A 63,546-nucleotide genomic window follows, 5' to 3' on the forward strand; every position below is an offset into this window, starting at 1 on the left:
TCAACACTGCAGAGCTGGGCTGGCTGGGCAGGAAGTCTGGCCCCCTGTAACCGTATCCCCAGGAAGGAGGAAGCCAGGAAGGCGCTTTCAGCAGTCGTATTCATCAAGGCCAACTGCGCTAACCCCCAGGCAGCACCAGGGGCTCCTCAGGGCCCGGACCCACCTTCAGCCGCCTGGGGAGGAGACAGTGGGAGGGCAGGAGGGAGGGAGGGCAGGAGAGAGAGTGGGCCCTGGATTCTCTTCCAGACAATAAATGCTTCCAGGTTCCCAGGGAGCATTCCGTGGGTCACAGCTGCATCTGATCTCAATTACCCCCGGTGTTGGGTTCCCAGGGCCGGGCGGGCAGGGGTGGAGGGAAGGCCGCGTCTCCATAATCAGAATCTCCTGGCCTAGTGATGAAGACACCCCAGGACAGGTCCCCAAAATGTCAGGACCCAGGAGGGGGCTCTCCCCAGGAGGAGAGGTCTGGCCGTGGGTGGAGGGCCTCTGCTTCATAGCCATTTGGCTGTGTGACCTGGACGAATCGCCTAACCTCTCTGGGCCCCTGTGGAAATGGTGAACATTCCACCCTCTCCTTCCCAAGAGGGCCAGAGCACAACCCAGGCCCGGAGGGCTGTGGGCTGGGCTGGGGTGGGCCGAATGGGGTGGGGATGCTAATCCCTTACTTTTTCCTGACTTGATTAGATCCTAACCCTTTGGCAAATACATCCCCACCCAAGATTAATGTGCCAGACTTGTAGAGATGAACATCTCCCAAAACAAACCAGGAGCAAGCCCCCACCTCTTCCCCAGCCTGCTCAGACAAGACACTGCACCCGCTGGGGCTGGGCTGACCCCTGCCCACCTCAGAGGTCAGGCCCAGATGAGCAGCCAGTGCAGCGCCGGCTGCCCGCAGGATTCGCGCCCATCTGACCACAGCCCACAGCCCCGAGGCGGCCCTGGGTTCGCAAACCCTCCCGCCCGCTCGTGATTGATGACCTTGGGCAAGTCTTTCCCCCGCCAGGGCTCCGTGCATCCCTCACGGCGCCTGCAGAGAGAGGTGCACCCCAAAAGTATGGGCGGCGGGGTATGGCACAAGGGTGTCGCTCCAGCGGCTGCGGCACCGGTTCAGTTTCTTCTGGGACAAGCAAATGGCGCGAGGAGGCGCGAGGAGGCGCGAGGGGCGCGCGAGGCCGGGCCTCCAGGGCCTTTGTTTAGCGTGACTCGCGCGGTCGGGGCGGGCGCAGGCTCGGGGAGCAGCGAGCCGGGATTCGAACCCGGGCCTCTGCGCGAGGGCGGGGCGCGTGCCGCCTTCCCCGGCCGCGGGCCCCGAGCGGATGCCGGGGGTCAGCGGAGCGCGGGGCCGCTCGGCGGGCGCTGCCTTCGCCTTTTATGTCCGTGCGGGGCCGGGAACTCCCTGCCCGGGCCGCGGCCCGCGAACAATGAGGCTCTTCCTGCCGCCCGGCCGGGCCGCGGCCCCGCGCGGCTCCTGCTCCCCGCCCTGCGGCCGCCGGGAAGTGGGCCGGGCCCGGCCGGCCGCTCGGGACACGGGGTCGCGGCCCGGGGGCGGCGGGGCGGGGCGGGGGGGGGGGGGCGGCTGCGCGCGTCCAGCCACAGAGCACCGCGCGGGGGAACCGGGGCGAGGGGGGGCGGGAGGGGTAAGGGCCCCCCCCCCGCACCTACCCCCCCCCCCCCCCCGCACGCGCCCGCGGGGGCTCACCTTGCGGCCGAGCCTCTTCCGCGGGCCAAGCCCGGTGCTGGGGACCAGGAATTCGGGGACAAACCACCCTTGGACCTCCTGAGGCGTCTCTTCTAGGGAGGGAGACTACGGTGAACTGGGTAAATACCCGAATTCTGGTGGTGGTGGTGTTTTTAAGGATTTATTTGTGCATACAAGAGCCGGGGTACAGGCCAGAGATACTGAGGGTGAGAGAATCCACCAGAGACAGAGGGGGAGCAGAACAGGCAGATTTTATTGAAATACACTGCTGAGGGGAGCAGCGGGCGAGACAGGAGAGGTCTGCTGTGCCATGTGGGTAGCTCCTTGGCTAGGGCTCGAACTCGTGCTGCAGTGGCTGGGGATTGCCTCACAGTGCGGTGCTCAACCTCTTGTGCCACCAGGGAGGCCCAATTCCAGTGTTTTTACAAGTGATTACGTTTGGGGGAGAAAATAAAGAAGGGACTGAAATGGAAAATGGGGTCGGTTTTCAGTGGGGCCCTTATGGCTTCAACACAGGAGAGAAACAAACGCAGGCATTACAGATACATACATCTCAAAAGGGTCTGCAAAATAACCCCCCCACACACAAGTGTGCACGTACACAAGCGCACTGTTGACATCGTGTGCCTATCTGGGCACCCATGCATGAGCACGCGCACACGCGGCGAACTGCGTGTGCATCTGTATCTGTGTGTGTCATGTATGTGTCTGCACACGCCTGGTGCTGCGGACTTTTGAGCACGCCGTTCCTCAGCCATCATCACTCGAGGGATGTTTTTCTTCCACTCACAGTACAGCCCTACCACACCCCCAGGCCTGATGCTTCTCATTTCAAAAGCCACTTGTCAATACAGCACGTCCTAAAACGTGGTGTTCCTTATGTAAAATATGTCACATCTGCACCAACCCAAGTGCCTGCACTAAGCCTTGAGTAAATGTGTCGCTGTGCACACCCACAAACACCCCTAGACATCTCCCGCTCACAGGCGCCCTGCATGTGCAGATCCCACACGGGTCCTCCCATGCACAGGGGTCAGTGTGAACAGGGTAGTGACATGTACAGAGAATGCCGCGCCGGCTGGTGCTTCCTGGGATGTCCCGTTCAGTCCTCAGGACGATCCCCAGTAGTAGGCACCTCCCACGCAGTCTGGAGGCTAGAAGCTCGCACTGCGGTCAGGTGGCCTGGGATTGTACTATCTGGGAGCTGAATTGCCCCATCTGTAAAAGGGGGGTGGACAGTGACACTTGTGGTGTAGTTTTGTCAGGAAGATAATGATGCACGAGCAGCATATGGGGCAGAACCAGGCACATAGCAAGTGCTCAATAAATACTGGGTCTGATTGTTGTCATTATCCAATTTATGGAAAAGAGAGTGAGGCTGGGACTCAAACGACTTGCTCGAGGTCGCACAACCTGGAAGTAGAGGAGGTAGGCCCCAGCCCAGGTCGCTGTGACCACACAGTTGAGCCCTTGAGCATCCAACTCTCAGGCCCCTGTGACACATGGGGACAAGTCTCACACACACACACACACACACACACGCACCAGGCAGCTTCTATGCAGACTCTGCTCCCACCCTTAATACAGCACCACATGACTCCCACACACCTGCAACAGGGACCCCAATTCACTCAACATCTCTCTACGTAGCCAGATGCCCTAGAGGTACAGCAGCTGGCCAGGGGGACTTGACCCCTGCTGCCATGGCCCTTGCACACCGGCACCCACAATGAACACACAGCACATACAACCTGTGCACACGTTTCCTGTACCTGCTGCCACATGTGTGACCCACCCCAGGCCTCACAGCTGGGGCCGCTGCACATTATCCATGCAGACACGACCTGGATTACACAGCCAAGGTATGCAGACCAAGTGTAACACACATACCTCCTGTGCGCACATCACTCCTTGTGGCCAGTGCACACGCCAGGGCACAAGCATCAGCCTGTGTCCACGTGTTGCACACACTCAGCACCTATCCCTTGGGTGTGCATCGCAGCAGCCTGGGAGGCCAGGTCAGCCCCTCTCGGTGGGTCGGGCGGGATGGAGGTCAGAGACATGGGGCCGGGACCTCCATCGCAGGGAAGGGAAGGTGGCCCCTGGCTTCACGGCTGGCGGCCAGGAAATTATAGTCGACACCAAACCAAAGCGGCCCCTTCTCGGGCCAGGTAATCAGGCCTCTCCCGGATTCGGCCTGACAGCTTAAATGTTCTAATTCCGCTGCCAGGGGCCCAGCTCCCCGACTCCGGCCGAGGCCCAGGCCTCAGCCCGCTGTAGTAATTGGACCCACGTTTTCATTACCCTGAGATTAGACAGGTCCCCTCTGGCCAGGGGACGCCCGCAGCTGCACGGGAATCATCCCCCGCACGAACGCATTTACCTGATTATGGAGTTTATTTTATAGCAATTGCTCCAGAGTGCTGGAGGCTCCCTTCACCCCACCCCCTGCTCCCCAGGCCCCAGAGGCCTCTACCAACCCGACAAGAGGTTTCTGCCTAATGTATTAAAGCCACCTCCCCCAAGCCCTGCTATCCTGGAGGCCCCGCTGGCCTCCTGCATGAGTGGACTGGGTCTCTGTTTTTAAAAAACATTTAAGGAATTTGGAGAGAGAGGGAGGGAAGAGCCCTTCAAGAGTCTTCTCCGGGGGTATATATGGACGAGGGGTCTTCTTTCCAGAGCTGTGAGTTCATTTATTCATTCAACGAACATGCATTCAGTCCCTGAGCTAACATCATGGGGGATGAAGACATGTATCCATTCAAGGTGACTCTGCTGGAGAAGCGTAATGGGAGTGTGGCCTCTGCTTTCCCAGCGCTCAGATCTCTCAGAGGAGCCTGGCTAGGTTCCCAGCACATGACTGATCTTAGGTGAAGGCTGTGAGGCCTGGGGGGTGACTAAGAAAGGGGGCTGAGGAAAGGGGACATTTCAGGCAGAATGTACAGCCAGTGCAGCACCCTGGTGGCAGGTGTGTGTGGGGGGGTGGGAACTAGTGTGTCTGACAAAATAATGAAGCTGAAGCTCAGGGTATGAGAGGCAGGGGTGAGACCCGAGGCTGGAGTCAGTTGCTCAAACTGATCTATAGGGGGGTTGAGGGGTACCTTCGTTTCACTACCTGGTATTCATCTGTTTTGTTAGAAAAAATCTAAAAGAGTTTGATGATAAGAAATAGCCCGACACCCACTGGGTGGGGGGCCGGGGTGTGGGATGTGTTCTATATTGGACTTTAGCATGAGGAAAGTCCCGAAACCAACTGGCTTCACAGGTTTTAAATAAGGGGTTCTGGGCTTATAGTCACATCCTTATTTTACAGATGGGGACCCTATGCCAGAGACCTGGGTAAAGGAACTTGCTCAAGATCAAATAGCAAGAGAGAGCGAGGCAGCCTGGCTATAGTCTGACTACTGCATAAGCAGAAAGGGCCTCTTCTTTTGGCTTTTAATACTCTGAAATGGGGGTCTGGGCTGCCCCAAGGGCCAGGGGTCCTGGGGAAGGGAGAGGGAACAGACATGACTCAGCACTTGCTCTGCACTGTCCTCCCACCCCCCACCGGCACATGATGACCTTCTGCTGCACCCAGGCTGAGTAAGGACCGGAAGGGGGTTAGCTTTGCCTCTGCAGCACCTAGCAGAGCTAGGAATGGGGCTCAGGTCCAGAATCTCAGGGAGCCTGGCCTCCAGCACTGGCAAGCAGTAAGAGGTGAGTCAGGTGAGGGAATGGACCCCAGTCCAAAGTAGATTTAGGTCAAGACCCCAGCCCCTGGCTGTACGCAGCAGTCACAGTCAGCATCTCTGCCTCCAGGAAGCCTTCCCTGATTCACACCATCCAAGCTGTGATCATGTGGGTGCTCCTATCCACTCACATGTTCTCTTCGCTCTTTGTTCTCTTTCACTAACCAAAAATGTTTTGAAACCATTTTGTTCACATGGCTTCACCTGCCCAGAAATGGAGGGTAAGCGGAGTCTCTCTTTGGAAGGGACTAGAGAATCCACTTTGGATCCCGAGTAGAGCAGGGTTCAAATCCTGCCTGGGACATTTCCTTGCTGTGTGACCCAAGAAGAGCGCTTTACTTCTCTAGGTAGCAATTTCTTCGTCTGTGAAGTGAGAATTGCAGTGGCACCTGCCTCCAGGTGCTGGGAAGATTAAGTCAGAGAATATTTGTAAACTGCCTGTGGTCTGGCTGCTGCTGCAACTACTCAGCGGCCCGATGCCTCCCTGGCACTCAGCACGTTCCTTACACTCTGACTGTGCCTTTCGCTGATGGAAGGGATGCTGGATTTAAAAAATGTTTAAATAAATAAAATAACACCGAGCCTGACCCTCAAGACAGTCAGGCCCATCTAGCCTCATCCCCTGAGACTTCCCTTTGGGGTTCTGGACTCTGCATTTGTACTGAGTACTCAGGCCCCCTGTTCCCTCCCCTCAAGATTTCTGACCTCTATACCTTTGCTTTTGGGGTTCCTGACACCCCTTCTCCATGCCCCTTTATTTTTTGTGCACATTCTGCTACCCTGCCATTATTTACTACTTGCTCACTCCCCCATTCATTCACAACAAACGCTTTTGAACAGCCATTGTGTGCTCAGCTCTCCTGGACGCCGTCCTGTACATTCTCTCACTCAACCCTGCTGCCAGCCCTGCCAGGCGGGGAGTGTTGACTGCATTTTACAGAGGAGGAAGCTGGGCCCAGAGCGGTTCCATTGCCTGCCTGAGATGACCCAGCAAGCAAGTGCCCCGGATGGGACTGGGCACGGACTCCTCCCTGCCCCCCCCCCCCCCCCGTGTGCTGAGACAAGAGTGGGAAGCCAGAAGACAGCAGCCCTTTGTTCCTGGTGAGTGAGGGTGAGGACCGAGAGGGGTGTAAGGTGGGCAAAGACCAGATTTCCACTGGTGGGGGGCGGATTTCCATTCTGCGGGGAGCCCCTGGGGGACGCCTCCATGGGCGCAGCGGGAAGACAGGGGCCGCCTAAGATGACGGCGGTGCTTGAAGGGTCTGTGGGGGCCCTCCTCACCCCTGCTCACCCCACCACCCTGCCCCCTCTTCCAGCTGGTGAGAAAGGGCCTGCTGCCCTGGACTGGGAAAGAAAATGGCCGGCTCGTGGCCGGCCACTGCAGGAAGCTCCTAGGGTTCAGAAGCCAACCCCCAGCCACCCCTCCTCCAGGGCCACAGCTCCAAGGGGGATAGTCCCCAGTCCAGACAGAGGCCAGTGCTGCAGCATAGGCAGCGGAGAGTCGAGGCCCATGGGTGGCCTGGTGAAGGGACCCCCCAGTCACGTGGGGGGCCAGGGAGCTAGGCAGAGAGGCGAGCATGTGACCGAGACACAGAGACGGGCTCAGGGAGGCTGGGGGAGAGGAGTGCTCGCGGGGTGCAGACAGAACGGGGAGCCTGGGGCGGCTGAGACGCAGCAGAAGGCAGTCGTCCAGGAAGTGGGGGGCCGGACACTGAGCAGGGACCCTGGTGACCGTGCAGGAGAGGATGACAAGGAGTCATGTCCTCAGACTGTGGCTGCCCATGCCACATGGGGGGGGGGCTCTGACTCCATGCCAACCTCCCCCTCAGGACCTCGAGGGCCCCCAGGAACATGGGCGCCAGACCAGCACCCCCAGCTTCAGCTCAGATCCCTGGGTCTCCACAACCCCCACGAGGAAGCCAAGGGCAGTGACAGGAGAAGCCTGAGTCAGGGCTGTGGCTGCAGGGATGTGTCATTCCCGCCCACACAGGGGGCTGCGGTTCCTCGGGGTCCATGGCACTGTCGCTGGGGTCACATCCCTACAGCCCCCGGCTGCTGGTATATCCGTATCTCTCTCTGGGTCCCTGACCCCACACTCTGTGGGGAGGGGTGTTCATAAAGCTCAGCCCCCCTGCTGAGGGGCACAGTGTGAGTCGGGTCCCCTGGTCACACAGCTTGCTTCGTACACCACCCCCACCACCACCCCACCCCCCACACCCCCGCAGGCACCCAGGCTGGAGCCGTGAGCAGAACAGCCACCAGGAGACCCGGGAAGACGATCCAGGTGGGAAGCTGGAGGTTGTTACTTCTGGGGGAGACAGGAAGCATCTTGTCAGCAGGGGCCGAATGGGCCCTAAGAGGCGGGCTGCAGGGAGGGAGCTCCTCATTCCCAGGGGAGAACAAGCAGCAGCTGCTTGCCACGGGGAGATGGGTGGGAAGCCTTCAGTCCCCAGACGGCTGGGCCTTCTGAGAGCCAGCTCCCTCCCGAATAGCTGCCCCGCCACCCGCCACCCGGGGCGGCCTGAAGAAAGAAGCAATGCCAGGCCAGCTGCCCCCGGCTTTCGGAGCTGGCCTCTACTTCTCCTTATTGTCCTCACCACCAGATTCCAAGACACCCCTCCACACCCCACGAAATAACGCCGATGGCGATGGAAATCACAGTAGCTTTCACGGGGTCGGCGCTAGCCTGCAGCAGAATGCACCAGGAGGGCCCTGCGAGTTGCTAAAATATTGCAATGAGGCCACACTGGGTGGTGAAAAGCGGGGCCCAGCAGGCCCGAGCGCAGCGAGGCCTCCCCTGCCAGGGCTTCCCAGTCCCCAGAGGACGAGCATCCCCGGGCGCATGTGTGGGGGGAGGCAGCGCTCAGCCCGCCCGCAGGCCCATCACCCCACGCCGGGGGTGCCCTCGGCCCAGGGGGCGGCCCCGCGCGGCGCCCCCTCCCCCGGCGCCTCTCCCGGAGCCCGAGCAATCAAGGCCCGCTCCCCCCCGGGCGGCGCGAGCGCCGCCTCCTCCAGGCCCGCGCGGCGGCTGCAAACCCGGCTCATTTGCATGTGGATCGCGCCTGCCACCATGGGTGCTGGGGTCAATTGAAACTCAAGAAAAGAGAAGAAATTTATGCAAAACTGTTGATTGCATTTGTATGTAATGAAATCATCCAATATTCATCTGACTATAGAATCTAATCTGAGAAGAGAACTGAAGGACATGAGTGTCACTGCAAAACCGTAATGAGCCACTGTAGTGATTAAAAAAGCTCTTGAGCCTTCTGAAAATCCAGGCAGAAATAGCGTCTAATCAACTCTGAATATAGGAGGCGAGATTGGGCTGGCGCGTTGCGCACGGCCCGCCGCGGCGCTGGGGGTGCGCGGTAAACCCTGGCGGCCGCGGTCTGTGGGTGCCAATCGCCCGGCCACAATCAGCCCGGTCCTCCTCGTGCACAAAGCAATCGCCGCCTCTCGCCGCGCAGAGCGAGCCCAATCACAGCGGTGGTGAAGAGCAGCTTTGGGCCTTCGACCGCCTCAAAAGCCCAGCCAAAGGTTTTTGTGTGTGTGTGTCCCTGGGGGTGGAGGGGCAGGCAGGGCCCCGGAGACCTGGGTCTGTCCTACCTGGGCACACCTGGGGCCCAGGCAGCCCCAGGAGGGAGGGAGAAGGTCTGTGTCTCTCTTGGCTCATCACTGAAATGTCACCTCCTCCATGAGGCGTCCCCTGATCACCCCCTCTAAATCGGCACCCCCAACCCCCCCACACACACACACACACTCACTCCTCTGTTTTCCTTCACAGCACTTAGCTGTGCCTGGCCCTGTGTTATCTCTTGACCCGTGAAACGCCTGCCTCTTCCAAGCGGATCGCGAGCTCCACGAAGGCAGGTGGTTTTGAAGAATCAGGTCTGATGTTTAGTAGATGCTCAATAAATAGCGGTTGAATAAATGCCTCCATTTCAATAAGCAGACAAATAAATTGATTCCATCCCTCAGCACAGTCCTTGGTGAGAGCAGCGAGCGAGCCTGGCACCCTCCAGCACCGAGCTGCGGGGGTGAAGGGGAGTCCTCGCGCGGCTCAGTCTGGTGGGGCAGACGCTGGAGGCCTTGCAGCTAATCAAACGGGACCATGCAGTGCGGGGCAGTCTGGTGCTGTGGAGGGTAGGATCCAGTGTGGGGTGGGGGTCAGGGAAGGTAGCCCAGAAACAGTAAGATTGGGTGGAAATCTAAAGAACAAGGCGGTAAGGGAGGGGGTCCGGTGAGCCCCAGGCAGGAGGAAGAGCACGTGCAAAGCCCCTGCAGGGACAGGCCCCCGTGGGAAGCAGAAGTCCCAGCCAGGACACGGCAGAGGCGGCAGGCGAGGGCTTGGAAAGACAGTCCAGGTCAAACCTCGCAGTGAAGACCTCGAGGTGAGAATTTGGGGTGATCGGGGGTCTCAGAAGGGAGTGTCATGATGTACATTTCGAAGGGATTCCCACGTGGAGACAGGTCCGAGGGGCCAGCTGTGGACACTGGTGAGGAGACTATTCCACCAGCCGGGCCAAGGGGCTTTTGAAGAGGGCCGTGTCCTGGCGAAGGTTGTTTTGCGACGATTCATTTGACAGCAAGCAAGGCAGGGAGAGCAGGTGTGTCGCCAAAATCAGCCCTCCCTCCCTCCAGCCAGCCGCCTGCCAATCCACCCACCCACCCATCCATCCACCCACTCACCCACCCATCCACCTATCTGCCCCTCCCCCACCCCTCCCCCCCTCCCTCCCTCCAGACTCCCGCCTGCTCTGCGGTCAGTGCCCAAGTTACCTGTTATTAAAATGGACTCTAAATTCGGAATCAAGCACAAAAAAATTGGAGTCAATAGGTTCTGCGAATGCACAGGCTGCCATCCCGGCCTGGGCCTGCCTTCGAGAGGCCTTTGGTCATTTACCTTCTCTAACCCTAAGCTCCTCATCATGACAAAGAGGGAGCCAGACAGGAATATCTCTGCGCCCCTCGCTACCCCCAAGTCCTGCGGTTTTCTGTTCCATCAGCGGAGGGTGTAACACTGCCAAGCCCCGTGGGTTAAGAATGCCCCCCGTGAAGTCTGCCCTGTAGGCGGAAGCCCCCCTGGCAGCCCTGAGGCCTGATGCCGACAGGAAATAGGTCCCAGCTCTGCCACCCGCTTGCTGTGTTGTCGATGGATGAGCTTCCTCTGTGCCTGGGTGTCCCCTTCAGGCCGTCCTGTGGCCTGGAACAAGTCACTTGCCCCGAGTCCTCATCTGTAACTCGGGGGTGACGAATCTTAAACCAGAAGGCTGTGGGGGGATTGGACTAGACGCGTAGCTTGGGGCAGAACCCGGAGTAAATGCTCAGAATATGCGGCTGTGGTTATGGCAGTCGGGCGCTGCCAGCTGCTGTGCCCAACCTCGGTCCCGCATCCCACGGCTACACAGGCGCCACTGTACCTGCAACTGGGGCTCGCTGGGACAGGTGGGATCCAGGCGTCCTTTTATTGGGTAGATTTGGGTGGCAGGAGCTAAACACCCCTCTGCTCCCTCGGAGGGGTGGGCGCACCCCCTGGAGCTCTAGCTTGAGACTGTTCTGATGTTGCCGCCAGCAACTAGCTAACTAGCAAGAGGGCGGTGTCCTGACCACAGCAAACAGGACCTCCTCCTTCCTCCATGAACTTTTTTGAAACTAGCAGCTCCAACCTTACCCTAGGTCCCTATTCTAGAAGCTGTGCTTTGAATTTCAGCCCGGCCCCACCCTACAGCCCCCAAGATACTGTGTATTGGACCTGAGGTGTGGCCAGAGCTTCCATGGTTTGCCTCCTACAGAGTGGGATGGAAAGTCTCTGACACTCTGGGCACCCCCTCTGTGCTGCCCTGTGCTGGAAGTCCCTGTGAGGGGTGGGCTCTGTCCCCTGGGAAGACAGTCCATGAATTTCACCAAGGGAAATACAAGGGGACAAGGGCTCTGAATCCCAGAGTTGGGTAGCAGGGAAGAGGGAAACCACATGATTGGTAGGTGGGTTCCTGGAAGGCTTCCTGTAGGAGGTGGTGTTTGAGCTGTGTCTGAAGGACAGCTAGGATTTTGCTCTGGTAAAACAATTTAAAGCACAGAAGAAAATGAAAACATGGTAACAACCACTCCTATATTCAGAACCAAAACTAACGCTTTATCAAGTTTCTACCTGTGTCTATATACGAGATGCCTTCAGGGCACCCTTTAAGCCTCCCTCTATCCAGCAATATCATCATTCATTTGGTTAAGTATCCCCTCATTAAAAAAAAAAAAAAATCTCCTTTCCAAAAAATAATAATTTTGTAATGCAAAATAGGCTCAGGAATATTTTTTTTTTAAGAATTGCTGTACTTGTATCATTCTTATTTATTATAAGTGGCCTCATACTGTACATGTGTGACCCATTCGCTTTTTCTACCACACATTCTATTTCGGGGGTCCTATTGTTGAAAGATGCCTCTCCACTATTGCATCATGTGGGTGCACCCCCTTTATTTACCCCGGAAAGGGTAGGGCTTCCATGGATGGAGATAATCAGGGAGGACATTCCAGGTAGAGGGTGAGGCAGCGTCAGAGGCTGGGCTAGGAAGGCCGGGATGCAGCTGGAGGCTGGCAAGGGTCCAGGGTGTGGGGCTCCGAGGGCAGGTGGAGGGGCGGTGGGGTGGGCCCCGCCTCAGGCAGGAATCTGCAGTAAGCCTGCTGGACATCTGGGATGGGGGACAGGCCCGCCCTTAGAGCCACCACACACCCTCCACGATAATTCCACTTAGCTGCTCTCCAAGTCCTCCCCGGGGAGGCCTCTGTTACTCTTTCCATTAATTGTCTCATTAATGACCCACTGGAGTCAAGTACCCATTGTTCTCCGGGCCTGGGGCAGCCTCCCTGGCTTCTCCCCCGGGGATTTTTAAACGTCTTTCCTTCCCCTGCTTTCCTTTGGCAGGCGGCCTTATCTGGTCCCTGCAGCCCCACCGGCTGCGGCTGCCCCTTCCTCCACCCACACCCTGCGTGCCCCAGCCCCAGCCACCAGGCCCGGCTTGCCCTCGCGCGTCTCTGAGCCTCACGCAGAAGACTTCCTCTCGGTCTCCCCCTCTCTCTGCCCGAGTGTCTGTTCACCGTCTCCCTGACACCATCTGTCCGTCTCTGTGGCCGTCTGTCCGCTCGGCGACCCAGGCGCGCGAGCACGCGTGTGCGTGGCCGTCTTTGTCTGAGTCTGCCTCCCTCCCCGCTCCGGGCCTGTGTGCGTCTGTCTCTCCCTCTCTGCTTGTCTCTGTCTCCCTCTCTCTGACTCACCTCTCCCTACCTGTCCCTCCGCCTCCGTGGGTCCCTGAACCCTCCTGATTGACTATTGTCCTGTTTCCAACCCCTGCCTGCCCGCGCCGCTGGCTCAGCCACTGGGGCCCTGACACCCACGCGGGTCAAACTGCTTCTCCCTGGTTACGGCTCCGGCGCCCCTGGGAGGGCGGCCTGGGGCATCAGAGCTGGAAGTGGGCGTGCAGCCCCCGCAGCCCAGGCTGGCGGACTCAGGAATTTGTAAAGTTGAAAAAATGGAGAGGCCGACAGAAGGTGACCAACTTTTCGTTTTTCTTAAGGAGGATTCTTTCTTGCAGAGTCACCAACTTCTCATAGGCTCCTAACTGGAAGAACACTTGAATGCCAGAAACAAGGGTAGAAAGAGCAAGATCTAATCCAGAATATGGACTAGTTCCTCAAGTTAAAGAAATTTAACTTTATGAAAACACTGGTTACACGGCCTTTTTCACACCTGTTTTGCCCCAGGTGGGAGGGGGTGCTGCAGGGGCCAGCACTGGCTCTCTGGCCCCATTTGGAAACCACTGATCTTGCTCAAACCCCTCTGGACCCAGGACACACAGTGACCTTCACTGAGAGGAGGCAAAACGGGCCCCACAGGTTCTCTGGCCACCTCTGCACCTCCCCAGCCCCTTCCCAGCCCCTCTGGTCAATTAATTAAAATGACTTACTGGGGTGGCCTTGCTGGGGGTCAGACACTGTACCCCAAATCTTCCTCTGGTTTTATGTGTCTGTGAACAAGTAATTTCACCTCTGCACGTAAGTTTCCTCATTTGTAAAATAAGCAAAATGAGAATTTGCTTCTAGAGTTGCCTGGTGCAGAGCAAGACCCTGGACTGTTATTCTTCACAGGAGAGTGGTGTTGGCTGAGGCTGAAGCGTGGAGGGGTAGAAGGCCTGTGCGTCTGCCCCCACACCCTGCCAGTAGTGAGCCTGGCATCAGGGCCAGCCTGTGCAAGAGCTGCTGAGCTGGAGGACTCTCCAGGTTAGACCCCAGCGAGGCCGCTTTGGCACTGAGGGTCCAGGGGGGACATGGGAGTGGGGAGGAGCCCTCTTCTCTGCCTTTGCAGGGACCCACCTGGCATCTCAGACATCCCAGGCCCAGGGGCCAGCACTCTTGGCACTGGCACTGACACGCTAGGTAGGAGCAAAGGCGAGGCTCCCTCAGGTGGCCTTCAGGGTGCAGATGCCAGTGAGGAGGAGCCTGGGTGAGGAAGGGAGCACAGTGGATGCAACAATTGTGGACCCCACGTGAGGCAGCTTTTAGGTGCCCAGAAACTCTTGAGGTCGACTGAGCACCTGAGGTTGGAGGTCTGAGCGAGCAGGTGAGAGTAATTAGAGGAACTTTGGGTTATTGATGTAAATTGACTTCATTTGTATTCAAGGCCTGCCAGGCCTGTTACCATTGGACAAACATTTCCGTAACACCTGCTCTGCGCCAAGCACCGTGCTCGCGAGAGGAAGCAGGTGAAAGCAGCAGGGAACTTTCTTTCCATGGACTGACACAGGCTCACCTAGGGCTATGTAGGCTAAGTGAAATGGTCAGGCCTTTGCGCCACTGGCCTCTGTGGCTATCACCTGCGGCCTTGAATGCAGGAGGCGCTTGGGCGCGTGGGGCGGGGCACACATGCTCAATGGTGGACGCCAGGAGTGCGGTGTGGGCACGTGTAAGTGTGCACACCTGAGCCTGGAGTCTGAGGCTGTAAGGGCCCGGTCACGTAGGGATGGCTGTGGCGGAGAATGGCTGTGAGGGAAAGAGCCCAGGAGAGAAGACCAGAGAGAGCCCAAAGAGAAAAGCATAGAGATTCACCGGGGCTGGGAGGCCTGCAGGCTCCCAGCCCCAGGCCCTGCCCTCCCAGCGCCTGGCTGCCGCACTGCAGCCTGGCGGTGCTCTGCCTCTGGGGAGCCGCCCTAGGTGAGGCCAGCCTGGAACATCAGTCACATCTGACGCCTGGTGAGTATGTGAAGGGTGTCCAGAGGGGGAAGTGGGGGGCTCTTTGAAGGTAGAACTGCTGGGACTGGGTGACCTATTGGGGGAGCGAGGGGCTGGCAGGGAGGGAGACAGGTGGCTCTGCCTGGCCTGACCTGGCAGCTGGGTAGGTGATGATGTCATTTCTGGAGAGGAGAGGCAAGGGAGCCTTATTCCAGGCAGGGAGGGTGCAGGGTAAATGAATTAATTAGGCTGTTTACGCCACTAGCTTCTGTGGCTATCACCTGCAGCCTTGATGGTGTTAATGCAGGAGGCACTTGGGAGTGTGGGCGCAGGGCACGCGTGCCTGACTGTGGACCCCTGAGTGAGGGCGTGCATGCATGTGTAAGTGTGCACACGTAAGCCTGGAGGCCAGGGCTATAAGGGCGGTGTCACTCAGAGACGGGCTGCGGCTATGGGAGGACGAACAGTGTGACGAACAGTGTGACTACAGAGGTGGGGCCGCGCGAGAACACCAGCAAGATTGGGGAGAAAGTGGGCTGAGATGCGCTGGGGGCTGGGACGCTCATTGGCCCACTGGCCCCCAGCGCCCCCTGCCTGGTCTGTGCTGCCTCCTTGCATGCCAGCCTCCTTGCCTGGTGTGCCTGGTTCCTGAGAGCACATGGTTCCTGGGTAGGTGATGATGTCATTTCTGGAGAGGAGAGGCAAGGGAGGCTTGAAAAGTCCACTAAGGGCTCCAGAACCCTCCTTTGGATCTCTGCCTGAACTGATCGAGAACCTGCCCTGTGTGTGCTTGCAAACAGAGGGCCTGAGGGGCAACTGAGGCACAGCCCACTAGAGATACTCAACAGGCACAGGCCGGTCTAGAGATCCGGAGAAACGAAAGGCCAAAGAAATGAATGCATTTGTGCAAGGAAGGCCGCAGGACCAAGAAGGCTACATACATTTTGCCCATTGGGTGGGGCAGGGACTTAGGGGGCACATATTAGGAAAAGAAAACAGCCTTAAAAAATGGAACAAGGCAGCACAAATTTCAGGAAAAAAACAAGTAATTCCATTCAGCTTAAGTGCGGGTTGCATGAGGGCAGTTCCAAGACTGATGGCACCCAAAGAGCAGAGTTCCCGAGCCAGGGAGCAGAGTCTGGCCCAGGCGGGGGGCAGCGGGGTCCCACCAGGGCTTCTGAGCGCTGGTAACGTGAAGGCCACACTCTGACGCCCAGCGGTGCAGGCTGCATTGAAACATCAGAAGAAAGGGACCCAGACAGGGACCATCGCTAACTTGTTCATTCAACAGTGAACTTCTCTGCAGGGCAAACTTCCTCTAGCTAATCTCCAGCCTCTCATGAGCCGAGGATTTAGACACCGGAACGCTTTGTGTTAATAATGCAGAAAAAGTAAGCAGGTTCTACTGAGGGTAGCTACACGAAGCGAGACAAGCCAGCACAGACAGACACTGAAGCCACTTACGGCAGGTGGTCAAATTCATAGAGAAAGTAGCATGGTAGGTGTTGGGGCTGGAGGAAAGGCAGCTGTTTAGTAAGCATGTGGGGAGCGTTCTGGAGAGTCCTGGAGAGTCCTTGCACGGCAAAGAGAAAGTACTTAACGCTGGCACGACTGCACTGTATGCTTAAAATTGGTTACAATGATAAACTTTGTTATGGACTTTACCACAATGAAAAAAATTTTTTTTAGAGATTTTATTTTTGCATAGAAGAGCTGGGGTGTAGGCCAGAGGTGCGGGGAGCGGGGTGAGAGACAGAATGGGGAGCCAGAGAAAGAATGGGTGGCCAGAGAGAATGGGGAGCAAAGTAAGCAGATTTTACAGAAATACACTGCTGAGGGGAGCAGTGGGCAAGACAGGAGAGGTCTACTGCGCCATGTGGGTAGCTCCCTGGCCGGGGATCGAACTCAGGCTGCAGAGGTGATAGCGCTGAGACTTAACCCCTAGGCCACCAGGGAGGCCCTGAAAAAAAATTTTAAGGAGGTTTCAGAATGGTTCTTAGGACAAAACCCAGCTCTAAAGAGGAAACATCTACAACAGTAACTCAAAAGGCTAATAATAAAAGAACAGGAAAGAGATAGCAAACACATGCAAACACCAGGGCTCTGATGCTGATATGTGACAGGAGAGAATTCAGACTCCACACAGCGCAGGAGAAGAAGATATGAGTCAATAGATGACACAACAGTGTTTTCATAAAGCAGAAATTACAGGAAATGCAAGAAGACATAGAAATGATAATAACAGGGCCTCCCTGGGGGTGCAAGGAGTTAAGACACAACCTATGAAGCTGTCTGCAGCCACTGCAGCACAAGTTCTATCCCCAGCCAGAAAGCTACCCCCATGGCGCAGCAGACCTCTCTTGACTCGCCCGGGGCTCCCCCCAGCAGTGTATTTCTGTCAATCTGCCTGTTCTGCTCTGTTCTGTCTCTGGTAGATCCTCTCACCCCCCACACCTCTGGCCTGTACCCCAGCGCTTGTATGCATAAATAAATCTTTAAAAAAAAAAAGAAATGGGCCTCCCCAGTGGCGCAGCGGTTGAGCGCTGGGTTGTGAAGCTGCCTGCAGCCTCTGCAGCGCCAGTTCGATCCCCAGCTGCCAGGCGAGGGTCCCACATGGCGCGCAGACCTCTCCTGCCGCCCGCTGCTCCCCTCAGCAGTGTACTTTGGTCCTTCTGCCTGCTCTGCTCCCCGCTCTGGCGAATTCTCTCACCCTCCCGCGCTTCTAACTGTACCCAGTGCTTGTATAAATAAATAAATCTTTAAAAAATCTTTAAAAAAAAAAAAAAGAAATGCTTATAACAGGAGGCGGAAACATACCACTTTCTGGTCAAGACTCATCAAAGGGTCAAAAGAGTAAGAGCACAGGAAACCTACACACAGACTACATTTTCTAGGTACATGTCGAAATGGGCACCCCAAAAGAAAGCATCCCTTTAGACATGCATTGTGAAACTGATACATGTAGTTTAAGTGATGGTCAGGCTTTTACGTCGCTGGCCTCTGTGGCCATCACCTGCAGCCTTGAATGCGGGAGGTGCTTGGGAGTGTGGGCTTGGGGCACACATGCCTGATTGTGGACACCTGGAGTGTGGTGTGGGCACGCCTAAGTGTGCACACCCGAGCCTGGAGGCTAAGGCTGTAAGGGCAGCGTTACTCAGATGGCTATAGTGGAGAACAGCTATGAGAGGACGCCAGAGAAAGCCCAAAGAGTAAAGATTCGTGGGAGGCTGGGAGGCCTGCCAGCCTCCCGGCCCCCCAGCCTGCCTGCCTTGCCAGCCTGTGGGCTTGCCCCACAACGATTGGTGTAGAAAGATCAGTAAAGCCTGAAAAAGCCACTGAGGGCTCCAGGACTCTCCTTTATCCACTTGGCCAAATAGAGAACCTGCCCTGTGCACGCTGGCACAACAGAGGGCAAAAGAAACAGCAAAGCTTCGCCCAGTGGGTTTATGGGAAAAAGGATGTATCTACAGAAACACTGAATATGAAAATGCACCAAGCTGAGAAACAGAAGTGACTATTGCCACTCACTGCCGGGTGGCCTTTCTGCCTCTCCCTGGTCCTCTGACACTTTCTAGAGTCAGCCCGACAGGTGAGGCATGAACATGTCGTCTTTACTGTCTCCATAGCGTAGCATCTGCCAGCGTTCACCACGAGCCAGCTACATGCAGTTCTGTATTAGAAGCGCCTTGTCAAACGTACGGTGAAAGGAAGCTTTCTGCTTCTCTTATCACCTTCAGGGCCCCAAACATTGCCAAGTGCATTTTAAGTAAGTGATCCGTGAAGACTTACAAACCGTAGGATGCTGAGACCAATTTCACGAAACTCTGCTCTGATACTTATTAGCCGTGTGACCTTGGGCAAGTTAAATGACCTTCCTGAACCTCAATTTTCTCAAGCATAAACACAGATAATAGTAACACCAACACTAATGAGGACTGTTCAGAAGTTTAAATGCAAACACATACGAAGTGTTCAGTGATAGTCCTCCACAGTAGGCAATCAATAAATGTTAGTATGAGGTTGAGGAATAGAGGAACTTATCAAACAGATAAATATAAAATAGGGGTTTCTTTTGTTCTCAAAAAAAATCTTTAAATAGAAACATGTGCTAATGCACTCGTAATCATTTTTTAAATACCACAGGGGTAATAGTGACATAAGTTATGGTGCAACGTATTGTGGAATACTGTGCTGCCATGAAAAAGGACATGTATCAATACATGGACACACAGAAAAATGGCCATGTTGGGGAGAAATGGGAAGGCTCTAGAATATGGACAGAAAAGTTCCGCTCTCCACTTAAAAAATAATTACATATGTAGAAAGGTTTGGGAAAATATGTATCTACTTGTTATAGGAGAGTAAGGTTGGGAACTTGTGAGAAGTTTCTCTTTTTACATCCCAGTTTCTTTTATAGTTTCCAATACACACACACACGCATCCACACGAGAATAAACAGCAGAAAGGAAAAAGTCATGTAATTCTCTTTAGCCTGGATTTTTTACAGGACTTCGAAAGCAGCTAAACTGAAGGGGGGGACCATTCTCCTGGCAAGCATGAGGATTTCCATGCCCAGTTTTTCTTTTTGCAAGAGAGAGGCTGAGGGGGGCAGATGGATTGCTCCAGTGTTACTCATTACTCAGCACATCCCCACAGGTAGTCTCTCTCTCGTCCCTGCCACCACTGAAGCCCTGACAGAGGAACAGAGAAACTCTTTGCTAGATGTCGGCTGAAATAGAGCAATCAGCTGAAAGCCATTTGCTGAGTTGTCTGACCGCCCTGGGCTCGAGGTTTTCCTTTATTCATTTATCATGATATACGGCTTTGGCCAACACACACACAGGAGAGAAATTGTTGACATGTGGGACCCAAGTACAGAAAATCTTTCATTTTCCCCCCGTCTGTTCACCAAATAAGTTTTTGTTTATTTAAAGACTACAGAGGATTTGGCTGTTAAGAACCAAATGCCTTTGGAGTGGAGTTACAACATAATTTATCATTTCCTCTGTTTATTAAAAAATCCTGCATCTTTGAGAAGCACATTTGCAGTGAGTGGGGGATTTCGGCCACTCACGAAAGACTTGCAAAGCCCTCGCCATGTGGCTTACCCCCTGAGAAGGCTCTTGATTGCTATTTCTATCCCTGATCTCCCCCAGCTGACTTCCGATGGTGTGATGGCTACTCGGCGCTGGCAAATCGGGTCGGAGCGAGGACAGGTAAGTGGGCAGATTGCGTTGGCTTCTTTCATCTTTGAACGAGTTCTGCCCATGAATCCCACGCTGTTACGCAGTGTGCTCGGGCCGTACAAGCAGGGCAGGAGTGCGCCCACCGTTACCTCTAGGAGGGACAGAGTCAGGCAGCAGAGACCAGTGGGAGGCGGCTCTGAAGGCACACACTAGGATCCAGGGGCCCGGCTGAGAGGCAGACACACAGCAGAACTGGAATGAACTAGTTTTTCCCCGAGACATGGAAACTTGGTCCAGGGTGCCAGGCACTCCTCAAGACAGGGCTCCCTCTGACCCATTTTGTGCCCCTAGGGCATAGCCCAGTGGCTGACATAAAGTTGGTGCTAAGAGTTTACAAAAGCAGGGGTCGTGAGGGGTGGAGACACGCTGCGGGGCAGACCTCCATCTGAACCCCCGTCCGCGGCGCGAGCTGTGGGTTCCTCTCTGCGCAACCTGCGCTCTGGAGGATGAGGCTGAAATTGGACGATGAAAGCCTCTTATCACTTACTAGCTTTGTTACTTTGGGCAAGTATCCTAATACTGGCAAGTCTCAGTTTTCCTATTTACAAAATGGAAATAATACAAGTTCACTGTGAAGGTTAAAAATACCTCCCAGAGCAGTGTCTAGCTCACGATGGCTACAGAATGAACGAACGAACGAATGAATGAACCACTAGAAGAAAACATTATTGGGGGAAAAACACTTAATTCTGTACCCACAGAGGAGCTACAACAAACCACAAGCCTGTGGCAGCCCTGGAGGGAGGGTATTGCATGACCAAGCGAACGCTGAGGACAAAGACCAGGGTGGAAAATGACAGGATGAAGTGTCAGGATTGGGGAGAAAGGAAAAGAAGCCAGCGCTGTTGAGGAGCTACTACGTGCGACTCATCAACAGCCTCTGAGTGCCTACCATGTCCCAGGCATGATGCCAAGTTCCGAGGAACTGAAGATGTACACACTGGTTATCAAAAGAACAATTAAGGTTCCGATAAGAACAGCAGACAGTGCTATGAGAGGCGATAGCAGGGGCGGGAGGTTGGGAGGAAAAGGAAGACTTCCTGGAGGAAGTACGATAGGAGCTGAGCCGCGAAGGATGAACTGGCCGGGAGGGGAGCGGAAGGGTGGTCCAGGCAGAGAAGGAGCGAGTGTGAAGATGACTCAGGGGCACAGGACTGAATGTGCGACACACGGACAGATCTGGAGAACAGGGATTCAGACGGACTCTGCTCTCCTTGGTGGTTATGCGTCCCACTTTATTCAGAGCTGTATTCGGTGTAACGGGCCTCCAGCAAAGGTCTGCAGTCACAGGTGAAGGTCCCAGCAGATTTCAGGTTGGGGACAGGGCCCAACCCATCATTTGAAAAGGAGATTCCTGAAACAAGGAGCAGGCAGTGCAAAGCTTGTCCAGGGTCCTAGTCACTGGGCAACGTCACAGTTGAGGTAAACGCCCCAAGTAAAGGCCCCTGGAGCCTCCCTCTGAGAGGGACCCGTGCCAGAGGCCCAACGCAGGGGAACAGGAGGGGCAGGAGGAAGCGATGAGCAGGTCTGGGTGTCCCGCCAGAAGGCGGGGGCCTCACAGGGTGGACCACTGAACTGTGACAGTCTTCCACACGCACGGGGGCGAGAGGTGACCATCTGCCACCCGAGGGCTCTGCGAGAAGCCAGGCTCTGGGGTTCAGGGGCCCTGGTGGACTTTCACCCAAGGAGCTCTTTGGTCTTCACGGCCAAATGCCGATCCAGCTCTGCAACCGTGTCATCGGCCATTTGGCTGATCTGCAGAAACACAGAATGGGAGAGTCTGGTCACCGAGGCTGGAAACAGGCAGGGGACAAATAATCCAGAACTATGCAAAGATCACCTGAGAGACAATAATGGTGACAGAAGCTCATAATAATTGAGTCCCAGCCAGGCACTATACCAGGAACTTTCTACAAATACTCTTACTGATTCCTAACAACAACCCATGAGTGAGATGTTACCGTAATTCTCATTTCACAAAAGAGAAACTGAGGCTGTTAGACCACTTGTTCAGGATAGAGTTAGAGAGCAGCCATGATGAAATTTAATCCCAGGCGGTCTGATTCCACAGCCCAAAATTCTGAACTATTATTATAGAACACAGAGACACCAGCCTATCTGTCCCTTAGTGGATGTAGAATTTCCTACACCTCAGGAATCTCTGCTATATAAAGCCCTCCTACTAGCTGAGAAGAAGAAAATTAAGATGTCAATAATTAGGTAGGGAAAAAAATGTGTCTAGAAAAAAAGATGAAGTATATCTGGTTAACAAACACAGAAAATTCAACAGACACTGAAGAAATGCAAATTAAAACAAGATATAATTCAGCTATCACAGTTAACAAAAATTTGATGTTGTGGTTTTTAATTACAATATTCACTGCCAGAAAGCGCTGGTGAAGTGGATAAGCTTACATCACCCGTACGAGCCAAACAGGCAAAAGTTCCTACCGTTTTTCAAGCCCCAACACCCTCAACTGGGAAATTCTCACCACACAAATCTGAAAAGATTTTCTTAAGTTTTATATGCAAAGATAGTTACCTAAGCTTTATCTTTAATAATGAAAAATCAGAAAACTCTATAAAGTGACAGAATGGAAAAACAGCCGAATACATAAAAACAGTTAAGACTATTGCTTACAGAGAGGGTATAAATATGGATAGAATTTTGGATAACATTCCAGTTTATATTTCTGAAATATTGAATGTCTGAATGTTTTATAACAAGCATGGGATGTTTCTGTAATCAGAAACAAATAAACGTTTCAAGATATTATTTATAATATCAGGGGAACATGGTCACATACCCCTCAATGAAAGAAAAAGCAGGATACAAAACTGTGTACACACAGTAGAAATGATTTCAAATGTTTTAAAAATACGCATATTTTTAAAGCTGGGAGGATACATGTCAAAATATTAATAGTGATTATCTCTCAGTGACGGGAAGATAGGTGATGTATTATTCATGCTGGTCTCTGTTACAGCCAGCCTAAGACCTAGCACATAGCAAGTGCTCAGGAAATATTTACTAAATGAATAAATATTAAAGTTTCCTGTGCGCTTCTCTATTTCCCAAGTTTTCAGTAATAAGTAGGTTCTCCCTCTAAGAATAAAAAAACAAAACAATACAATTTAGTCAGGGTCGCCGCCTCCCTCCATGTCCAGAGGGGCCTGAGGCAGGAAGCCGGGGCAGGAAGCCTTGAGGGGTGGTGTGGTGCCCAGGATCTGGGTGTTCAGCACCGCAGCTGTGTGACACCCTATTTACAGACCGAAGGCCTTGGCCAGGAGCTGAGAGCCGCATGAACCAGAAGGGGCAGAACCTCAGAAGGATTTAGAGACAGCAGGTTCTCACCATGGCAACAGCTGCACATTTTTCAGCAGGGAAAGCAGAGCTCAGGCTGCCAGCACATGGGAGGGCCCTCCTCACTCGCCACCCCAGCCCCTCAGCGGCTTCCTCTGCCCCCATCCACACAGTTGCTTGTATGAGGTGTGGTGGGGTGCCCAGCAGCACCCCAGCACCTGCAGGCTGGCAGCTCCGGAGAGCCAGGAAGGAGATGGCCAGCTTTCCCTGGGGAAAAGGGGACAGCAACAGGGACTGGGGTGGGGGTGGGGGAAGGGTACCTAGGGTAACATCACTGTACATGGGTTCTGGTTAAGTGGGATGTCTCAATGGGGTGACAGTGGACAAGCCATTTCCCTGCTGTGGGTCTGAGTTTCCTCATCTATCAAATGGGGACGCCCGTGCCTTCCTGAGACAGTGCCTGTCAGGGTTAAACAAAATCATGAATATGCAGGTCGTTTTAAACTGGTTATTTGCTATGCAAATAATACTGCTTGTGTTACTCTGATTTTTTACTATCACTTCCTGACTTCTTTTCAATTAATCAATTAATGAAAATATTTACAAACCTGCTCCCATAGTACCGGCACCAAGTGCCCTTGGGACAGTATGCCTGCAAGTGCATCTCTTCCATCATCATCATCAGACTTCTTAAAACGATGATGATTAACAACAGCAAGATGCCCATACAGCTCCCACGTACTGAGTATTTATCACATGCCAGACACGGGGCTAAAAACTTCACCCACTTTTTCACATTATCCTCAGAACATCCGAAATACCATCATTATTTCCCTTTAACATAAGAGGGATGCTAATTATTCACCTGACAGTTGCTTAGCAGTTCATGCTATGCACAAGTGTTCTGTCCTCTCTTACTTGGTTCAAATCCAGCAACCTCACCTAACCCCTGCAAGGCACGCAGAACAGGTATTTTCCACATTTCACAGAGTAAAAGAGTTAAACCACGTGAACTAACCCGCCCAAGACCACAGGAGAAGTCAGTGAGTGACGGAGCCAAGCACTCGCTCACCCTGACTGCGGGCGTGGGGCTGCCACTGCATCCGGGGCCCACAGCACCTGGCCTCGTCCTTCCTCCTTCAGATAAGGTTTAAGGTCAACCCCAGCTCCACCTTCTGAGTCACAAGGTTGGGATATGGAGGTGGATGGACAAGAAGAACAGACAGTTCTGAGTTTCTGCAACCACGCCAGCCCCACACGAGTCTGCTGCGGCATGTGGTCCTCTTACCCAGCCCGCAAGGCAGGCATTGCTGCTCCCACTGCAGAGTTGAGGAACAGAGGCTCAGAAAGGTCGAGGCCATTTGCTGACCTGAACTGCCAAGAAGTGAAAATGTTAGGACTTGATCCCAGGTCCTTCTGACTCCTACGCAAGAGCCTTTTCCTTTACAATAAATATAAAACCATAAAGATGAAGACATCATGGTGGTAATCACTGTCATTGTCATCACCTTCGATCCCACATGTTCAGGAAAATGAAAGGCAGAGACAGAGCAAGGGGATGGCAGGAAGCTAGAATACATCTGGGCAGGCTTGGGTAGCGCACTGTCCTTCCGGAGGCCTGGCTCGCAACACCCACAAACCACAGGGTGCTGCTCCCAACTGCTGCCTCACGCATCCCACCTACAGGCCTGCCCGCCCGCCTGCTGGGAGTCTGCCCTCCTTCAGCCCATCTCGCGCCGGCTTCGCTGCAGAGCAGTCTGTTTCTCAGAAAAGGCAGCAGTGAAAGGATCTTGGCGGGATTTACTGGCGGTTTCTGCCAAGGGCTTTAATGTTCAGCAGGCCCATTTATAGCAAACAAAAGCGAAGGTGAAACAGCAGGCCGGCAGATGTCAGAGTCCTGGGTGGGAAGACCCGGGTCCTTTAGCAGATTCAGGCTGGCCAAGGGGCTGAGAAGTTGGAGGGAGGGCGGGCTGGGGTCTGATGCGATTGCAGAGCGACACCTACAACAACGGACTCGTTCATGCCTACACACCAAAGATGACACTTTTTTATGATGCAGTTTTTAAAAATATGACCTTCAAAGAATTTTGGAAAAAAAAAATTTCACAAAGAATGAAGTTAAAATTGTTCATAATCCCATTACCTGGATGACCACCATTCACATTTGACGTGGATAAGCTGCCCATCTTTTTATATACATCAAATGTTTCATTATAAAAATGAAATCATATAATACTGTTGTGTAATCTACGTGTCTTTAAAAATATTTACCAAGTCTATAAAATATTTTTGTAACTCTTTAATGATTCAAATGAATGGACATTAAACAACTTAATTTCCACTGTCCAAAATTTACTCAGTTTCCAATTCTCTACTATTTATATAAAGCACTTCTAAAGGTAAGATTCCTGACAATTTATTTTGGACAAATTCCTAAGTTGCTGAGTCAGAAATGGATGTATATACTATCATCTTATCCTCTAGGAAGGTTATGTGGAATTATATGATTATATAATCAACTTCTGTGGAATGTGAAAGTAAAAGCAATACTTCTGAGATAAGCAACATTTTAAGTTCATAGTAAAAATTCTAGTTTCAAATGACAGGAATTAGAAAAGGCAAAATAAAAATAAACAAAACCATATTCTAAAAACTCTGTGAAAGGTTTGGGCAGCGCAAATCAAGAACCTTGAAAATACATATCCCTTTGTGCCCTAATTCCAACAGTCGGGACTGTATCCTAGAAAAATTATCTCAACAAAGATTCGTGTACAAAAGTATTCACTAGAAGCATCTTTACAATAAGAAAAAGGTTCAAACAGTGTCCAGCAACAGGGCTTATGAAAGTGAATTATAGCAAAACCACAAGGGTTATTTTGCAAGCATCAGAAATGATAGTGTACAAAGATTTTTTAAGTCATAAAAAAAATATTAATGGCTTGATGCTGAATAGAAAATTAAAAGCTGGATACAACCTTGTGTGCATACTACAAGCACCCAATCACAGTAAAAATGATATCGTTTTAAAAGGGATAGGGGAAGAGGACAAATATTACAAGATGTTAAAAGCACCTGTTTCTGCAATGTGGGCTTATAGGATAAATTTTCCCCCATTTTTTAAAAAAGTCTTTTGACCTTTCCACACTCCTCAAAATTTTATACAAAGTGCATACATTGCTTTCATAACCAAGAACAAAACCAACAAGTACATCTTATAAAACTGAGAAAACAACATTACCTGCCTTGTTTATTTAAAAAACAAAACCAGGGAGCATGTTGACAGGGGGAAGAAACAAAAACAAAAACCACACAATACAATGTATACCTGGAACTCCAGAACTGTGCCTTCTGTCAGTAAAAAGAACAGAATGAAGTGTGCATGAGACTGTTCCCGGAATATTTTCTTGCTCAAACTTTCAACCACATGACAGTAAATAATGTTAACAACAGTAGTAAGAACTAGTATTTAAATGACAATATGTCAAATAATAAAGATCACTGAGCGCACTGGGTGCACTGTTAAAATACATACGGTGTGATCTATTTTCTCCTATTACCTATGTGCTTCCAGAGATAACTTGAAGTTCTGCACTAAAATGTTAATAATGGTCATCCCTGGGCAATGAGATTTCAATTACTTTCTCAATTGTTAAAAAATTTACACTAAACATGATTAGTTCAGTATCAGGAAAAAAAACTGCTTTCATTTTGAAATAGAATAATAATCAATAGTAATAAGCACTGAAGAAAAAACAACCTAATGTGAAGAGAAAGATGAAAGGTCAGGCGCTAACGAGTGTGGCTTCCAGCAAGGTCTCTGTCAGGACTTCATTAAGAGCCCTGGTTAACTGGTCGTTCTTCCTCTCTGACTCCTGAGGTGAAGGCCCAGACTTGCTGAATGAGGTGTGCCTGGCAGGCCCGGGGTCCGAGGTTTACCCCCAGGAAGAACAAAACGGCCAAGTGTGGAGTGCAGATGGAGCCCCTGGAGATGGACAAGGATCTGGGCCTGCTGGGCCCAGGGCCCCAACTCTCGAGAGGCCTGATCAGAGTTCAGAAGAGGTCTCCAAAACTATTTTAGCAGGCGCGTGAAAGAGCAGCACAAAGATGACAGGAAGGGAGTTGAGAGCCCAAGAGTCGGCTGCCTGAATGGTGCTGCTAGCAAGGCAGGAATGACAAACCCATTTTTACAGAACAAACAAGCTGCGAGGAGTCTGCTGCCTCTCTCAGGTCACAGGGCCACTGGAACATGCTTCTTCAGGACCACTGGAGAATTTTTTAAAAATACATATTGCTAGGCACACCCGCTAAACTAGAGAATGCAGAGCAGGACCCAGCAATCCATCTAAAAAGTCCATCTTCCACGGGCGACTGTGGGGCAGTAAACAATACCTGGATTTTTTAAAGTGCCGCAAGTGACTGACGCAAGTGGTAGACTATTGTCCAACAGATACCAGCTCCCTTCTCAAGCCTCCTGTCCCAGTGATGGCAGGCATGGTCCACGCCTGCGATTTGCTCACCCCCAGTGCAAGCCATGGTGTGACCTCGAGGAGCGATGTTCCTCTACCTCACCACACCCTGCTCCTCCTCCCTCCCCACTGCTTTCCCTCTAGGAGCTCCTTTTAGACTCACTCACAGGCCACTTCTCAGCTCACTAAGGACATGAGGCCTCACTTCACAGCACCAGACAGCCAAGCACATCCAGGGAGACTGAAAGTTGGCTGCACTTGGATCCCATTTCTGTGATTTACCAATGAGTGACTCTGGGCGAGTTATTCAGCCGCATTGAGCCTCAGTTACCTCACTGCCAACCTCACAGCATGGTAGTGATGAGGGTAAAGGAAGTGACGTCAAGTGTTCAGTGCAGGGGCTGGCACACAGTATAGGGTCAAGAGAATCCCCTTTCTGTATCCTGGCACAGAACCAGACCCAGAACAAGGCTCAGTCAATGCCGATGACGTCGATGAAAGAAGCCGGGGGGGGGGGGGGGGGTTTTCTACTTTTCCTCCCTTTAGACGGGAACAGGGATTCTGTGGGTCAGATATACAAGCACCGAGTCTGCTGGCGGCAGTACCTGTTTCTCTATGAGCCTAATGGTGTCCTCCGAGACCTTGTCCTTGGATTTCTTCAACTTATTCATCGCATTGGTACGAACCTTCCGTAAAGACTCCTTGGCCTTGTTGGTGTTCTGTTTGGCCAGTTTCACCAGCATTTCCCTGTGTTCTCTGGTTACTCTGACAAAAAGACAAAAGAACATTCAACAAAATTATCCTCCAGAATCACTGCCAGATGAACTGAACATCACGCCGTCCACTAGCTCAGCTGTGCATAGCCTCACTCTCAGGCGGAGGATGACCTGCACGTTCCTCACACACACCTACGGGGGTGCTCGGGGCCAGCAAGTTCCTAGTGATTCAGCTGAGGAGTCACTAAGAATGTCATTTAAAAGCATAAGCCTGGAGCCCAAGCAGGCGGCCTCACATCCTGCCCATTCGCTTACTAGAGGCCTAAGTAACTTCCTCTTCAGAGCTCCCGTCTGGATAGTGGGGATTGTCAGTACCTGTCCTAAAGGGGTGGCGGGGAGACTGTAGGAGGTGACCCTGGCAGGTTTTAAATGCTCAATAAGAGGAAGCGATTCTTAGCTATCCCTGCACCCTCTTCTCTCCCACCAAAGAAAAAAGCATTGCAAATGACAATGATGCCATGGAAATAGCATCACCTTTAAATCACTCAAGACAAAAAAGTAGCAACCTTCAGAATCTCATGACTATACAGCAAATTGTGAGTGTCTTCAAACAGGAGCAAGACAAAACACGAGCCCCACTGTCAGATGTGAGAAGCGCTGCGCCAGGTAGCTTCCAGAAAGAACCCCTGAGTGTCTGGCGTGTTGTAAGTGCTTAATAAATGCCAGTTCCAGTCATTCCTCACACCCTCATCATAACAACAATGGCCACACTAAGGCCTACGACACACCACAGGGTCAGGCACTCCGTGAACTGACCCCCATTACATTATCCCTAGTTCCTATTCAATCATCACAACCACCCAGCAAAGTAACCTGGCGTGTTTGTCCTGCCTTTCTTTGTCACGTACACACAGAGTGCCCACTACTTGCCGAGGCCAGTGCTGGGTGCTGAGGGTACAATAGTGAACGTGATGGAGTTTTGTTCTGCTCTCAGGGCGCGAGGGAGAGAGTAGAGCCGTTTACAGTGGAGCATGAGAACTGCTGTGGGAAGTGTGGAAAGTACAGGCACAAAAGTGGCTCTGCTGACTTAATAACAACTGTCTGAGTCTAGAGAGGGGGCCGTAAGGAAACTCCTAGAGAGATCAAATCTAAATGTGGCACGATTCGGTCTGCTCATTCGTATCCTAGTTCCCGTTCCTTCCAGGAGGAATGTGCTTCCTATCCCCTCTCAAGTTCAGTGTCACTGTCTAACTTGCTTTTGCAGTTAAATGTGAGCAGAAATGATGGATGCCACTGCAGCACAGGAGCTGGAGAGCAGCGTGTGCTCTACCATGGCCCATTTCCAGTTCAGGGTGAGACGGTGCTTCTACCAGCATGGGTCCCAGAGAGACTGTGATGAACAGTCTCCATAGTCTCCATCACGCAGCATGGGCAAGAAATAAACTTCTGCTGACTGAAGCCATGGAGTATTGGGGTTGCTTGTTACTACAGCATAGCCCATCTGATCCTAACACACCACCCAGGATCTGAAGAATGGGCTGCCGGCACTGGTGTGGCCAGGAGACATGTCCAAGAGGAAGAAAGACCATACTCAAAGGCTAAAAGCTACAAAGACACCAGGCTTCCTCTGAGGAACTGACAGGAATATGCATAACAAAGAAGGGTGTAAGCAGAAAACTGACTGGAAAGTCTGATCAGCCAGGGTCTTCGAAGATCATGAACTCATGATGAAGAAAATGAGGGCCAAAGAAGTTTGCTTTGTATCTTACACAAAATCCAACTCAAGCTGGCCTGTCTCAAAGCCAGTGGTCCTGTTTGACAAGATCCCTCTGTCCCTAGGATCCTGAAATGGACATCACCAGAGTATGGTGCCGGTTCCTTGCTTAATAGGGACAACTCCAAGTTCTGGGTATAGATTTCCTGCAAGACAGTGACAGGCAGGATAAGATAAAGTTTAAAAGAATTCTGAGGAAAGGATATAAGCTCGGAAGACAAAATGTTTGGCGTGGCTGTAGATACATAAATCCTGCTGGATTCAGCTATTTGAAAACATTCTCAAAAGTGGTCCTGACCCCGACGGCAAGCCCCTCTCTGCCGGGTGGGTCCCTCACCTACACGACCTCACTGTGTCTGACAGCTCTTCAAACTAGTTCCTGATTGTCCAGTTTCCAAGGAAGAAACTGGGGTGCACAGACACACAGGAACCTGCCCCAGGCTTGAATGACAGAACTGGAATTCAAGTCCAGATCTTTCTAGTCTGTATTCCTTCCACGACTCCACGCTGCCTCCCCCCGTAATCTGTCTCAGATAAACCCTGCTGCTGCCCTTCCCTCTGCTTCCAGGCAGGAAGCTTTTCAAAGTCAGTAATCTGAATCTGGGGACTGACAAGGACAAAACCACCATGTCAGGAGTTTAGGGATTTGAATCAGATCTTGTTACTTTTATGGTTTTTAATTCATTGAGCAAAAATCATGCTGACATGTTTAGGTCTCTTTTGTGTTCTGCCAAAGCATATGTCAGTATAAGGAAGGAACAGGAAAATTAAAACTTGATCCACTGATTCAAAAAACTTAATCCTGCTGAAATACTAGGAGGGGCAGAAAACAAATGAATCTAAGTCTGTAAGAAACCTCTTGAACGTCTCTACCAAGAAGTGCTTCAACCTTAAACTTCATATATCACTTGAAATAGGTATCCTACTGTTTTGACCACCTCGAATAAAATAAACTTCATGCTGCTGCCTTTTCACTAGATTTTGTATTTATATTTTACGTGGAGGGGGGAAAACATACATTTTCAAAAATGTAAATTGGGGCTCAAAAAAATCTTAAGAGTCGGACTATATAAAGAAAGCAAATATAATATATGCAGTTTGGCCTTAATAAAGTGTATTTATTAATGTAAATGCGACAGCACAGTACCATCCACACCAGTTTCCGTGCATAATAGTGCACCAATGATTAATGCTGACAAAAATATTGCAGGTCCAGGATGCAGACACAGAGGAAAGGACATGGAGAGGCGAGTGCAGTGAGGAGGGGAGGAAGGGATGGGGAGGGACGCTGGGCACAGGGAAGGCTGAGAGGAAGAAAGGATGTGGGTGCTGGCTCGGTGTTGGCTCAGGTGCCGAGCTAAAAGGTGTCTAAAATATACAAGGTCAGAAGCAGTTAGGGCGACAGAAAGGCCCTGGTCCCATTCTGGTATCTAGCACCGACTACGCATGGGCAAGGAACGTGACCTCTCTGAGCCTCAGTTTCCTCCTCTCTAAAATGTGGATAACAGAAACACCTTGCAGGGGGATCGGGAGGAGCAGACACAACACGTATAAAGTGCAATAAAGAAGCAGCATCTAGTAGCCTTGAATAAATGATAGCATTTATGAATGTTTTAATCAAACACACTTAATTACTTCCTCATGAAACAACGAGGGCACATCTGTTTTAGAAAAGAAACATACTATATTATGGAAATATTTTAATTCCTTTCCAAACCAGTGATTAATACATCTGATCATCTCCATCTCGCTCTTCATGGGGTTCTGTGGGCACAGGCTAGTTTGAATTCTGGAGCTCTGGACTTGGAGGTGGTGGGCACTGCACCCCTGTGCTCCGTGCTCCTTCGTTCATCAAGCACTGGCTGAGGTTCCTGGGTTCCCAGGCCCTGGGTCAGGCTGAGGTACTCAGAGAAGAGCAGGGTCTGACCCAGCTACCCAGAGGCTCAGTCCAGTGATGCAGACAAACCTGTGACATTGCTTAGGAGGAGCACACGGCTGCAGGGATGGAGGGGTCGACCTTCAGAAAGCACAGCTCATTCTGCTTTAAGATTGAGAAAACGCTGGAGGCGCTAGTAATGCGTCAGCTGCAGAGAAAGGGCATTTCAGGCAGAGCATGGTGGGAGATAGAATGGTAGGAGGGCAAGAGGCTGAAAAGGGTACGTCGGGGTCAAACTTGTTCTGCAGAGTTTCCAGATTCTTCTTTAGCCACAAACTACAGCTTCAAAGAAAACCAAGGCAGAGGCCCATTTATGAAACAGATAAAAAGAACTCTCCAGTTAATGAAGGAAGGGCACCAGGGGAAGAGGTGGTGCTCTGCCCCAGCCCTTCGAAGCTTAGCTGTAGTCTGACTCCCACTTGTGGACCTGCCACTTACTTGCTGAGTGACTTTAAGCACAAGGCCAAAGTCTGCCAGGAACCTCTAGGCAGGCAGACAGGGGCTCAGGTCCAACCCTGTAGCAGCTTCTTGGCTGGGTGATGAAGACAGCCAGCTTCCCCACTAGGGGCAGACAGCCCCCCAGCAGAGGCAGGGGGCTTGGCTGAGCTGGGAGGATCATGCTTTGTACAAGCTCCACCAGGGAGGTCTTCCAGCAACTTTCTGGATGGGAGCCTTCCTGCAAAATTCCTTGACCATTTTCCCACGAATGAGAAGAGGGACAGTCCCGAGGGCAACTCAGCTGAGAATCCACTGTCTGAAGCAACCCTTCTACTGTTTCCCTGAGAACGGAACACACGTTCAGGACTCTTTACCCGGTGAGCACCAGAGGCGCCTCTGCTCGCTCCAGCAATGACAGTGAAAGCCAATTACAACAGACACTCGACGTCAGTGGGCTCTGTGGTGCCTGAGAGGGGCCTTGAAAGGTAGCGAGGACATGCTTTTTGAAAGCCAGGAAGACATAAGTGGAAGTCAGCTCTGTCACTTCAGACTGTGGGCAAACTCGGTTTCCTCATGTATGAAATGGGGATGAACATGACCGTGAAGGCGGCGGCAAGGATCAAGTGAAGGGATGGTGACAGGGCTGGGCACGCGGCCTGTGCGTCTGCGCCGCAGGAGCTCAGGGCAGGGTGGCTGTTCTTACTACAGAATCACCAGGACTTGGGGCATAAGGGGCATGAATGGTGAGAGCGGAAAATGTTTAAGAAGGATTTAGCCCATGGAGCTTGGGTTATTGAGTGGCTGGTGGGCACAGAGCGGAGAAATGGGCACAGGGATGGGGGCAGGGCAGCCCCGCCCCTGCAGTCGTGGGGAGCAAGCTGAGGGAGAAGGAAGCGGCCCTTCCAGGGCAGCCCATCAAAACACATCTCTGACAGCTCCACTCAGAAAAATCTCACCACTTTCTCACCGGGCTCAGGGAACCCTCTCCCCTAGCACCCCTCACCCAATAGAATCATCGACCTGCCATCTACAGGCATACATCCGCCTCCTAGTCTGCTGGGGTCAAAGGGGTGCCCAAAGCCTTGGGGCCACTGGGCCCAAAGGAAAGTCTTTATTTGTGTGGCCCAGCCAGCCTTCCTCTGCTTTTAGGTACGCTCCCAGCCCCTCCCTCCTCCATGCAGGCACCAGCAAGTCCTATATATACTAAGGTCTCATAAAGACATCAGGTGCCCCTTTAGTCCAAAGCGAAGCATGCACACACTCTGGGAAGACTTCTACACCAATTGTGGCTTCATTCTCTCTGGGGGCACAAGAGGCCAACACAGCCCAGCTTAACAGAAGAAAGGAGGCTGAGGTCAGGGGTCACAGCCCTGAGTGACCTTGATTAAGTCAACTGTCTTCTCCCCTGTCACCCCGGAGGGATGGAAATCCAAGTCTGGAGATACGTGGCAATAACTCCTGGTGGAAGAATACAGGTTCAGTGTCAAGGCAGACTTGCTTTCAGCCCTAGTTCTGCTATTCACAAGCTGAGAAACCAGACAATTAACTTTCTTCCCTGAATCACAAAGAAGTGAAGTGTTTGAACCAGTCTCTGATGCCAGACTGCTGGGGCTGAAGGCCTAGAGCCATCATTTGTTAGCTGTATGGCCCCGGGGCCCCGGGTAAATAATTGTACTTCTTTGCCTCAGTTTTCCCAACTGCCAATGGTTGTCAGGACTGTTGTGAGGATAAAATGAGCTAATCAGTGTGCTCAGGCTAAATGAACACAGTCTGTTGTTACTGCCTCAATTGTCAAATGCAGGGGTAATAAAAAGGCTAACTTTCCTCCACAGTTAGGACTCGAGACAAATGAGAGATGATGAGTCAAGAGCTACTATTTTAAAAGTTGTCAATAATAACAGTAATAAAAGTAATAGTGATGTTTCTTACAGAGAGAGAGCACAGCATAGTAGCACCAGCCCGGACTCTGATTAAGACTGCTTGTTCCTCCACTGACTGAGCTTCTGACAGGGGTGCAAAGAACCCCACTTCGCTGTGACTCAGCGTTTGTCTGTTAAAGAGGGTCATAAATATATTACTAAGTATACAGACAGTGTCTGGAACAGCAGGGGGCACACAGTGGCGCTCACAACCACTTCTTCCCTGAACACTGACTGCATTACTGTACCTGCCCCATGCCGGGGTGTTCTAAGGGCGAGGGACACAGGTTGAGCAAAACTAATAGCTCTTCCCCAGTTCACATTCCAGAGAAGAAGAGGGTAAACAAAACAGACAGACATATTCACACACACACAATGACACAGTGCTGTGAGGAAAATATAGCAAGATAGGAGATAAGGGGAGACCTTATTATTGTCATGTGGGGGCCCCCTTCTATTTGCCTTCACATCTGACCCCAATATCACTGCTCCTCTTCCACAATAACAACCTGATGACCACTATTTGCACAGTTCTTCAGAGGCCAGACTCCACGTGCTAGCTGAGGGGCCCCTCACGGCACTATGACATCGGTGGTCTCATTACCTGGATTTTAGAGATTAGAAAAAGGAAGCTCAGAAAAGTCAAGGAACTGCCCCTGGCCATGCAAACCAGTTCTTGGTGGACCTGCGATTTGAGCCCAGTGCAGCCTGACTCTCGGATTGCAGACGCCCCTTTCTTGGTGCTGGATAAATCTAAGCACGTCTTCTTACTGGGAGGAGTGATAAGAACAGCTATTTAAGCAACTCACACTAAGGCTTTCTTAGGTATATAGGGTCAGCTTACCAATCCAAGTGCAGGAGGTACGTGGAGAAAGGGGAGGCAGCAGGTTGCAATGGAATAATGACCTGAACTCCAGCAGCCAGCAGCTAGGTGGGCTAGAAAAGGGGCAGGGAAGGAAGCAGCTTTTACACGTGTGTTGGAGGAACTTTCTCCTCAGCTCAAGTTCTACTCTCAGTTCCTATTGTGTTTCCATCTAGAATATCTGTGCTGGGAAGGAGCCCCCCCCCCATTCCACAATGGCTTCTAAAAAGCCAGTGGGAAGCAAAGCTAAATAGGAGAGGCAGGCATCCTGGGCTGCAGGAAGCGTGCCCAGGCTTGGAAGGCAGAGAAAAACCCTGCCCTGGGGCTCAGCAGAGGGAATGGCCCTGGGGACCTGGCGAGCAGGCAGGGGATGAAAGGCTGGAGAAGCAGCTGCTTTTGCTCAAATGTACTTTGTGGCTGCCCGCGCCCAACTCAGGTCGTTAGGTACTTTTTCTTTCTTTTTTTTTTCCCCTTTTCCCTTTCAAGATCGCTTAAGATTTATATGCACGTGGGTTGTGTGAGAAAAGGGTATTAACAATATTTCCTGGCATGTACACATTATACACACTACCTCTGGTGCAAGATTCACAAGGCGACGCAGCAGCTAGACAAGGAAATCAGAGCTGGATGGAGGCTGTCCCAGGCTAGAAGCCCAGAGAGCAGCATAATGATGTGGCAAGAACATAAACTTCGGAAGCAGACAGATTGGGTCTGAATAATGACTCTTCTGTTTATTAATCTGTGACTTTGAGCAAATTACTTAAATTTTCTGATCCCCAGTTTCCTCATCTATACAATGCCCCTCACAAGGGGTATTTTGTGGCAGTCACAAAAATAATGATCTCACCATGAAAAGATGTTTGTTAAGCAAAAAACCAAAGGTGTAGTACTGCAGCTATTTAACCCCATTTCTAGAAAGTAAACATGTACACAAAGTTTTGGATATGCAACACTTTTAAAACCAGGAAGGATATATACTATATTTATCAACAATTACTGCTGGGAAGAAAAACTGAGGAACAGTAAAATAACTTTTAATTTTTCTGTAAAATGTAAATATTTGCTAAAATGTGGTATTTTTACAATTTAAGGAGAGATGAAAACCATATATCTGCTAAAAGTTTAGTATTCAAAATATATAAAGAACTCCTATAACTCAACAACAAAAGAACAAACAACCCAATAAAAAAATGGGCAAAGGACTTGAAGATTTTCCTAAAGATGTATAATAGCCAATAAGCACATGAAAAGATGCTCATCATCATTTGTTAATAGGGAAATGAAAATAAAAACTATAAAAGGATACCACTTCATACCCACTAGGATAATAATACTAATAACAATAACAGCTAGTATAACAAGTGTTGGCATATACGGAGAAATTAAAACCCTTATATATATGACTAGTGGGAATGTAAAATGTGTAATTCCTGTGGAAAAGTTTGGCAGATCCTCAAAAAGTTAAACAGAATCTTAACCAAAGCAATATATAGATTCAATGTAATCCCCATCAAAGTTTCAATGGCATTCTTCAAATTTATAGAGCAAACATTACTGAAATCCACATGGAACCACAAAAGACCCCAAATACCCAAAGCAATCCTGACCAAAAAAAGAGGAGAATGGCACTCTCACACTCTTAGGCTTCAAACTATACTACAAAGCCATAATAATCAAGACAGTATGATACTAGAACAAAAACAGGCTCAGAGACCAAAAGAATTGAGAGCCCAGAAGTAAACCCACTTTTATACGCATAATTTATCTACAACAAATGAGCCAAGAATATACAATGGAGAAAGGAAAGTCTCTTCCACAAATGGTATTGAGAAAACTGGACAGCCACACGCAGAAGAAAGAAACTAGACTACTATCTCACACCATATTCAAAATGGATAAAAGACTTGGATGTAAGACCTGAACCATAAACCACATAGAAGAAAACAGGCAAAACACTCCACAACATAGGCTTCAGAGATGCCTTTATGAATTAATCTCTAAAAGCAAGGAAAACAGGGCCTCCCTGGTGGCGCAGTGGTTGAGCTCTGGGTTGCGAAGCTGCCCGCAGCTTCGCAACCCAGGTTCGATCCCCGGCTGCTCCCCGGCCACATGGCGCGCAGACCTCTCCTGCCGCCCGCTGCTCCCCTCAGCAGTGTCCTTCTGCCTGTTCTGCTCCCTGCTCTGGCTCTGGTGAATTCTCTCACCCTCCTGCACTTCTGACTGTACCCAGTGCTTATATAAATAAATAAATACATCTTTTAAAAAAATAAAATAAAAGCAAGGAAAACAAAAGATAACAAACAATTGGGGCTACATCAAACTAAACGACTTCTGCACAGTGAACGATACTATCACTGAAACAAAAGACACTCTACTGAATGGGAGAAAATATTTGCACACCACACATCCACCAAGGGGCTGATATACAAGATGTGCAAGGAATTCATACAATTTAACTGTAAGAAAACAAATGAGAGGACTGAAAACACATAATTCAAATACATGTGCAATAATATTCACAGCAGCATTGCTCACAAGAGCCAAACATCGAAACAACCCACGTGTTCACCTTATGAATGGATACATAAAATTCTATATTATGGCATATTATTTGGTGATAAAGAATGAAATATTGGTGTGTGCTATACACGTGGATGAACCCTGAAAACAATATGCAAGGTGAAAAAAGCCAGTCACAAAACCACATATTGTGAGATTTCATTTATATGAAATGTTCAGAATAGAGAAACCTATAGATACAGAAAATACATTAGTAGTTCCCTAGAACAGTTGAGGACCAGAGTAAAGTGGGGTGGCTGCTAGTGGGTACAGGATTTCTTTTGGATGTCAAAAAAATATTAAGATTGTCAGTGGTATAGCTACACAGTTCTCATTCTTTTCTGCCCTGTCAGACTCAATAACTTCGCAATTTCTACTAATGTCCCATTTTACAGATGAGGAAACTGAGACTTGGGGAGTTGAAATAATTAGCTTTAGGTTGTGTAACTTTTTATTGGCTTTGGTTTTTAGTGCTTCTGACTAACCTTGGTTCTTCCAGCTCTCAATTCTGGCTCTCCCTGGCTCCACAGTAGCTATCTTCCCCAGCCTGGGGGCCGTGCTACCTCACCTCACCCTTATATGAGGTGTTCTTGCCCTGGAGAAACCTGGTTTGCCTCCATGACAAACTGGACATGACCATATGACAGGAGAAAGCACTTAAGAAAGAGAATCCAGGCGAAGAGAACTATAACTAAGGCCTTTTTATTATTATCTGGTAAAACTCCCAGGTGTAATTTTAAGTAAAATTCTCCCCCATGAGGCTCCTCTGCACCAAGCAGGGGGCTAGGAGCCTTGTTTAGGCAGAAGGTCTGTCCCCCACCCCTTAACGACCAGAGAGAAAGGAGGAGCTGACTAGATCGGTGCTTCTCCAGCTATCACGAGGCCTTGGGAGCAACCCACTTGGGAGTTCCATGGGTTGGTGTCGAGAACAGCCAAGGTCCCTGGCCTTTCCAGAAACACAAAGCAAATCTCACACCACAGGCAGGATGAGGCTTCCGATTTTCTTATTTGGGATATACCTCCCCAGAGGTCTTGTTCACCATAATTCATATTCAAAGAACAAACCAAGTGCTCATTAACAATCAAACTACAGTGTTCCTGAGCAACTTAAATTCCAAGATAATTACAACATAATGATTCGACTCCTCCCATCCCTAAAAATGGAGAACAGGTAGAAAAAAAAATGAACAAGGGTTTGAGGGACAGGGTTAGTGTGAAAAAGAGGGAAAGAAAGAGTAAGGACTAAAAGGAAATAAAATATCATTGGTTTCCACCAAAATAATCAGAAAAAGAATGTTTCCAAGAAGCCACTAACCAGGAGAATTAGACAGGAACAAATAATGTCAGATAAAGGAATTAAAATGTATGAAGAACTTATGCTAGGCCAGGTCTCACAACAGGAATATCACATGTTCTATCCCATTACTCCTCAAAACCAGAGAAATGATTCCTGTTTCACAGAACAGGAGCCTGGAGCTTCAGAAACTTAAGCAAGTGGCCCAAGGTCACTTAAGCAATGGGCATACTGTGGGCCGCATATCCCATAATGGCCACTGAGGGCACAGGGGACTCCTGGATGGTGGGCGGTCATCATTCCCAGTAGACGCAGAAGTCCTGAGAAGGGTCTACGAGACTGGATGGTTCACTTTATGAGTCAACTTGACCAGCTCACTGGGTGGCCAGATATTTGGTCAAACGTTACACTGGATGCTGCTGTGAGGGGATTTGGGTTAAGTTTCATGTTTACTTCAGTAGACTGAATAAAGCAGGTTGCTCTCCAGATGTGAGAGGGCTTGTTCAGTCAGCCTTCGGCAAGGCCAAGGCCAACGCTTGCTCTCCTGAGTAAGAGGGACTCTTGCCTGACAGCCGTCTTCAAACTGAGACACTGGTTTTTCCCGCCTTTGTTTCAAACTGCAACACAGGCTCTCTCTGGGCCTGGAGCTCCTGGCCTTCAAGCAGGAACCACACCATTTGCTCTGTCCAGTTTGCCAACTGCAGATCTGGGAACTTGACAGAAGGGACACAGGGGATAGAGTTTTGGGGGTGCTTGAATCGTTCTATATCTTGGTTGAGGTAGTAGTTAGGGAAACACATACATTTGTCAAAACTCATCATGTACACTTGAAATGGGTTAATTTTTTGTATGTAAGTTACACCTCCATAAAATTGATTAGAAAACAGCAAACATCTGATATTCTACAGCACCTCTCACACCACAAAGTGGCACAAAATTCACTAGCAATTAGGCTTTTGTTCTATACGGATTGGTGTATAATTAAATTTTAAAATGCCAACTGCTATCCCTTATTACAAAAACATATACAAAAAAGAACTCTCAGAAGTTCATAGATAATAGGTTTTGAAGTCAAAAAGAATAACGGAATGCATTAAATAATGTAGCATGGGAGAATATAGTTTGCACTCCGTAAGCAGTCACTTGCTGAATATATTATTGCAAAGCAGCGAGTCAGGAGAATCGTTCAAATATCAATGGGCTTTCCTAAGAGAATGATTTCAAGTGTGGGTGTGTTGTAGACGGTTGTCTGAGGCTGCAATGGAAGTCTCTCGGAAGCTCAGCAAGAGGCAGCGTGTGGATGCGAACAAGCACTCAAGACAATCCAGCAGCAAGGCCCCACATTCCAGGCACTTCTTTCCCAACGGCCATCCCCGCTCTCCTGCTCCCAGCAGAAAAACGGAAAGCAAGGCCTTAGAAGAGCATTATAACACTGTTAGAATAAGAAAAAAATATAAAACACCAAGGTATTTAACAATTGGGAGTCAGTTAATGTTATGAGAAAATGCAAACATGTATCCTGTAAGGAGGATGAGGAAGAATTCTCATCGGAGGGAGCAATGACACACTGCTAAGCCTTTTTAAAAAGTGGAGAATGGTATGTATAATCCCCTACCATTATAAGAAAAATGGAGCAGAGACAGGCATGCATTTGATTTTGCACAGAAAAAATTAGAAAATCAAGGTGCTAAAAGTGTTTCCCTATGGAGAAGAGGATGGAGGCATTTTAATTTTGCATTTAATTCTACTTAAAATAAAACTAATGCAGACATTGATGAAAAATAATGAAAGGGGAGGATAATCAAGGAAGGATGCCACCTCGGTGGGGGAGACAGTCAATCATACGTACTCTCGTTTCTTTGATAATTCCTTACAGGTTTATTTAAAGGCAGACATGAACTCAGTGCTCTCAAACCAAAGCAGCTTCATTCTATTTTGGGTGGTTTTCTCCTTGATATTGGACAAAACAATGAGGATGGGTGTGTTTGTTTGTGGCATAACTAATGAGAATAGAGCAGAGGCAGAAATTTGGCTGGATCAAAATGAACTCCTGCTCACAACTTTTCTGGGCCCTTGATTAAGTGGAAGACTGATATTCTAGAGAGATCTGCTCTCAGGAGACAGGAACAGGGGAAAGGCAGCAATAAAGTCCCCAGTTTCAACTCTGCTTCTGCCCATTACTCACGCTAGGGCACTGGGCACAAACTTCCGGGAGCTTCAGGCCTCTCCTCAGTCAAATGGGCCTAAGGATCGTCTCGGGACCTCATAGCAATGTGATGAGATTCAGAGAGAAACCATAAAGTACCTTTAAGCACTACAACTGAAGTGTAATGGTAAAACAAACAAGCAAAAAAACTACCTAAAATTTGATTACATAAACGAGAAAGAGAAATAGAAGGAACGATTCCAGTGAATACTGATTAGCAGGAATATTCACAGAATCACCCAGTTGACTGGCTTCTCTAAACTGGTCAGAGAAGAAAACGAAAGGCATAAACGGAGTCGGTGGGGACGGATCTCACCCAGAGTCTCTCAAGGTCGAAGGTACTTTACTGAGAAGCAGAGAAAAACCTGCGCACAGCCACACAGAGCTGATGCCTCGCACACTGCGAGGAGCACTCGGTGGCAAGGACTGCTTGGACTCTAAGCTTGATCGGTTACTGATTTAGGGTTTATCTTCTCACCACCTCCTGAAAGGATCAGAGGCAGGTTATAGTTCAGAGCACATACTAGGTAGATTGCATTTAAGCAAGAATAGAAGAAACGGAGGCGTATGATGAGGGTAAGGGACTAGCTGAGCTCTGCGGTGAGTGAAGACGGGACTTAGCTCTGTGCTAAGGAGCAAACCCGCAGATATTATTAGGCAGAGGGAGAATCACATTCAGGAAAGACAAATTTTCCTAGAACTAAACTTGCAATTTTATGATCAGGAATGGACCCTTTGGGTTCTCGACTCCTGCCAAATTCATAACATAAGCTTTGGTGTTTATTTTCTTCCTCACAGCTTTGCCAAGGAACAGCTGTACGACCTAGAGCCAAAGCCGCACCTTTCTGAATTTCAGTTTCCTTATCTTAGAAGGGGATGATGCCTTTACCTTTACCTAAACGTGAACAGGAATGAAAGGAACAGCAACAGTTGCTAACGTTTACTGGGGGCTTGCGAAACATCAAACACAAGTATGTTATTTCACTGAATATACACAACCTGACAGCTATTTAAGGCAAGACTGTAAAGTTGGTTCAGGTGAACTCTCTGAGAGTCAGAGCAGTGGACACAGTGGCCACTGTCACACAGCTAAAAAGCAGGTGAGGGCCTCCCTTGGTGGCGCAGCGGTTGAGCACTGGGCTGCGAGGCTGCCCGCAACCTCTACAGCGCCGATTTGTTCCCCGGCCACCGGTGAGGGTCCCACAAAAAAATAAATAAATAAAAAGCAGGTGAGCCAGAACTCAATTTTTTCCTTCTGTGATACTAAGGCGTGAGTTCGACCATTACACTTTCCCTGTATATATTGAGCACTTAACAGTTCCTGGCACATAGTAGGTACTCAACCTATCAGTTCCCTTCCTCACTCCCTCCTTTTCTCCTAAAGTAAAATGACTTCTATATAGGAAATTTGAGATGTCCTGAAATAATATTAGGATCTTATATTTATATAACTTCACTCTTGTATAGAAACCATACTACTTAATCTATTTTCTCTACTAATCCCGCAAATCTCTATCGCTATTTATCATTTCATTTATTTTACAAGAACTAGAAGGCAGCAAGTTGCTAGGGTGAAGTGCCCAGAGTCCCAGGGAAGTCATTGCCAAAACCAGATAAAAACCTTGGTCCTTTTTACATCTATATCAACTTTTATCCTCTCAAATGACACTGCCTCCATAATAAAGAACAGGTCATTTTTTATCTGGAGAACTACCAAACACATAATTCAGCGAGGGGCCTCATGACCTTACCACCTTGTCAAAGGGAAGAAAGTACATAAAAAATGAGGTTTGCAGGAGCAGAAGGTTTTGGTCTGTCAACTTTCTCTTGAATTACGCCCATTAACTGACATAAAATAATATAAAATATAATGTAAAAAGATCCCCAAGTCTGTGGAAATTCAAGTTAAACTCACTGATCCTCCAGATTCATGTGCAACACAGCAGGGGTGGCCACTGACTCCAGTGGGCTGCAGGGGTACACGTTATGGCAACTATTGGTTTGTTGGAGAAGTCGTGATGTATTTTTGCATAGAAAATATAGAAAAAATATGTCATGACTTTTTCCAACAGCCCAAAAGATCTTTGAAAGAAAAAGATAACAAACAATCGGGTCACTCTAAGAAGAATCCAAGTCAATGACGAGCATTTAGCTGCAAAAATTCTCAGCCTTGCAGGAGTCTGGAGCTCAAGCAAGGACTGGCAGGCCACTGAAAACGACCCCTTCAATGGCGTATGAGGACAGTGGGCCTCAGAGGCCTGGGTAGCTTTTCAAGATCTCAGACAGACAGGAGAGTAAGAATTAAACAATAAAAATGCTGAGTACTAACCGTTTCACTGGCAAATCCTGCTTCTACTGTCCATGAGTATGTTTAGCATTTTCGAGAAATAACCCCTTTATAAAGATAAAAATAACCCTTTTATCTTTAAAAAAGTATTGAAGAAAAAGCCTGTACGCAGGAAACAGAAAAATTCAGCATTCAAATCCTGACTGCCACTTACTGGCCATGTGATGATGGGCAAGTCCCCTAATTTCTCTGGATTTAAAAGTTGTCGTCCGTGGACAAGGGAGATACGGGTAACATAAGCCAGGGGCCTGGAACACAGCCAGTGAGCTCCAACAAGACCAACATGAAGTTTGTGCATCCTGCCACAGGACACACTTGCAGAACGTGTGTTGAGTGAATCAATGACCTAAGAGTCAAGCAGGCCCCGGACTTGCATAGGTTCTATCTGGTTCTTCAATACTAGGTTGTATTACTACCAATCCACAGGACTCCAAAGCAGTGTTACTTGTGACTTACAGAGTACACAATGGAATAAAACAGCGATTATCTGTCATCAGGCAGGAAAAAAGTTTGGGGGGCAGGGGAGTTCCTGGACTCTCAGAGTTGGTATTGATTCTTGTTGGTAACAGGGGTGACTAAATGAGGCTTTGGAATTAATTCAAGCTGGATGGGGGGCCTCCCTGGTGGCGCAAGGGGTTAAGATGCAACCTATGAAGCTATCTGCAACTACTGCAGCACAAGTTCCATCCCCGGCAGGCCAGGGAGCAACCCACATGGTGCAGCAGCCCTCTCTTGACTAGCCTGCTGCTCCCCTCAGGAGTGTACTTCAGCCAATCCACCCATTCTGTTCCCCACTCGGTCTCTGGTGAATCCTCTCACCCCCCACACCTCTCGCCTGTACCCCAGTTCTTGTATGCATAAATAAATCTTTAAAAAAAAAAACTGGATTGAGGTACCAATTTGAGCATAAACCAGGGAACCTCAGAGATTACCTCTCTGAGCCTAAATTTCCACACCTAAAAAAACTCCATTTCAGACAATTGAGGTGATCTACGTACAGGCATACAGGATGACAGACAGCACAAAAAGACTCAACTAGTGTGACTGCCTTTCCCTTCTAGTTCCGTGGAAGCTTCATTCATTTCATCTGGGTCTCTGCTCAAATGTCACTTGCTTCCTGAACCTCCCTATGTAGAAAGAGCCGCCAACTCTCTCCAGTCCCTTAGCCTGGTTATTTTTCTTCACAGTCTTTACCGACATTTAACATTACAGTATATATTTGTTTTCCTGCTTACTATGACTACCAACAATAAGGTAAGCCCTGGGAGGAGGGTTTCGTTGTTGTTTGTTTTGTTTACAACTAGGAAAGTGCATGGCATGTAGTCAGCTTAACAAATATTAGGCAAGTGGATGAATTAATTCAACATTTATTTGGAATTTGTTACATACGAAACGCTATGTAGGAATAAGGAATAAAAGATAATTAAGAAATGAAATTACTGAAGGAGAAATTAATTCTGCCTGCCATGGAAGTGGATAAGATTTACCTGGACTTACTTGGTCTAAGGCAGTTGCCTCCCCAATATTCTCCTTGTACCTACTCTGTTCCTCTACATTCTATTTGTTAATCAGCAGCCACAGAGACCCCTGAAAAGTCAGGTAACTCCCCTGCTTAAATCCCTCCAATGATTCCCCATTACATTTAGAAAGAAGCCCAGACTCCTCAGCTCGCAGTGCGTGAGGCCTCGCTCTCCACCCTCCAACCACTTGTCCAGCCCCTCCCCTCCCACTCTGTCCCCTCCCTGAGTTTCAGATGTGCTGCCAAATTCTCTTTCTCAACATGCCCAGATCTTGCCATTTCTTTCCTTTTTTTAATTTAAAAATGAATGCACATGTTTATTCATTTAAAACTCCATGTTCTATATATTTATATAATTAACAAATTCTGTTCTTATGCCTAAAATTTTTCAAGAAGGAAGGACTAATGTAAAAATATCTCTCCAAGGAACACAGGTTACAGATTAACTAAATCTCTGACTCGGGACCTCTGTACTTGCTGTTCACCGTGCTTGGAAAGCTCTTGCCCTAACCCGACTCTGCCGTGGCATTCGGCTCTCAGCCAAAATGTTACCTCCCAAGAGAATCCTCCCAGGCTAAAGTTGTCTCTACCACCATTACCCTCATCAAGTCACTCGCTACGGAATACCACTGCCCTTTCTTTCCTCCTGGCATGTCATTATCTGGAATGACGAATCTGACTTACGTCTTCTCTTCTTGACTAGAATGTACACTACAGAAGAACAGGGCTTTGCCAGGTTTATTGCTACATCTCCCAAGTATACAGTAGGCGCTCAGCAATATTTCTGATTCAGCCAACTGATCTCAAAAGATGTCAGAGTTTGCCAGGATGGGAAGTACAAGCAAAATGCACTACCGACCGAACTGTATCATACAGGGCTGGGCTTCCTTCCAAGGACAACTGGCCCAGTGCATCAAAATAGGGACACTGTAGGCCAACTTACTTGGGAATGGGGACCCGAATGAGTGTCCCTTCCACTTCTGGGTTCAGATTCATTCCACTTTCTCTTATAGCCTTGATAGCTGCAGCTGTACACTGAAAACCAGATCAAAAGGTAAACAGAATTAGTAAATAATTATTACCAGATGCAAGCCCTCTGTCGATAACTGGCAACCCATCTTGGCAGAACATGGAAACATTTAGTTCTGTTACCAGTAAGATCAGGAAGTTACATTGGTGTAGAGTGCTTTGATCAAGCTGAATAGCAAACTATGTCCACTCCTGGTACCAGTGTACTGCGGGAGGAAAAAAAAAAAAGCAGAGAGAAAAAATAAAAAGAAAACAGCTCTGCGTCTTTGAAAAGATTTCAATGGTTTGAGGCAACACAGATCAAAACCACAATAAATCCTCAAGGGAGGGGGGCTGGTCTGTGCATAGATTGGTGTAAAGAAAGATGAAAGATTTTATACATTAAAAATTCCAGTTGACATTTTACACTCAAAATATACCAGTGCCGATTTGGAATGAGTAAATAAATTTAACTCATTCGCATCTACACTCACCAACCTTTTGGAAGGAGCAATGAATCTCCGCTGGCTACACTCCAGGGAAGGAGTATGGCATGCTGGTCAAAAGCATGGGCTCTGGAGTCAGGAAGATCTCAGTTCAAATGCCGGCTCTGCTAACCACGTGACCCCCGGAAATAAGCTTGACCGCCCTGAGCCTCATAATCTGAAACTATGCAGTACCTACACCTCAGAGACAGTGAGATATCTTGCTCTGTGGCAGGAAAACAATAATACCTGGGACAAGGGGAGTTATCATATACAACTATATGAATTTATTACATAAACAAGAATACACGAAAATGTCCAGACAAGCTGGGGCCACTAAGCTGAGGCCCGGCTGTCCCACCTGACGTCCTCCAGGGCCTTCTCTGACTTAATCTTTCTCTCTAATGTGCCAGCTGGGACATTAGTGCATTGATTTCCCAAAGTGCCTCACCTCACCTCAAGCAACATCACAGCCACACCTGGTAGCAACCCTGAAAAATAAAGGCGAGCCCTGTGCAAGAGAGAAATGACAACGTGGAGCTCGGGAGACATTTTCAGAAGAATTTTAGGTTTCACCAGACCCAGTCTGCACCACAGTTCTTGGCCTTGCGTTCCTCTCCAGACTTTCTGGTTTAAATAAACTGGGGTCTGCTGTACACCTATTTTAGTTTTATAGGTTTTGTTTTATTCTTTGTTAGAGTGCCCAAAGCTACCCATCTTATTTTTAAATGGCCTTAATTGTACAGGTAGGTACATGAGGTGTTACTACAAGGTTAAAGAGAGAAGCCAGAATGTTTACATGCAGGTGAATCGTGCCCTTAAGAGGCTGGCAATAGAACCTGCTGCTGTGGCTACTGCTTAAAATAGCAAATTCTTAAAACAGTACCTCTGACCACAGACTACTAGAGCTGGAGGGGACCTTTGACATAACCAAGAACACAGCTTCATAATGGACCCAGGACCCATGGGATGGGGTTACCTCCAAAACACAGGCAGCAGAGTGAGGCCCTTATCTCCAGTGACTGAGAGAGTTAAGACTAGACTCTAGGCTCCTCAACATTCAGCGCAGGAATATTACTTTGTCTGTATTTTCTTTCAGATTCCCCAGATAATAGACTCACTTACTGGGGGAGGGTAAGAGGAGGAGGTTTGATTTTTTTTTTTAACAGTCAAAAATAATTTGGAATTAGATCTAGTGTATAAAGGGCAGGGTCAAGGTCAATAAAAGAGGTAAAGAAAAACATTTTTTTTTCCTCTCTGCAAGAGAACTGCTATTTTCCTAATAAATGAAGCAAAGACTGCTAAAGTTTTAAATAAAGGGGTGACTTGATCTCAATCCTTTTCTTCTGAAGTTTCTCATTAAATAACTGATAACTCATTACTAAAACATTCCACCACCACCACCACTAACCTCCCGCTCACAATCTGGCTTAGTGTTTTCACACAATCTTCCTCTGCAGGCACAGAAGCACCAACTGCTGATACCGAGCTGGGCAGGAATTATGTCTCAATATTTACATCTTCCAGTTCAAGGCCCAGCACCAGGCACAAGGTAAGCGCTCAGTGAAAGCTTGCTGAATGAGCATATAATGAAATGGCTCCTATCTGTTAGAAAATGTATCTCCCTTGCTCAATTTCATGGATATAATTGCCTAAAACCTTATTTCATAGTTTTCTTTTCCTGTATCCTTTCATATGCAAAAAATAAGGGAATCAAGAAGAGATTTCATTTTGCAAAGAAAGCTACTAAAAGAGGTGCATTTCTAAAATATTTGAATATGTATATTTTACTTTGATATGGCAGAATGCAGAAACGCAGGGAATTAGTCATTCTCCCAACATGACTTTTAAACTGCTAATGGTTTAGACAAAAAGCATGTCCATCTCTTATCCCCTCATAGAAGGGATGTTTGCGGGCTCCCCTGGTGGCGCAGGAGGTTGAGGGCAGCACTGTGCAGCTGTCCGCAGCCATTGCAGTGCCGGTTCAATCCCTGCTGGCCGGCAAGGGTCCCACATGGCGTGGCAGACCTCTCCTGCTGTGCCCGCTGCTCCCCTCAGCAGTGTATTTCATCAGTCTGCCTGTTCTATTCCCCGCTCCGTCTCTGGTGAATCCTCTCACCCTCCCATGCATCTGGCCTGTACCCCGGTTCTTGTATAAATAAATCAATCTTTTTCTAAAAAAAAAAAAAAAGAAGGGATATTTGCCAGTACCAGGGCAAAACAGTAATGCTGACCAACCAGTTGAGGCTGCCGGGGATACAGTGTTGACAAAGTTCACAGACACTATCCAGAACCAGCCAGGAAAGAATGATGTGGTCAATCAGCATGGCGGCTACTGCTATTTTGAAACTAATCTATGCTACAAGACAAAACATGACAAAACCTTCATAGACAGGTGAACAAATCCTTGAGAGTTTGGGCTCAAGTAACTGTCACTGCCAGTTTGACGACTGGTCTTCCATTTTCTTTATATCCCAGTGAATCTCTAGAATGGAAGAGCTATGAAAGCAGAGACCTTATTTATTTGACTCATCAAGGAATCTCCAGCACCTCAAAGTCCCTAAGAACTTGCAGGGACTCAAAAAATGTTTGCTGAATGAATGAATGAATGAATGGTGAAAGGAGCACAGACTTCAATATCAGACCTATGTTCAAATCTTGACTCAATCATGACAGTCTGAACTTGGGGGGTCATTATTTTACTTCTCTGAGCCACAGCTTCCTCATCTATGAAATGGAATAAATAACTCCTATTTTTGAGCATACCTCTGTTAATCCTATGAAACAAAATGTGAGGATGCTCCAGGTAACATGACAGATACTCAACACACATCAGCCTGCCTCCTTTCACCAGAGCAATGATGGAACCTACAGATTTTGTTTTCATTTGCCTTGTTCAAATCATGCTGTGGTTTTTACTCCCTTCTTTTCTTTCCCATCATTAACTCTAGCTGTAGGCCAGCTTATGGAAGGCAGCAACTGTGTGTACTATTTATCAAGCAGGACACATGTTAAACAAATGCAACAGTTTTCTGTCTTCAGTGCATTTGAACAGATTATGCATGTAAATCTGCATTGTGTCACTACAGCATGACACAGAAATGCTCAGACTTAGAATGAAAGCCAACTGCATGTGAAACAGAAAGGAATTACATAAACACAAAGAGGATTAGCTCAGCATTTTGAAGCTATGAACCTGGGTGCTCTACGGACAGCTTCTAAACCAGAGGAAGGAAATGTTTAGTTAGAGCTATTTGTTTAATATATACACCAGATGAGATAAAGGAATTCAAAAGACAATGTAACTCACATTTCCTCACTCTGTCCTTGCAAAAAACCTCTCCACTGAGATACTTGTAAAGTTTTTTCCCCCCCAAAGCTGCAGAATTTGAACTTGGAGAACAGCAAAGATGCTTTGGTTGAAAAATGAAGATACACTCCAACTTCCTAAGAAAAAAATTAAGCTGTTAATACCTCCTCCTGCCTCATAAGATGCTCTGGTGGCCAATCAGAGACTTCTTCTGTGAATGCCATTTGCTATTTAATAACAGAAGTGGCTGGCTCTGAAAAGCAATCTGGCTGATGAGGTCTTCAAGCTGTGTAATTAGGAGGTTATTCCCTAAATTGGCCCGCAGTGTCTATGGGATTAGATGAACAAGGCAGAGAGACCTCAGAGGTCCAAAAAGGAACAGAAAGAGTTGATAGTTCCCCTTTCATCTGTTTCTCTGCTCCCTAGTAACACCAGAGTGAGCACCTCCCTTCCGTCAACCTGGTGACAAGTGTCCATCCACTTGAGGGAAACCCACTGAGTGCTTGCACATGCCAGGCAGTGTATTAGCCACTAGATACAAGGAACAAGTTGGATTCCTACAGTCCAGGCTTAAATCTAGCGAAAGTGAGATGGAAACTAAACCTGTAAAGAACTGTGTGAAGTAAGAGAGGTTAGTGTGCAGAAATAACATAGATAGGATAGATCAGAGGTTTCCCTGAGAAAGTGACATTTAAGTTGTTATCCAAAATATGAGTGGCGGTCTCACTCATAGCAGGAATCTAGAAAACTTAAATAAGGGACCAGGAAAATGAATAACTATAAGAAAGTGAAAATCAAAATCAACAAAAAACTATGAACCAGAGACACTTTTTGGCGGGTGGGGGGCGGGAGGGGAGGAATTGGGGTCAGTATGGGGGGGTTGCAATTGTATGGGGAATATAAAAATAAAATTTATTATTTCAAAAAAATAAAATAAAAAATAAATTAATTGGGGAAAAAAAACAAAAACAAAAACAAAATATGAGTGGCAATTAACCCGATAAGCAAGTTCCAAGTTAAAGGAACAACATATGCAAAGCCCCTGGGGGTGCAGAAGGCTTGGTGTGTTGGAGGGAGTAAAGGGCCAGTATGATAAAGAGAGTACAAGGATGACAGGGGCACAAAACTGGAGCTTAGAGAGAGGGCGGGGCCACATTGTGCAAAGCCTTCTAGACCACAGTGCTCTTCTTGATGATTATTTGAAGCCATTGATAAATTTAAACATGAAAATGACATGATCCAATATGTATTTTAAAAGTTCATTTTGGCTGCGGTATGGAGAAAGGAACTGGAGAGTGCAGAGTAATAGGCCCCAACCAGCGTGCCGAGTGTGTCGTGAGGGCCTCTGTGTGAAATTGCATGCTCATCACAGGGCTTTCCCCTGCTCACTCCTCTAGCCCAGCTGGTCAAATGCAGCAGCTCAGCTCTGGCCTGTCTTTGGGACAGACAATAGGAACAGGAAGGGGTTTCAGATTCCTTCACTTCGTATTGCCCGATGGGGAAATGGAGACTCAGAGAAGTAACTTACACAGAGTCAAAGAGCTAGACAGCAGCAGAGAGAGGCCAGATGCCAGCTTCTCTAGGATGCCAAACCCAAGGTCCATTCTGACTGGACTGACAGGGAAAAACCCATTAATCTTCCCCAGTTAGACTCAAAATCAGAGCCTCAAGGTTGCGAGTACCTGAGGCAACCACCTGCCCGCCTTGGAAGCAACAAGCTCTGTGCAATGCTCTGCAGTGGCTGGTCTACTTGGACAGGAATGTGAATTCCTACAGAGTCTACTCCAAATACTAAGGCAGGGGTCAGGCAGGCAGCCTGGGGGCCCAATCTGGCTCATTAATGTGTCTTCTTTATCTCACAGTCTTAAAAGAAAAATGAATTAATTATCAACATTTAATAAAGAGCTTACATGAAAACTTAGGTGACCAGTTTCTTCTGGAAATGGAAATCTTAACTTTGTTAACACTGATTACCAGGCCTACAGAAATTTCTGCCTGGCTGATTGGTTAAGTGCCAATTACTGCATCACCACTACTGTTTTTCATAGATGGGTCCTATATTTCAGTATTCAGAATACTTGTCTGGCCTCTGTAGAGTTTGAGTTTAACAGAAAAGGAATTCAGAAACAGGAAGAGAGCTTTTCCTTATTCTTAAGTTCCACTCATAACGCCTTCTCTCCTGTTTGATTCCAAGTTGGAGGAAACACTTCCTCCTGACTTGACCTGGCTTCCTCCATTCCAAAAGACACCATGGAGCAGGACCCGCCCAGCAAGGTCACCTTACCTCTGGAAAGCTGGCCATATTCACCAGAATCAGCTGTGGGGACTTCATGGAGATCTGGCCTATCTGGTTTAAAGCAAGTTTCCCATTAGCAGTTACCACAGAGATCTGATCGAGGGATCCTGAAAGAAAAATTGTAGGTCCGAGAATTCAGAAGGCCCTTTGTAGCTGGCACTGAGTCCCTATTTAATTCAGGTTCAACTGACCTTTAGGGATCCCTCCCCAGTCCCCAAGGCCAGTCAAGGGGCTTTCAGAGGAGCAGCATGTGATGGAAAGAGCTTTGAGATGTTGACAGAACCAGGCTGGAATTCTTCAATCAGGAGTGAAGATGGCCAACCATCCTGGACCGAGGGGGCTGCTGTGACACAGGACTATTATTGCTAACACTGGAAAGAGCTGCTTTGCCCTCTTACAACCTTGCCATCGACTAAGTATGAGACCTGGGGCAAGTTACTTATCATCTCTGTGCCCTGGCTCCAACTCAGTCAAAAAGTAACTGCCTTAAAGGATTAAAGGGAGGATTACAACTAAAGAAAAAAGCAAGTATACAATAGGCACTCAACAATAAACATTAAAAAAAAACCCACTCGTGGTGGCTCATTCTGAGACACAAAGAGCAAGAGGGGAAAGAGAGCATTTAAAACAAATGGGGAGTTGTCCCAGCAAGCTCTTGTTAAAATAATGCAGCACATACTACGGCCCAAGGATCTGACGTGTAGTACTCAACCAGATTCAATGCCATTGCGAGAGAAAGTCGTTGACAACAGAGGCGTCAATCTAGAAAAGTCCAGCATGTATTGTGGTAAAAGTCTCCATGAAACTGAAGACCAGTGACAGGGGTTTAAATACTAACTCTGTCCCTTTGTAATTGTGTGACCCTTGGGAGATTCCTTCAACTTTCTGGGTGTCTGTTTCCTGATCTTTAAATGAAGCATAAAAAAAACCATACTTATAGCATTGTTTACAAGGATTAAATGAAAGATTTTATGGAAAGCACATGGAGCTGTGTCCTGACATTTGCATGTGTCAAAAATTGCTAACTATGAGTATTACTTCTTGACTTTCTCCGTTTTAACCAAACTAACCTACTTATAACTTCTCTAATACAGTCTGTTCTCTCCTGTCTAAGAACATTATCATATATTTTTCCTTCTACTGAGAATGCCCTTCTCTGCTCAGATAACTCCTGTTTATTCTTGTTACTCAGCTGTAACAGCATCTAGTCTAGAAATCTTGTCTGACTTCCTAGACTGGGTAATAAACCCTTGATGAGCATCCAGACATCTTTCTGTACATTGCTATGATAATGACAACGATAACCAATATTCACTAAACACTTCCTATAAGCAAGACATTGTGCTAAGTGCTTTCTGTAATCCATTTGTTTTCATTATCACAATAACCTTATGAGAGATTTATTACTTCCACCATTTTACAGATGAGGAAACTGAAGCAGAGTAACTTGCCCCAGGTCATAACAGCTCTTAGTAGGGAAGCCTGAATTGAAACCCAAGTCTGCTCAACTCCAAAGCCCTGGTCTTCACTACCCTGCTTTGCTGGCTGGTTTTACACACGCTGGCTTACTTGTCTACCCCCTCATGTTAGGCTATAGGAAGCCTAATTCTTGGAAGGTGTGGACAACAGCTTTTCCCTGTGTATCTACAGCACTTATTAATCAGCACAGAATAAGTGCTGATTAATAATAATGCTTTGATGAGCAATAATAATAATGCTTTGATAATAATATATAATAATAATTATTAATAATAATGCTTTGATGTGGGCCTCCCCGGTGGCGCAGCGGTTGAGCGCTGGGTTGCGAAGCTGCCCGCGGCCTCTGCAGCGCTGGTTCGATCCCCGGCTGCTCCCCGGCCACCGGAGGAGGGTCCCACATGGCGCGCAGACCTCTCCTGCCGCCCGCTGCTCCCCTCAGCAGTGTACTTCGGTCCTTCTGCCTGCTCTGCTCCCCGCTCTGCCTCTGGTGAATTCTCTCACCCTCCCGTGCTTCTGACTGTACCCAGTGCATGTATAAACAAACAAACAAATAAATAAATAAAACATGCCTCTATTTAAAAAAAAAAAAAATCTAAAAAAAAAAATAAATAATAATGCTTTGATGAACAAATGAACGTATAGGTGAATGGGAGAGAACAGATGGCATAAACATGTATCTTAGACAACTATTAAAAGCAATCAGCTATCTTCGAGGCAAAAATTGCTGGTAGACAGATGGAGGTGTAAAAGGAAAAGTACCTGCTGGTTCAGATAGTAATGAAAGACGAGATGGAAGAATCTGGCATAAAAAAAGACTGGCTAAATTTCAGCCTGCTTCACCCAGTCACTTCACAGCCCAAGTTCTACATAGGATGTTACACAAACATAACCCTAAAGAGGAAATACCAATGGGGGGCCTTTTGAAAATGGATCTTAATTCAGCTTTCCTGACTTGCCCTAAGTCCCCTTGCTACAGAAGTCCCAGCGTGCGCTTTGCAGTATGAAACGCGGTGCACTGTCCCCTAAATCCATATCGACATAATGCATCAAATCCTTTCCCCTCAGTCTGTCCCCAGCGAGAATCTCTCTCAGCCTCATTCCTGCCCCTCATTTTCTCAGAGGTTAACATTTAACAAATTACACTCCCAACCTCTTTCCAGGCCCATCATCTTTTTAAGTTCCACAAGAGTGGAGCTTGCTGGCTAATTTTAAGTATCACATTTCTCCCTGAGCTCCTCTCAAACTGCTCTCTGGTTTCGGCTGCAGAATGTTAACAGGCCAGAAAGCACAAGGGAGACAAAGCACTTTATCAGTTTCATACCTAAAATAATAAGCAAGTTTAAAACAAACAGTTGGGAGAGATTGAATGACATGCTCTACTGTCAGCAAAGGCAGAAATGCCCCAGCCAAAGGTTGACAAATGATGGAATGTCTTCTGGTTTCTCGCTGGATCTTGTCTGAACTCAGTATGCTTCTGCTGGTGTTTATAAATAGAACAGTGTATTTTTCACTTGGTTTTCTTAAGAACAAGTTCATAAAACATTTTTTAGTTTCCTTACTAGCTACCCCATCCAAGATGTGAGTAGGAGGAGCCCAAGCTCCCAAAGATATCTTCAGAGGGGGTCCCGGTGTGACTCGAGAATGACAATTTTCAAAAGGCCAATTTAAAAGCAATTGGATTTTTCCTGCTTGCCTGCACCATTAGCTGACCACTCACTTCTTCCATCACATCTGCAAACAGTTCTCCTAGACAGTTCTGACATTTCCCACTTAGAAAAGCCACTTTCAGGAAGTTATTAACCCAAATGGAATCTTCCTGGTCAAACTTCAGGTGGGCAGGTGGTTCCCAATAAGGAATAAGAATGGTCAAGTAGGACATATTGGAAAAACCAGACCAAAGATGTCAGTTACTGTGAGTGAGGCTAAATATCTACCAGTGTAATCCCATGAGAGTAAAGACCATACATCTTTTTGCTCACCTCCATGGACTAGCGCATGCCTCGTTAGGGCAGACAAATATCTGCTGAATGGGTAAATAAATGTAGTGTTCATAGTGTGCCAGGCATTGTGCTGAAACTGCTACATATTCTACCTCGTTTATAGTAACACCATCCCAAAGCTAGAAGGAAGGCGTTAGACAAAGAAAAGAGGACCAGAAAAGAAAAATGACGGCTTATGTCACCACTTAGAAAGTGACAAAGTGGGACGAAAATCCCACTCTGCCAAAGCCATGCTTTCTCCCATGCCCCCTCCAAAACACTGGCTCGGCCACTAACCTGGTGAGGTCCTTATATTGATAGTCTTATTGAAATTATCCTTGAGTCCTTCCATCACAGACTTCATTTCTTCATCCACCTCTTGCAAGCTGATTATATCTTCAACCAAGGCAGCATTAAGACTCACTCTGGTTTGGGACTGTCCTTTCGCTTTGGCTGGAGAAGTCAGTGTCAATATTAAATCAGTGTACATGTTAAAAATCTTAATTATGCCCGTCAATATTAGGGAATACAGTGGTATTTATAAGGAAATAGTATATAGCCATGAAAAAGAATGATCTACTACTCAGAATTTAAATGAATCTCCCAAACATAATGTAAAGCTGAGATGTTAGACAAAATACAGACTCTACAGTACAAAAGGCCAACAGGAGAATATACAGTGAACCAACAAAACTAATCCATGCTAAAACACTCACGACAAAAGATGCCTTTAGGAATTCATCCCCAACATCAAGGAAAACAAAAAAGAACATAAACCACTGGGACTACAACAAACTAAAAAATCTTTTGCACACAAAAGAAACCATAACTAATATGAAAAGACACTCTACCGAATGGGAGAACATGTTGGCAGAACACACATCAAGGGGTTGATATTAAGCCTCTACAAAAAACTCTTACAACATAACAAAAAGAAAAATAACCCAATCAAAATATGGGCAGAAGAACTAAACAGACACTTCTCCAAAGAAGATATACAGACTGCAAACAGGCATATGAAAAAATGTTCATCACAAATCATTATTGAAATGCAAACCCAGACCACAATGAGGTACCATCTCACACCTGTGAGAATGACTCATATCAAAAAGACTAGAAACTAGTGCTGGTGAGGATATGGAGAAAAGAGAACCCTTCTACACTGCTGGTAAGAATGCCAACTGGGTATGAATGCAAACTGGCTGAGCCCCTATGGAAAGTAATATGGAGGTGTCTTAAAACATTAAAAATGGATCTGCCACAAGACCCAGTAATTTCACTCCTAGTCATCTACCTAAAAATTTCAAAAACACTGATTTTAAAGGAAACCTGCACTCCCATGTTTACTACAGTGCTATTTACTATAGCCAAAGTATAACAACCTAAGTGCCCCCAAACAGGTGAGTGAATCAAGAAGCTGTGGTATGGACACACAATGGAATACTACTCAGTGATCAAAAAAGAAGCTTGTGTCATTTGTGGCAACATGGATGGAGCTGGAAAGGATAATGTTAAGTGAAATATGTCAGAAAGAAAAAGATTAATACTGATGGTGTCACTGATGTGTGGAAAATATAGGGAAACCAAACTAAGGGTTAGATAAAGAGAAGGTTAAAAACTAACCTTGAAAGCTGACTAGAGAACTGAAGCATCCAAGGGGGACAGGGATGGGGGAGTGGGGAGGGCAAAGAGGGAAGGATACACATGTACCGTGGGTGATTTGGTGGTGGGTGTGCTATGGTGGTAATACCTGATAGGGGTATCCAAATATTACCACAATTAAAATTTAATTTTTAAAAAATAACCTAATCCATGCCACTAGAAATCAGAAAAATAGTTACCTGCAAGGGATGAAAGGCTGTAGTTACTGGAAGGGGACACAAAGGGAACTTGTGACATGCTGGAAATGTTCTGTTTTTTTTTGATTTGGTAATGACTGATTACAAAAGCGTTATCAGTGTGTAAAAACTATCCAGATTTTTTCTTATATAAAAAAAAAAGCTTCTCTATAGGCTTTTTTTGAAAATATATTTTATAGAGGTAATATTGGTTAATTCATGATGTAAGTTTCCAGTGTATAATTCAAATCTATATACACTATATTATGACCACCACCAAAAGTCTAGTTATTTCTATTAAAAAATTTAAAAAGCTACCAAACAGAACACAATTTTTAAAAAAGAGATAAGCTTAAAATAACAAATCTTCCATAAAGTAATATAGAACATATAGATGCCTTTAACGTGGGGGAAAAATTTCTTAAGTAAAGGGAAAAAAGCACAATCCATAAAGAAAATGATGAATTAGACTATATGAAAATTGAGAACTGTTCATCCAACAATACCATTAAAAGAGGAAAACATTACTCTTATTAGCAACACAACTGTATGACAAAAGGATTGTATTTAAAATATATTAATACCGCCCGCTGCTCCCCTCAGCAGTGTACTTCGGTCCTTCTGCCTGCTCTGCCCCCCGCTCTGGCTTTGGTGAATTCTCTCACCCTCCCGCGCTTCTGACTGTACCCAGTGCTTGTATAAATAAATAAAATAAATCTTTAAAAAAAAATAAATAAAATAAAATAAAATATATTAAAACACCTACAAATGGGCAAAAGACTGGAAAGAGGATATTCAAATAAATAATTAATGAAATGGGGCTCACCATCATTATTCATCAAGGAAATTCAAATTAAAACTACGATGAGATATGACTAGAATTATATTAAGCATATACCAGTGTTGGCAAATATGTAGTACAAAGAGCTACAATGCTTTTGGTAGGAGCGCATGCATAGCTGGAGACTCAGTAATCCCACCTCTTGGTATTTAGCCAACAGAAAGGCAAACGTATGTGCACCAATGGCACACACATGTACATGTGTACCTAAAGACATGTGCCAGAATGTTCACAGCAGCATTACTTGTTTAAGCTCAAAACTGAAAGCAACCCAAATGTCCATCAACTGTAGTAAGAATACATAAATGGTGGTGTATATATATACATATTCAGCAGAATATCAAAAAGAAATAAAACTGCATAACTACTGCATGCAACCACATGGACAAATCTCACAAAGAGATTGTTACCAACAGAAGCCAGGCATAAAAGAATCTGTCTGAGTTCACAAAGGGCACAACTAATCTATGGCATTGAAATTAACACAGCGGGCTACCTTTGGAAGGGTGACAAGAGACACGAGGAAGCGCCACGAGTTCCAACAATGTCCTATCAATTGCTCTGAAAGATGATTCTCTCTTGTGTTCACTTTACAAAAATTCAAAGCCGTACATGTAAACTTACACATGGGTTTTTCTGTAGATGTGTTATAACTCAGAAAAATTGCTTTATGAAAGTCACAAAAATGATACCCCCAAAATAAAACTTGAATAAAGAACTGAGAAAGATCTTTGTGGAGAAAACCTCACACCATATGATTATAAATTTCGTGTAGAAAAATGAAAGTCCAAGAGGAAAAAGAAAAGTGCGTAGCAAGAGGGGAGATTTGTGCCACACAGTTTCAAGACTCTATGACGGGGACTTGGGTAGTGAGGAATTTAGTGTAAGGTGGAGAAAGTACTTCGACAAAATAAAAAGCTCAAGCCATACTTGTAAAGAGACCTGACAGTTATCACTATTAACAGAATAAAAGTCTTCAAGGCATTCATGCTCTTTCAGTAACTTGTTAATTTCCCTTTTGACAGAAAAGGGAAGGTTTGCATGAAATCAGTAAAGGAAAGTCAGTGGAAAAATATTCAGCAACCTATTTCCAGCATCAGCTGGTCTGCTTGACTATTTTTTGTCACTCATTCCTTCATTCAACAAAATTTTTGATAAATAGTATGTCAGGCCCTGTTAGGTCGTAAATAAGAAAGATATAGACCCTATCCTAATAGAAAGATGTGTGACAAACAATAATCAATCCTACAATTAACTAATTAATTGGTGCTGCAATATATATGCCAAAGGTAAAGCAACAGTGTGCACAAGTTAATGTAACCAGGGACCTGACGGGGTCTAAGAGGCCAGGGAAAGGCTTCCCTGAGGAAGAGACATTTAAGCTGAGCCCGGCGGTATATCAAAGTCTCATTCCTGAATGACACAAACCATTAAGATCATCCATCTAAATCCCTGGTTCCAATACCTCCTTGCCCAGCAACCTTCTGGTTTTAATTTTACTTCCAACATAGATCTTCCTATAAGGAGAAAATATGCTAAGCCCTGCCACAAGCATTCTGGTTTGCTTGGCATTTATACCTCTCATTTGGAATTTAAAAGAGAGAAATGAGGCATTTTCTGAGCCACTCAGAAAACAGACAAGGCAGCCTGATAAGAAGAAAACAGACCCCAGGTTCTAATCCCATCCCTGCCACCATAATCCTCGATGCTAACCAAGTGACCTGTCTGAGACGCCATTTCCAACCGTGGGCAAAGGGAGAACTCCAGTACATCGCTAAGATCTCTTCAAGCTGGGATAACTCAAGGACTAAATGTAAGACGGGGTGAGGAGGTGTGAGGAGGTGGGTTTGGGTCTCTACCTTTGGCTTTCTTGGTGGCAAAGTGACGGCTCGGTATAGCTGGAGAGGCCAAGTACTGCCAATAGTCATTTTGTCTTCCAGTCACTGCCTTCCGTGGAACTTCTGACACAGGTCTGGTGAAGCTCGCAAGGGAATTGCAAATGGCAGGGTGTACCAAGCGGAAGCACCTTAAACCCAAGGCCATGACTGAAGACAATCCTCGAGAAAATCCACTACAAAGAGTGAGACAAAAAGGAAATCTAAGTAAAAGGGACGACGACAGCAACTTGAGAAAATAGTATGTGTCGCTTGTCAAGTGACTCCTACAAACCAAACTATCTGCTCGGCCATTTAAACATATTATCTCCAACCCTCCTCCCAACAGCTGTACAGGGAAATATGTTAGCTCCGTTTCACAGGGCAAAAATACTGAAACTCAAAGATTTAACTTGTCCAGTCTATAGAATTCCAAAATCCCTTGCTCTTTCCCCTGCACCAAATGTCTCTTAGCACACAGGGAACACAGAGTTAAGTGAATGTGTATCAGCCTAAACTTTTAAAGATGCTAATTAAACCCCTACATGAGGAAAGGCATAAAATCTTGATAAAGCTGTACTATAAAGAGAACAGAGCACTGGAAGAAGACTTTAAGCTAAATAAGAAAACCATTTCAACAGGCATAAAATGACTGGAAAATTCACACGACAGCATTTAATTAAAATTTTCTTTGGTTCCTTATGCACTGATTGCCAATTAGAATGTACTTTAATGTAAGTCTGAAGCATGGTTTAGGTTTTGAGGTCTTTCTTCCATATTATAGAACTAGAGCTCTGGAGATGCCACCCTCCTCTTGTTAACACAAGTTACACATTATCCTTCTGAGGTCTTTGACCATGGAAGATGCTAGAGCCTAGTTATCTCTGGGCTAGAACACAGTGCTAGCGAACTGACATTTGTAACTGAATACCTTCTGCTAGGAATCTGGCTATCACTCAGTTAAAATCAAGAACAATTAGCATCAAATATCTGAAAGCTACTATCTTTAAAAATCAGTCCCGTACCCCACTAAAAAAAAAAAAAAGAAAGAAATCCCGTCCGAAAATATTGATGCAGCAAAACAGACTGAATAACAGCATGGGCTTTGATGTCAGGAAGACAGAAATCATGCTGAGGAAACACCCAGTTCTGATATTCCTGAGCATCTCTGCACCTTGATTTCCCTAATAGTAAAATGGGGATAACTATACTTATTTCTCAGGGTTGGGAGTAATAAATGCAGTCTGAAGGCAAAATACTTGGCACAGTGGCTACCAGATAGCAGCAACCCCCCCAAAAGGGGCATTTTTTTTTTGTCCTTTTTTGTCTTTCCTTTCAAAGACTTTCAACCCAGGGTGAGATAAAATAAAGAAATTTTGTGTCATTACTGATATACAAAGCATCACAGAGTCATCAGGTCTGATGTGAGTTTCAACTTTGGGCAATTCATTTCACCTTTCTGGGTGTCAGCTTTCCTCATCTGCAAAATGAAAAAAATAATCCTGAACCTGGAATAAAATAAGACTGTGAATGCATGTACAACACCTAGCACAGTGCCAGGATTACCGTACCTGCTTAATAGATAGTGCCTATCCTTATTGTTTAAAAGGGAAAAAAAGCAAATAAGTATGGAGGCAAATAATTTCTCCCGATGAAATTTTTAATAGCAAGGGATGCTAGATATCAGTGATTGGTATGTGAAGTCAGTTAAAAATATCCGGACTTTCAAAATGAGGAAGTATTTTTCCTCTTCCTCTTATTATCAATAGCTACTATTATTTAAAGTCAGACCTGGGCTGCTCTGGGCTTGCTTTCCCCATATTATTTCATTTACTCTTCTCAATAATGGCACAAAGTATAACCCCTATGTTACTGATGTAGAAACTGAGGTTCAAAGAGGCTGTCATTGTCCAAGGGCGTAGAGCAAATAGCCCCACCCTGTTTCAGAAAAACTGTTAACAAAAATCTGGCTCTAAGAGAGGTTTCTATATCTAGGTTTTTGCCTAATATAGCCAGTGCCTAACCCACACATATCCAAATATGGTTGTATAATGTGTGGTTTTTTTGGTTTGTTTTTTTTTTTTTTAAATCTACTGGATCTCAATCTGGCTACTCCATTTAAGATAGGTTTCCTGGTGTTCCTGTTGCAGGTCATAATACCAATCCACAAAGCAACAGGAAATCAAAAAGGGTTAGAAATAAACAACCTTTGACAGAAAACGCAGCACCCAAAAGCAGACCTAGTACACGTGAACCGGAAGACAACTCTATAAATAAACCACATTGGTGAAATGCTTAAAGCGTACATTTTTATTGCACAGAAGTCAGGAAATTTCAAAGTGGAAGTTCAATAAAGGCTGTCCCTTGGGCCCTTTACCGTAAAGACATGCACGTTAACACTCAGTCCAGCACAAATGAAGAAGTTGAGGGAAGAAACCCTTACGGGATCCCAAGTGTTATCCAACAAAACCAACCTATATGCAGAAGTAATGTTGAGGGAAATACCTGGGCTTCTGTATGCATTCTTGAACTGGACTCACAATCTCCCCAGTTACTAGCTGTGTGACTTGGGAGAGGTCATTTAAGCCTCTCTGAGCTACAGTTTCCACCACATTTTTATCATGATGATACTGAGTCTTTAAAAAGATATTATAAAGTTACTAGAAATGATTCTACATATTATACTGCAAACATCAACTTATTTGAGCTTCCTGACCATATATAATTACTACTACTATGTGCACTTTACAGAATAGGGAACAGAGGCACAGGTAAATTATTTGCTCACAATTTTATTTCAGGCAGTCTAGTTCCAGAGTCTGTGCTCTTATCTACTATACTATTTTGTGTGCATAAAGTATACAATTCCTGGAGTCTAGTAGGTACACATAATATGTTATTTAAACTGTTGAAATGTTTTCAAAAACTACTTGAAATACACATTCTTTTTCCAAAGTTGAAGGTCTCAAAGTTATATCTTCTATAATGAACAGGAAAATTCATTTTAATTTTGGAAAGGAATAGATGAGGTACAAAAAGTTTATCCACTGTCCCAGCAACCCCTCCCAACGCAGCTATATATGACTCATAATATGTACAATTTTACAAATGTAGAGGTGCACAAAACAGGCCCTTGACTTGTTAAAAAAAAAAAGGTGTTTAAATATATTCGGATTCTCATAATAAACAAAGTATTACTGA

At 47.3% G+C, this 63,546-nt stretch overlaps 1 protein-coding gene across 4 annotated transcripts; it reads right to left on the bottom strand.

Moving 5' to 3' along the window:
* Positions 1-21,292: 21,292 nt before the first annotated feature.
* Positions 21,293-60,538, bottom strand: MRRF (mitochondrial ribosome recycling factor; the record flags this gene model as incomplete). 4 transcript variants are annotated; one of them, XM_084238130.1, is made up of 6 exons in its annotated part: positions 21,293-21,650; positions 28,271-28,430; positions 46,179-46,270; positions 52,323-52,441; positions 56,090-56,245; positions 60,331-60,538. In XM_084238130.1, 6 exons carry the CDS (start codon positions 60,512-60,514, stop codon positions 21,573-21,575), a joined length of 789 nt encoding a protein of 262 aa, XP_084094256.1. The 4 variants fall into 4 exon arrangements, with proteins under 4 accessions (XP_084094256.1, XP_084094253.1, XP_084094254.1 ...); XM_084238127.1 differs by lacking the exon at positions 56,090-56,245 and having other exon boundaries at positions 60,331-60,514; XM_084238128.1 differs by lacking the exon at positions 28,271-28,430 and having other exon boundaries at positions 60,331-60,514.
* Positions 60,539-63,546: the final 3,008 nt, after the last annotated feature.

Source organism: Talpa europaea (genome assembly GCF_964194135.1).
Source record: "Talpa europaea genome assembly, chromosome: 7".
In the NCBI taxonomy this organism is placed as follows: Eukaryota; Metazoa; Chordata; class Mammalia; order Eulipotyphla; family Talpidae; genus Talpa; species Talpa europaea.